The 67,839-nt window shown below is 42.2% G+C and overlaps 2 protein-coding genes across 3 annotated transcripts; both read right to left on the reverse strand.

Annotated features, from left to right (window-relative positions):
- Nucleotides 1–3,436: 3,436 nt before the first annotated feature.
- On the reverse strand, nucleotides 3,437–6,592 carry RPL37A (ribosomal protein L37a). The gene is made up of 4 exons (XM_085310971.1): nucleotides 6,479–6,592; nucleotides 6,160–6,288; nucleotides 4,862–4,944; nucleotides 3,437–3,584 (listed from the first exon to the last, which is right to left on the reverse strand). The coding sequence occupies exons 1-4, from the start codon at nucleotides 6,575–6,577 to the stop codon at nucleotides 3,521–3,523; spliced, it is 375 nt and encodes a 124-aa protein (XP_085167097.1). The 5' UTR covers nucleotides 6,578–6,592; the 3' UTR covers nucleotides 3,437–3,520.
- Nucleotides 6,593–11,936: 5,344 nt separating this feature from the next.
- Nucleotides 11,937–51,659, reverse strand: SMARCAL1 (SNF2 related chromatin remodeling annealing helicase 1). Of its 2 annotated transcripts, none has more exons than XM_085310973.1 (17): nucleotides 51,480–51,659; nucleotides 49,949–50,908; nucleotides 49,205–49,255; nucleotides 46,192–46,452; nucleotides 44,179–44,229; nucleotides 40,129–40,312; nucleotides 39,079–39,229; nucleotides 36,933–37,091; nucleotides 35,110–35,175; nucleotides 26,521–26,661; nucleotides 20,315–20,533; nucleotides 19,424–19,494; nucleotides 17,089–17,191; nucleotides 15,719–15,901; nucleotides 14,794–14,894; nucleotides 13,164–13,260; nucleotides 11,937–12,247 (listed from the first exon to the last, which is right to left on the reverse strand). In XM_085310973.1, the coding sequence occupies exons 2-17, from the start codon at nucleotides 50,817–50,819 to the stop codon at nucleotides 12,041–12,043; spliced, it is 2,916 nt and encodes a 971-aa protein (XP_085167099.1). In that variant the 5' UTR covers nucleotides 50,820–50,908; nucleotides 51,480–51,659; the 3' UTR covers nucleotides 11,937–12,040. The 2 variants fall into 2 exon arrangements, with proteins under 2 accessions (XP_085167099.1, XP_085167098.1); XM_085310972.1 differs by having other exon boundaries at nucleotides 51,475–51,659.
- Nucleotides 51,660–67,839: the final 16,180 nt, after the last annotated feature.

Raw genomic sequence — 67,839 nt, forward strand, 5'->3', positions numbered from 1 at the left:
CAGGGAGCTGGAAAGAGAAAGGCATGGAAGTGCAATCCAAGAACACTAATTCAAAAACAAGAGGCAAAATACAAAACAACGCTTCTCACCTTGTAGAGACACCTCGTTTTGGGAGCCATGAGATCTGGTAACACACACCTCTGTGCAACAGCTATTCATAGCCAGCTGCGGGCCTTAGAGRCAGCAAGTGTATTTGAACCCCCCAGGAGCATGATGACCAGCTTGCCACTCAAGGACTGATTCCAGTGGCCTTCGAACTCCAGAAGAGAATGGGACACTCTTAAGCAGATCTGCATCTATTCCAAGGACAGAGTAGCACTTTCCTCTGGCAGACCAGCAAGGTATAGCACTGACTTTCCTGTGTCAGATGARTCACATCCATGATCCTGTTATCGCTACAAATTCATGCAAAGTTTTGCTCCAGTAGGAGTATCTGATCCAGATGGCATTAGACCTCCCCTTCAGCTTTAAAGAAAATACGGCGTTTCCCCCTCCTGTCCTCAAGCCTGCTGCCCAGGAAACYGGGCTGCTGTTTCAGAGCTACTGGGTCTCCCTCCGCCTCGGTTAGCTGTACATTACCTCCATAGAGAAACATAGCACCTCTGCAGAGTGAACACGAGAGCCGTACAACTGCAGCAACAGCACTGCTTCCACCCTAAGCACAGCAGTTGTTTTACCAATGAAGACTTTCATATGATGAACTTAAAATCAGCAGTGCACAAAAGGGCTCACAATTCMATCAAATATATCCTTAATGTAGCAAAAGTTGCATTTATTTTGATTCACGTTCCTAGCATGCAGTGTTGTCCTTGCTCAGAAACTTTCTGGAGAGCACTCTCCCAACATGATGCACAGACATTTGGCCAAAATCCTCTGAGTTCCCTCATCTCCAGGTGAGCTGGCATCTGGTATCTCCACTCCTTTCCTGGGGTACTAGGAGGACACAGAGCTGTTTCTTAGCATCTAGAGCCTATAGATCTGAGCATCAACATCAGCCCCCATAGGGCTTTCAGGCCAACTCCCCAGCCCTTCCTTCTCTCWGAGGTCCCCCTGAAAGATGGTTCAAAGCAGCTTCCAGACTACAGCACTTCATAACCTTCTATACGTGTGTAACCCAAAGCTAGGGGCAGCATCCCTTAACAAACTCACTGAGGCAGGTCAATAGCTGTTATTCAGAGAGCTGAGATACTCTCATAGCAGCTCCAAGACTGTAGCAACCCCACACACCATTCATCCTCTCTGCAGCAGGAGGAGCCAACAGGAAAAAGGCCAGTGCTTTCCAGTTACCCACTTGCCAGTGCACAAGCCACTCCCAAGGGAGCAGAAGCTTCTTTGCATCTGAAAAGAAAGTTCAAGACAGTTTGGAAGCAGCACCCCAAAGCCACACCTTTGTGCTGCGGCCAACACAAACCAGTACTAGCAAGAGCAGCRCTCAGGGCAGCTGGTCTGCCTAAACCAGAATGCCAGACAAGTACCTAGGGAAAGCTCCTGCAGGAATGCCATGCAGTGACAGCAATAGCAGCAGCAGACAGACTTCGGTTTAAAAGTTTCTTAAAATTGCAGATTTCTTTAGCAACCCTGCAAAGAGGACACACTTACGGACCATCTCCTATCTGAAAGCAGATTGTCACAGTGGTGTTCATTCATGTATGTATGTTCACTTACATATATGAAAATGCTTCAAAGGGGATCCACCCATTGCCAACAGCACTTTAAACCCACCACACAATTCCACCACCCTGCGCTGAGGCAGAAATGAAGCAGGTCATGGTGAGAAGTGTGCAAAGTGCTCTCTCCCCCAGGATTTACACCAGCTCCCCGCAGAGGAGGACCCCCTACCCTGCACACAGGGCATCTCTTCTGATGGAGCTGCCGCACGATCCCCTCCAGCAGGGCCAGGGAAGGAAGAGCTGCCTTGGAGGGGGCAGCTGAGAACCCACTAGTGCCTCCSAGCACCTTTCTACCCATCCTCCTTCCAGTCTCATTCCCCAGAGCACCCTGCCCAGCCGCCTCCTCCAAACCCACCAGTTAAATGCAAGACTACTGTTTACCCTCCCAGCTTCTTTCCACACAACTTCGCTTTGCCCTTCAGGCACCGATTTAAAACCACTTAGTTTTTCTTATAGTTCAGAAATGCTTTGTATTTAAAAGCAGCATCTCTAAAAAGCTCCTGGAAAGCACAACTGACAGATGTTGAAGGCTGTATCTATGCTGCCCTTGCCACATGCTCCTCCCTCCATCCCCTTGATATCCTGGCCTCTAAAGAGGTAACTAGAGATAGAAGTTACCCAAGTACCAGCCTTTGCCTTTACAAGGCAATGTGTAGGAGATACAGCTTAGTGTGAAGGACACTGGACACCTGATTATCTAATTTTACTTCACTAAAAAAAAAAAAAAAAAAAAAAAAAAATTACAGCACTGAAAAAAAAAAGGTTTAGAAAACAAGTTCAGGAACACTGAAGTTAAACTTCTGAGCCCCAGGCAGGCTTTTTCCAGCTTTGAAAGTAGTTTTCTGTTCCAAAATCTGTTCTGAATATACTTTTCAAAGATATCAGGCTCATTAATGGCATCATTGTAGCTCAGCACTAACCCAAGCCCATTTAAAGACAATGCTGGAGCAAGAGTTAGCAGCCACTATGTTACCCACTCGCTGTTCTTCCTCCAGAGGCCAAAGGTTATTATCAAGACCTGTACTGCTAAGGACAGAAAAGGTGCTGTAGTCACCAAAAATAACAGACAAAAACAAACCTATAACCTCACACTGAATCCAAACTCACCTGACAAGCAGACTGTAAAAAAATGTTTCGTTATCTCGAGTCTGAAGAGGTGATTTGCAGACAATTATTAACTCAAGACTGAATGTCCCAGTAATTGGATCAGCAAGAAGCTTTTACTGTCTCAGTTTAATATGGATTCAGGAACCTGAACAGGCAGACACAGCAGCCTCGTGTAAGAGCAAGCCAGACAGAGCAAGGAAGTAGTGACAGCAATGGATTAATGGAGGAAGAGAGTTGCTTTTGTACGATTTCAGTCTCGCAAAGCCAGCCACAGCATTTTGCCTCTCTCCATCTTGCAGCACACGCCCTAACCCCCAAGGATAAAACAGAAAGAGGCAAACATATTCCCTCCTCTCACAGCTGTCCATTCCTCCACTCATTTGCTCCACCAGGCCTCAAGGCACAGAGATGAGCATATATGAAAGCTTCCCAGGCTCCTTCACAGCTGTTTTAAGTTTTCCTCCAATTCACCTCACACATTTGGGCAACAGAACCAGAGCATACAATTAACTGAAAAGTTTTTGTTTGTTTGTTTTTAAAACAGCTTAATCCACAACAAGAGCTATTCAATCATCAGGTAAAACTATCAATGCCTCTAAAATTATACCTACAATCACAGAGCAGCCAGAAAGACAGGACTTTTTACAGAAAGATGAACGTAGTTTCAATCCATGTTTTATTGGTAAAAGCACAGATCTTGAGAGTGTTGAAAAAATACATTTCACAAGAACAGGATGCAGCTTCTACTGGTCTTTTAATTCCTTCAGTCTTCTGATTGCAGATTTGACTGTCACTGCAGAGGTGGTACTGGAAAAAGAAGCAGAGTTATTTGCACACAGCAATAGAACATCCCACCCCAGCATTTTTTTTTTTTTTTTAGATAAAACAATTTCAAATATTGCTTGATTTCATTATCGACAGAGCATAATTCCACTTTGATTTCCATGACAAAGCGTAGGCCTGTGTCTAAGCACATGTAATTTTACAAACTGCATTTGAACTCGAATTATGGCATATGCATGGACCACGTGCACAGGGACGTGCGCTCTGATCCTTAGCCACAGCAACGCATTTCAAACTGTGGACAGAGACAAGAAATCACAGATCATGTGATACTGAAGTACAAAAGGACACAACACTGCAGCAAATCTAAAGGGGAACATACAACCACAATTACCTGCAAAGCTTGATGTCCAAATTCCACACGAAATAGAACCAATTCTACTCTATGCATTTCACTTCTTTCTTACAAGGACACTATGTGTGGGCTAATTGTGTTTTCTACCAGAATTAAGGGGATGGAGAGTAAAGAAAGGATATAAGCAAGGGCAACATCACGAAGTTAGTGATTTAATGGTTTTAACAGGAAAAAAAAAAAAAAAAAAAAAAAAAAACTTATCTATAGTCAAAAGAATCAGAAAGAAAAATAATCGCCAGGTAAGAGGCTTAATTTCTTATAAGCACTTGCAGCTCTTTATGAATAGGTCAGATAGGTATCTGATGGCATCCGTACAACTCATTATGCCCTGAGATGGCTGGACAGGCTAAATCATTCTTTCTGCTCTTCCAACGTCATCAAAAAAATAGCTCAAGTATAATACCTCATAAAAGTAAGAGCTGTCACATCTCCAGTAAGAAATGCTACTATTATTGAGGCAGAAGAGAAACCGCTTACATATTAACATTTGTTTCACCCTTTGCAGATGCCTGGATTTGTTTTGTTGAAGCTTTGGGGAAGATCCACAACTTTTTTGTTCTCTTTTTGTTTTGTAAGTAAAATAACTGCTCTGGAAAAGTCCAGAATGGTGATGAAACTTTGGAGGGACCCACCAAAAACAGAAGTAGTAATATCGTAGATGAAACGTAATATTCACAGAAGCTGGACAAAAGATATTGGCAAAAATTTGAAGTACATAAAATTCCAATCAAATTTTAACAATGCAAGAGAAAATAAATCTGCACATGTCACTAAGTCAGACAGACAGCTCTCCTTAATAGCTATAACTTTAAAAAAAGAAAAGTAAATAAAGTATTGCATAACATATCAGCTACATGAAAACAAAGAAGATACCACATTTCCTTACTTGTAAGTCCAGGCACCACCAGCAACTGTCTTCATGCAAGATCCGCAGTGCCAGATACCCACAGCCTTCCTCTTCATTTTAGTCTGTAATAAAACAAAACACAACTATGCACTCTCTATCACCTAGAAAAACAACAATGTATGTTCTAGAATTACTTCAAAAAACAAACTTCAGATGAGGATTTCAGCATCACACCACAGCCCTGACTATAAGCCTATTTACAACACGCAAAAATAAATGCTTTTATTTAGATCACTTAAAACAGAAAAAAAGAAGTCCTTCTGAAACGTTTTTTCATTCAGATACAAAACACTAAGTGTATTTAGAAATACACTATCATCAATTCAGCTCTCTGAGGGAAAAAAAAAAATAGTGGAATTAACTGCTATTCTCACCTGGTGCTATTTCTAGCTTACTACCACCAATCTGGCACCCATATTACTAGTTTTACCTGGACATTCTCAAATTGCTCTAGACTGGAATCCCTACAAAGAATATCAGAAGAGTGAGATAGGTCCCAAATTCTTTTCACCTATGGAAGACCATTATATTGCAAGGATGACAACGGGTTTGCCTATAACAGATTTACGCTATAGTTGAAAACAGGGTTATCAAACCAATACGTTTCACTTGAAAGATCTTCAACACAAAAAACAGAAAGTTTTTCCAATTTCCAGACACTTAAGAACACCTGTATTAGCAATATTAATAGAAATTACTTGGATAAAGAACAAGCTGATGGACCTCTCAAACTGTCAAGACYCAAATTATAAACTGAATTTTGGTCATGTGCAAGAGTAAATAAGATAATTTTATCCAGTCATTCCTCCCTACCCAGAGCTAYACAATGCACAAATACTTTTATATTTACATAACAACCTGCAGTCAAAAAATTAATGGGGAAAAAGCAAGCTCTCTGCTTCCCCCAAATAAGCTGTAAAGCTAATGGAAAAAAAATCAAGCCACGTATAACAAGTGCGTTATTTTAGTTTTGTCAGGTATTTTTATTAGGTATCTAAAATGTATAGTCTACATTTCTCACTCCTTTGCATAATGAAAAGTAATCTAAGCTTGTTTTCATTTAACTACCACAGACCATGAATCCTGAAACGTCTGTTAAAGTCTCTTTACTTTRAAAGCCAGAAGAGGCTTTGACAGCAGCCTAGATTTCACAGCGAACCAGTCACTGTCTCAAAGCGAGCGGCGTTATTGCTTTTCCAGCAGAAAAACTACTGAAGCAAGAACTGCATTTCTCACACCAACCGCAGCAGCAGGGTTTGGGGCAGGCGGTCTCTCACCTTGCCACAGAAGGAGCAGGTGTACTTGGCATGCTGGCTGATTTCGATCTTCTTCACCATTTTCCTGAGGGACGCACCGTAGCGGGTCCCGTATTTACCCACGATCCCAACCTTCTTGGTGCGCTTGGCCTGCAGCGAGACAAACCGGCATCAGCCTCGCCGCCGCCCCGCAGCGCCCCGCTCGATCCTCCGCCCCGCACCCCGAGCGCAGGGCGAGGCCTCCCCGCGGGCGCACACGCGCGCGCAGCGCCGCCAGCCCCGCTCGGCCCCGCGGCGCGGATGGCGGCGGATGGGCCGCGGCGCCCCCGACGCCACTCACCATCTTGCCGGCGGGCCGCGGGGCGTAGAAGGAAGGCTGCGCTGCGCATGCGCAGCATGAGCCGCTGCCGCCGGAAGGGCGGGGAAGGCGGCTGAGCATAGAGAGGACGGGACTCAGAACGAGTCTCTCTGTAATGTGGGGTGAGGCGCAACTCTATGGTCAGCAGGGCTCTCCCCTCCCTTGCAGCGTTGCTGGTGGCGCRAGTGGGGAAAAACTTCCCCACCGAGCAGCAGCTTCCCCTTCCCAGTTCTGCAAGTTTATCCCCCGATAACGGGGATATCGGCATCCTCCAGACTCACAAACTGGAATTTGTCTGCTGCTCGAGTTGGAAGGAGCATCGCTCAGAAAACACCATGCAGCCGTGCAGGATACTGCAACCACTCAAGCTGTAAAACTCATCCGTATCAGCCCCGGTTTTATTGGGCTGGGGACTTAGCCTCACTATACAGATTTCTGACTTTTTATCCAAGGAATTTAGAGAAGTTAGTCGCCCTTTATATTTTTTTTCTCTTTTTTAAAAAAAATCAGTGGCAGGCAGATGTTAGAATAAAAAAGGAACGGCAAACTAGTCCGCAGCTTTAGAAGGAAACAGAAACCACTGAGGATAAATTGTCAATCTTAAGGCACACTAGCCCCCCAAACAAAGATTTTAAATTACATAGACACATGGTAGGGTGCAACAGAATCTAATTTCCTTTTTGGTCACTGAATATCAAGCCAAACAGCCAGAAAACTTTGTTGTGCCCCAGGCTCCAAAGTGGATTGATTCCCGGGGTGCAGACAGTACCCCACAGACACCCAAGAAATGATATGTGCCTTTTCCATAAATACGAAAGTGCAGGGTCAGATGCTGAAACAAAGCACAGTCTGGGTGGTGCAATCCGGGAGGGATTTCTCAGTCAGTCAGACCGAGAGGAGCAGACTTACACAAGTGAAATGCCTCTGAGTGACGCCTCTGAGTGACAGCTCTGAGTTGCGATGCTCCTAACAGGATTAACAACCATTAACCTCCATTAAGACATAATCTCGTTAGGTCGAGAGATTTTTAATGCTCAAAACTAGCATAAAGAGGGAGCAGAGGACTGCCGAACCCACCTGCTGAAACCACTCCGTATTTCTTGCACAGTAGCAACACTCACCTCATCGTGCTGGAGGATGGTGATGGGATCACGCATGCTGTGGTCCCCCTTCTGAGTTGGGGGGGGGCAATGACCCACTGTCACAGCCACTGTGGAGACCCTCCCCCGGCTCATTCATCATCCAGGCGAGCCAGGTCCTTCACCCCAGCAGTTCCGACGAGGAGCCTGCAGAACAACGCACCTTTGCTGGGTCCACTCCCCCTTCCTAATTCCCAGCCTCTGCTTATTTATGGCATATTTATGACTGGTTGTATACTCGGAGTCCTGGCACTACGTTAGCTTCTCTCTCTGGTGTTTGTACTTTTGAAGTGCCCATGGAGAGACATCATATCCCCTCTTGGCTCTTGTTTTCAGGGTTGGAATACTGCATTTAACTCCTTTCATGCAATGGGCACCCTGCTGCTCCAATTATTCCTGTAAGCCCTTCTCCAGTTTGAGCGAGTCTTTCTGGGAGCTGGTGGGCTGCGGCTGTGTTTCAGATGAGGGCTCTGCAGGGCTTTAGGCAATGGTATTTATATCTCCCTCTGTTGAGTGGAAATCTCTCTTTCAATACAACCTAGGAGCATATCTGCCCTTTTCAGATGCTCGTCATAATGATGACTCACAGGATACATCTTCAAATACCAATATATTAAAAAGAAAAAAAAAAATCCTTTGGCTATTTGGTAGTCTGTCAGCCAACACATCCAGGACAGAGAATCTACTGCTACTCTCCAGTCTGTATCTACAAAATTAGTTTTCTGTGCCAACACAGCGCCTTGTCACATCCTTTGTCTTCCAATATTACAGACAGCTCTGCCCATAACCAAATCCATCTCTTTCAGACAACAGCCATCTCCTAGCACTACCATAGTAAAAGCATGTTTCCAAGCGATTGTGAAGATGGGATAAATGCAGATAGGCCAGCACAGCTCCAAAATCCTTGTCTTGTCATTTTGCCACCCTTCTGCATGTCCTAGACTGGCTGGCCATACATACTGCAGCAGTAGCTCAAACTGCTCCATTTCATTGCTGAGGTTGTTACCTGTTTTTTCTGGTTGCGCATCCTTCCTAAAATGTGTCTTTCTATTAAGCGGGTGAGAACACAGACACATGTGTACAAGCAAGTATTCTGGTAAAATGCTCTGAGACCCAAGTTCTTTTCCAATACRGTAGTGAAATGGCTGCAGTTCAGAGTTCCTCCAAATTCAAACACACTCAGGCTACACAATGCTGTGGTTACCCCAATAGTGTTTCTCATAACAGACTGATCAACATATTTATAATCTTTTTCATTTGTGTGTGACAGCATCAAGATACCCTAATGCACTAGGTAATGTAGGAAACAGCCTTGTCTCAAAGAGCTCCCAGAGCATACAGAATAACAAAGTAAGATGAAAGAACTCCAAAAGGCATCCTTTTTAAGAGGTGAAGAATGGAGACCCAGAGGAAACCACAGGTGTCATGGAATTTTCCACAGGTCCTTTGATCGACTTCACTGGGCTTTAGACAATGCCAGTGCTGAGAAGTTATGGTTATACTGTCTTTGATGGGCAGCTGCAGGAGGCCCCAAGAGCACTGCATGTTCCTGAGTCTGCACATGAGCCTTGCTGGCAACCTGCAGACTGCCATGTACAGCTGCTTATCAGCAAGCCTTGAAGATCCTAGGTGAGCCTGCTGGCTGCATCCCAACCACCTCCTCCTCATACCGATGACAGACTAATAGTGTAATTGGGCTAAAGAAAGCATGTAGAATCTTTCCAATTCCTTGATGTAATGACTGAAAGCACTTTTCTGTAAGATAGTCTTTCTCCCTTTTTAATCTAGCATGGATAAAGGAAATCAAGTGCACTTGAAGAGCTTTTGTAACTATGCAGCAATCCAGCTGAGATTTTATGGGTCATTATCAAAAGAGGTACACTTAATATTTTTCTAATGGCGCTAGGATTTATCAATATATGGATAAGACAAAATGAAATTATGAGAAGCAGAATTCTCCAAGGGTACTTTCAGCAGAATTCATAAAGAAAATACTATTTTGATGTAGCTTTACAAGGAGGAAGAGAATTTTTCCTATAGGAGATGACAATATGGGTATACAAATAAGGTCTTCTCATTTTTTTTTCCAGTAGGCAGATGGCAACATTTCTCACCCCTAGCTCAAAACAACCTTCCCTAAAAGAGGAAAGATCCCATCTCCTAGAAACAGATTAATTCTTCATGCCCCCAAAAAAGCCATTTAGAAACACTTAAGATAAATGTGTTAACATTTATCTCCTGGTCAGTTGTTGGAGCAAGAGAAATGATGTTTAGCTTTAACTCTCAAATCTAGAAATAAAGCATTTCCCTCAATTGGCCAGTCATAGGTTCTTTGCTCCTACTCTCTCTTCGCTTGTACACACATCAAAATACCTTTTGTACAGTCATGAACTGCAATAGTCTCTAGCCAGTACTACTGCATGCACAGTCTGCAGGGCATTTCCATGACTGCACTTGCCGTAAATGGGATAATCAAACCCTTTAATGCAGGAAAAAAATATCCCAGTTATTATCAAATTGATCTTGTAGCACAAAGCTTTTGCTCCTCTACAGTGAAAGAGCAGGCTTTCTGCCAGTATCTGCCCACAATCAAGCAACCTACCTACCCAGTTAGCTGGGTGCATGTTAGCTCCTGACTTCCAGAAGCTAGATGCAAGCCTTGAGCTTTGCCTCCCCCTCTCTCCCTACCCCCTCCAGAGATTATGGCCATAAAATATAGATAACTGGGATCTCCACGAAATTACATCTTCTCCCCTACTCCCTATTTCCGTTTGCATGACACTAGCCCATTACCAAGTATATTCCAGCACTAAGACCAGAAGGAAAAAAATGAATTTGGGATCATGTTGCACTGCACTGGCAACAGTATACAAGAAATGAAAAATGACTGCACAGAGACGCCTCAAAAGACTAGTCATGACACACAGCCATTTGTCTTTACATCAGTAGTGGCCTCGAGAAGTTTTGCAAAGGCATCACTGTGGTAAGATGGAATCAGCTACTCACAAGGGACAGGGATTTTGAAAGGAAAAAAAGAGCAGGTTTGCTAAGGTGGCACAGAGGCCAAGAGTTCAGGTTTCACAGTTCACAGCATTGTCAGTGCTGTGAACAATGAAAACTACTGCAAATCAAGTACAGGCATTCTAATCACTGCATTAAGCAACAGTGCTGCTTCTAGCATTCTTAGCAGAGCCGGCACAGATCTGTAAAGAGACTGAACAACAGGTCCTAGGGTACCAGCCTAAATGTCATGTTCACCTATAAGCAAATACAGGAGCTTCCTTCTTGAAGGCTAGTGCATTTTAGAAAGCCCAAATGGAAACATCCCTAGAGAGTCCAACCCTGTAGTCACTGTATATATTTAAGATAAACACTTAGTATGTATGTCTCAAGCTTAAGGTCTGAAGAGAAGATGAAATTATAAAATAGAAAAAGCACCCAAAGTTTGGGAGCTATGAGTTAAAATGACATTTTAATGTAAGCAGCTTAGTTCAGAATCATTTTTTCCTGCTTTTTTTTAAAAAAAAAAAAAAGAGAAAAAGAGTCTGCATATGCCTCCCTCTCCTCACTCATCTGTGGAAGACAGTCTTGAATCTTAAAGAAAGAAAACACATATCCCTTTGCTGGGCAGCTAAGTTGAATCGCTGGCAGTCAGCCCAGCCTTCATCCTCCCCAGAAGCAAGAAGCATGCACCCTAGAGCAGGTCTTTGGGGTAAGATTTAGCAGACGAGGCCAGAGGTCAGTGTGCCCAGAAGCACATGCGTGACAAACTGGCAATACACATTTGCTGTTAGCTCAGCAACTTGGCTTCAAGGTACWGACTGCTCTGCACACACAAAAGTCTAGGGTTCTACCTCCTCCTCGCCTTCACAAAACATTAAGATTTGTTAGGATCCAAATTCTTCTGYTCACTGACACAACAAATAGCAGACAGTCAGTTTGTGAGCATCCCAAATAAGGGCCATTTTTTTTCCAGGGAACTCACTCCTATAAATGAAAACTAAAATTCTCTGAGGGGACCCTTTGCAGAGGACTTGGATTCCTCGAAGTACTCTGCAGCTGCTGAGACACTAGTCTTCGCAACAGCTCTGTCATGTGAATGACCATTATCCATTTGCTTTTTGAACAAAACAGTGGTGGAAGCTGAGGTGCTGAAACAAAGCAGCATGCTACTTGCCCACAACCACTCACCAGCAAAACCAAGACTGCAAAACCTGCAGGCTGCAAGCCACACATTTATCTGTCAGACTACCTTCTCTCCTAATCCTCTGAGATGAAACACACTAGAGATGCAGGAGAACTCACTCAAAGTCATTTTATTTCTGTACACTCAAAAATAATACACTGATTCCCCATACTGTTTTTAAATAAAAATCTCTTGACCACCTTCCTTTTCTTGCCATTGCTAAACTTTAAAAAACTCTTCAATACGCCGTTTTTTAGGGGGACTCACTGAGCATCTCTCTCCTTCCATATCCTGTAAGGCACTTTCAGGATCAAAGTCAAAGCAAGCATCATCTGTCTCTAAAAGCAAAGCTTCATCAGTGTCATCTCTGTTCTCAGAGAAGGTCCTCTGGAAAAGATCATAGATGGTCTTCTGCTTTGGATCCGACTGAGAAATTAGAATAGACAAAATATACATAAGCATTGTCAAATAAAAACATAGAAAGTGAAAATAACACAGCATTCCTACTTTCCTAGCCCCTTTTCAGCTTCACTAGCCAACAGAGAATTCAAGCCCAGAGGGGATATGGCTACACTTGGCTGCTGGGATGCAGGAGGAATTCAGTCCTTGCTGAATCTGAATCCCATACAAAAGTCACATGCTTTTACCTTCCTGCCAGCAAAAGGTAGATATGCAAAATACCACAGTATCTTCAAAGAGAATGAAAGATCCTGCAGAAGGCACTTTCTCTATATAAACTTCTGCAACAATCCCTGCATCTGAGATGACCCTACGCATGTGATTACTGACAGCAGGGCTTACCCCTCATGGTACAGGGATGCTCCTTCCCTCAAAAAACATCCTTGGGAGAGCTGCAGGCAGCCAGAGATCCCTACAGGAAGGCCTCACTGCCAGAGGTTGTGTCTGGTTGTACCCTGCCAGATCTTTGCAGGAAGTAGCTTTGACAGCAAGGATAATACAGCCTACAGTTATGTTAACAGCATGAGATCTACAGATCCAGAGAGGGGCATCATATTGCTCTGAATTGCCTATCCCCACACCATCTTCTCATCCCATAATTCTTGTCTGCGCAAAGTAAATTCCACAGACTCTTACGGGGAAGACAGCAGCTGCAGAGGCTCTATTTTAAGACTTCTTCCCCACAACAGAGTTGGGAACAGTTTGGAGAGTCCAAGTGAAGGTATGGATCAAGGAAGGCATTAGAGAATCTGGTCTGTGACATTTAAGGCAGAACAGACGTCAGGTCAGCCTGTAAATCCCCTGACAGTCTAGATGTACACAAGGCAAAGCCCATTCAGCCTCTCCCAGGTACCACTGTTCTTTCAGGAGTTTTTTCAATTACCTTAGGGTAGTAATCAGTGGGTTCAGCTGTTTCAGAGAAATTGGCTTCAGAAAGACCAGCTTCACCCAGCACTTTTATTTTCTCTTGAATCATTGGCCTAGGAGTAATAAATACAGGTATTACTAAAAGAATGAAAATATCATGCAAGATACTATTACCCAGACAGAACAACACAGTCATTTACTATGAGCAGATGAAGAAAGATACGACAGGGGTATAAAAGATAACTTTTCTGCAAGAGCTAGTTAGCTTCTTAACTTGTCCTGATCTTATTTATGATGACTATACTGCCCTAGGATATATAGGATCAATCCAATAAGTAAGAATAAGAGAATGTGATTTCAGACTACAATTATTTGCATGGGATACACATTCAGCAGTTGACCGTGGCAACACTAATGACATGAAGTCAAAACAAGAGGATGCAGTTAAAGGCAGTCTTCATAGGCCGTGTTCAGTCTCCAAGACACGCAAAGGTAATCCATATCAACAGCCACATCAGCCTTTCTAGGGTATTTCCCAATATACTTTGGGAAGAAGCTAGCTTCTAGCCAGCAAAGAGATAACACTGGCCCAAGAGGCCTAGAGAGGTCCCAACCGCATCTCTGGATGCTCCAAAAGAAGCAAAGGTCACAGCATACCCACAGAATTAACACATTCACCAAACAGCCTTGTCTTCTTGTTCTCTCTCTCCTTTTAAAAGGATGCCACTGTCCTTTGAAAAGCTATTTTCCTTCCAGTTAAGCATTAACAACTGCATGGACAGCATTTCACAAATAAAGGCAGAATTACTGTCATTAACTTTTTGTGAAATGTGGGCAGTGCATCAGTTTCCAGATCTCTGCATTGTAGAGTTATAATTATTTGCCATCATGATATTCTGGGAACTGCACAAGTTCACTCAGACTGTTTGTTCTTTTAAATGAGGCAATAAAGATGTAATTTTGGACTTTAAATGAACCAGCTGGCAGATAATTTCTTTTCATCATTTGCAGGTCAGTTCCCTTGCAGCGCTAAGGATTCCCCAGATCTCCTACTTCCTCAGGATGTCAGATTCCCTAGCCCCAACAACCGCTGCACTCTGACAGCCCTCATCATAGCCCATGAAGCTCAGACCATATTTCCCCAGAGGCAAGTCAGCAGCACTTCTTGAATTCATCTGAAGGGTTCACCAAGGAACAAGAGGAAAGCAGTAATGCAGCCCTCCTCCACAGCTCCCTGCCCAAGAACTCTGTAGTCAGACTGCTGCTCAGACTTGATCCATGATACATCAAATGATCCCCAGTCCCTTTTAACTTTGCTGGAAATTATTCACAGTATCCCAATGTATGAAAGTTCTGGGATGTGTCTAAGACACATTCCTTCTCTTTACTCAGAGAGTATGAAGGTTTTAAATACATCAACTCCCCAAAATCTCTCAAYAGGCCTTTGTCCTGCTTGTCATCCACTTAGTTACATCCATGGTGGTCTGGCCATTGCCACCTAAGCCTGCTGTTAAGCTGGTAATTACTGTTCCTTCCCTCACAGAGTTGAAAAACAATGCTAATATTAAGCAACGGAAGTCACATTACGCGACAAACAGTGAAAACAGGTAGAGGGAGAACTAAAAGGGGCTCTCTCCACTTCCTACCATAAGAAGTCATCTGCTGTGCCTTTAGCCACCAGGTAGTGAACATTAACAGAGCTGGTCTGTCCAATTCGATGTGCCCGATCTTCTGCTTGGATCAAGATCTTTAGGTAAAAATATGACAAAGAAAATGAAGTGAGAACTTCAACATTACAGAAATAATGTAAGAACCATATAACAGGGAGCTCTCAGAGCTCTCCTTTCTTGTGCTTGTTACTATTTCTTGTCTGGATACTGCTAACACCTGGAACCCCAATACAGACTAAGCCAAGAAGTTACCCAGTGCAGTAGTGCCCCTAAAAAAGTACTGAGCGTTTCTCACAAGCTGGTTTAAACCCTTATCCTCCCTATAGTCAGCAAGGCTTCAGTAATTCAGGAAATGAAGCTCCTCATGTAGGACTCACTCCCAGGAAACTGCAGAGTAACATAAGATTATGAAGAGATAACTTGAACTCTCTTGAACAGAGGGCACTACCTCCGCTGACTGTCCACAAGCTGCATTCGCTCACAGAGCTCTTGTCCCTAGGTACTTGCTGCCAGATGCAAAGACAGATGTATGCTGCTGCTATTAAGGCAAATTGCTAACTACCCTGGGAAATTCCATGCTCCTTCTGCTTACAGAAAAAAGCAAAGGGTCAGTACTGACGACAGGCCCTTTCAGGTCTTGGCTAGGCAGGAGGAGCTGATGACAGCTCTGCCAAGTTGAGAAACAGGAATTTATTTCCCTTTCAGGTCATCCTCTCCAACCAGTGAGCTGTTTAACCAGTCTCACTGGTTCAAGCCGAGGCAGTTGGGTGTGCAGAGACAAGCATCATGGAAAGAAAGAAAACACCAGAGGAAGACCCCTGCCCATTGTATCTGCTCCCCAAGCTCCAACATTTCTGCTCAGCAGACAGCATCCAGCCCATCCTCCCTCCACATGCCGTACCCCTGGATTCCAGAAGAGCTCTGCAAACACCACCAGGTCCGCAGCAGACAACGTCAGACCCATGTTTGCAGCAGTAAGGGACAGGACAGCCACAATCTGCTTCTCTGAGAACTGGAACTTCTGGCACAGAGATTGTCGCTCAGCTGAAGGGGTGGAGCCATCAATGCGAATGTATTCAACACGCTGAGAAAAAGACAAAGAAGTCACTTAGCTGCCTCATACTCTCTTCCCCTTCTCCCTGTTCCATGTTTTAGAAGAATTTTCCTTCTCTTCCTCATGCCAGGGCTAGGAAAGTTAAATAATAAAAGGCAACAAATTGAAGGGTTTTAAGACTTTTCCCTATTTTTAAAGTATAGGCACTATAGCTCAGTATCTCCCCTCTGTTCACAATGTATGATTAACTTTTGCACCCTACTGCTCCCCTACCAGACCCAAGTAATAGAAAAAGACAGCAACAAGCTGGCAACTCAAATACAGTGAAAAGGGAACTGGTTTGACATAAGCTGAACCTTGCAGCGTGAGGACATGGGAACCTAGACATCTTAGTCGCACCCTCAGGAGAGGTGTGAAAAACTTGGATGATGCAGGACCACTCTCCACTGTCCAACCTCTTTTATCTACTGGAGGATGCTGCTATAAAGGCAGCAGAATCACCACTGTGGTTTACAATTTGGAGTATTGATTTGAACCATCCTTCACAGTGTCCCAACACAACCCAGAGATCTTTAGGGGCATCCAAAGAACTCTCTCATGAATCATTAGCCAAACCATTTTTCAAGTCATTTGTCTGCTCTAACCACTACCAAGTCTCAGATGAGCACACCAATTCCTACATAGAGATTTCAAAGGGCAAACAAATCAGATGAGATAAGCAGGGAAACTCCATAGAGACCTATAATCCCCAATAGATCATCTCTCAGATCTGTGCAGTCCCCCCCACAGTAGTCCAATTCAAAAATGTAAGAGCACCACAGTGTCAGAGAAAGGCAGCCATTGTCAGGCTTCTGTTGCTATTACTTTCCCCCTCTGAGGAAAGCCTCGAGAAAACCACAGATGGCCACACATGGTAACACTTTTCCAGACAGTCAAAAGCTCCAAGCCAGGTGACAGATCAGCAAAGAACATTAAATACAACAAAAGCCCTTCAGCTAATACAAATKGCCTCCCATGAGGCATTTTCACTCTGAGCTACCTTGGTAGAACATTCAGAAGAGAATGTGAAGAGAACATTCAGAAACGCAACAAGTAGAAATTGTCTGTGCCACTARCTTTCATAACCTAACTGATCAGCCATAACCCTGAGGAGCTCTTAAACAGTTCTGAAGTTGGAATAGTGATGAAGTTAACGTAAGTCTCAGTCAAGCACTTACTTTCTTCTCCAGCTCTGCAACTATTGCATCCAACACTATCTTGTGATGAGCAAACACCAGGAATTTATCTTTCCCACTCTCCAGTAACTCCAGGATGTATTCGCTACATTAAAGAGAGGAGAAGAAAAAAAACAACAAACAAAACTCTGCATTATGAGGTAARAGAATACAGGCTTTGCTCACAGCAAATTTAAAAGTTGCTGTTCATCCATATACAGAAACCAGGAAACAGGTTAGCATAAAAGGTTGCATTAATATGCAAGCAGCATATGATTCCTCTAAAAATTAAAAAATCTGTAGGAAAACCCACTCATTTTCTGGACCACAGATAGACAGCTGCCTGTACTTGTACTTGTGTATGACCAAAAACCATTGAAAAATGACTTCGCAGACCAATCCACTGGAAGTCATCTACACTTTCTTGACCATTCTTTTCACTCTTCTATATTTTTTTAACTCCTGCATAGTAATCTGCAGGCAACTATTCTTCCTATAATTACTTAGGATGGTGTTCATTCTAGAAAAGGCCTCTAAACACATGGCATCAGGATATCCCAAAAGCCATTTTTCTTCAAATTGACAATTTACCACAGTTTAACAAGCTATATACATCAGCTATTTTTAGAAGTTATGCATATGCATATCAGCCAATGACAAACGAGAGGTAGTAAGATTCCTTTTAAATCAAATGAAACAAGGTTAATTAAATTAAAACATTTGGTATTTGCTGTGGACTAATAGTGTAATAGCGTACTTATATATGGGTTCTGCAGTTCAGCTGATATGTAGTAACTCATGAAGTAATCAGGTCAGCTATGAACTGGAGCCTGAAAACACCTAAAAGCCTAAAATTTGTAACTAAGTATAGTGACAGCCATCAGAGCAGATGATACAAATGTCATCTTCTCTTTAGAACAGCAAAGCTATTGCCAAAATCAGCATTACCATGTTCTTTGCTAAATACAACACAGCTTAGGTCAGCAGCAACTGGCAGAAAACACTAAGTGGGATTTCCAGCACTATATTAAGATAGATCAGTGCTTTGCAGCCAACTCCCTGGGTTCTGTCGTGTTCAGATCCCAGTTATGATAGTATCTTTTAACAAAGAAATCTGGGAAAAGAGGACTGCTGCATTTAAACCAAAACAAATCCCCAAATGAGCCTTCAGTGTAGCAACCAGATGCCAAGACATCACAATTATTCAATACCTCATCTTCATATAACATCCTCATTTAACAAATGGCCAGTCGTTTCAGTGACTGTGCACAGCAGCCCTGTAAAAAACTGTCAAGAGCAAGACATGGGAAGTGCTGACGATCATAAGAAAGTAATAGTAAGATGGCATTGTACATGATCAGATTATAGTATTTTAAATGCTACTAAAACCCCAGAAATKAGTAGACTATCTCCTGCCTCTCAATGTCCAGAGTCAAGCAAACACCACTTCAGTTTTATATTCAGTTCACAATTGCAACTGAATATAAAAGGCAGAAACTCTTCGAACTGTTCACTAACATAAAAGGAAGAAACTCAAAGAAGTGAGACCTGGGACTCTGAAGTGCAGTTTTGTGCCAAAACAGACAGATTCCRCAGCAAAGTCTGAGACTGTGAAATCACACAGTGCACATTGGCAGGTCCTAATATTCAGAGGGCACGAGAAGTAAACTGTTGGCATGCTATCAGCATCCTTCTTATTAAAAAATCATCCAAAATGACCTAACATGACTCCTTTACAGTCCCAGCAGAAAGAGTAAGGATGAAAGGGCATTAAAAGTCACAGAAGAAAGTTATTACCAGGGAGGAGAGAGTTCATAGCACACCTATGGAAGAAAACTTTTCTTACTAAGGTCCCATATAAGCTCCGTGGAGGAGCTAAGCACTTCAGGAGGTGCTGTGATATCTTAAGAGCACATTAAAACTAAAGCTCAATCTGTCTCATTAGCTTCTTGGATCAGAGTTTCTGCTGCAGCAGGATTGCAGTCTTCGTTTTCCTCAAATTCTGTTGATACTTTCAGTTTCATTATWCCATCCATCCTTAAACTGAAATAGGGTCTGAACACCAGGAAACCTGATCCAAGACCCAAACACAGCGTAATTTCAGATTGCTCAAATGACACTGTTTAGATCCATATCTGGAATGAAATCAGAAGACTCATTCAGCTTAGGAACTCAGAGAAATAAACATTTAGCACACTGTAATTCAAAAATTTTTTTTGAACTGGCTTGAGACTATGCTTCACATCCCTGCACTGTTATCTCTAAGGCACCATTTTCCTGTTCTCAGGGGAAAAATATATTTTACTTGGTAAGAATGAAGCACAGACATGTAGCTTACATGACTGAGTGGACTTTAGCTTCTGCTGTTCTGCTGTAGAAGAGGAGAAGAGCTTCCTTTTCCTGTTGTTTCTGCAGAGAGGAAGATAAATTTATGTGAGTCTCAGAACTGCTGTTTCTTGTTCTTGCTTAAAGATCTGGGATGTCTAACATTGCTAACAAACACTGTGCTAGGAAAAATCAGCCTGAAAATCACACAGCGYGGGGAGTCTTCTATTACCACTGGGCATAGCAGATACTCACATACTCATGTTTCTGYGACCACTTCCCTCCCTACCCCCAACCCAACTCCTACAAGTTGGATGACAAGCATATTACAAATATAGTTTACTTGGGAAAGCATTTTCCAACTAAAATGGTATGAAACACTAACAAGTCCTTATAGATCTGCATTAGGAGTTTCGGACATGCGTTTGCCATCCATAGAAGAGAAGTAAATGTAAGAAGACATTCATCCCATTTTTAGTTACAACTGTGTTCCACAATGCAGCTTCAACAGGCTTTGTAAGCTGAATGAGATACAAGGCAAGACAGAAGATTAAGTACAGAGGCAAAAGCAGCATAAAAGATAATTACAAAGGATTAATAAGAGAGGAAAGAAGAGAGAGCAAATAGTACTTGACTGAAAGGGACAAAGCACAGCACTTAAATCAAAAGGGGAGAATAAAGCCAATCTGTTTTGATTGTGCTGCATATTCATTTAGAATTGCGCTCTCAACAGCTTTTAGTTGTGCATTCATGTGGGGTAAAGCTCTGACCTTCCTTGGAACAGGGGATACTGTTTTCCACTGATGTTTTTAATTAAATCTAAAAAAAAAGCAAGTTCTCCCAACCTGAAAAAACGAAGGCACCTGAAAAACCAATGGCTCCTTATGAAAATAATTTGACTTACACTTTCATATCCTTTGGCCATCTTCTTTGCTGCAGCTGCCAAAATAGCTTTGGTTTTTGTGTTAATGCCTTCAGGAGCCACTACAATCATTTTCCGTTGCTTTGCTGGAAGCTGGGAAAGCACATCTGATTTGAGACGTCGGATCATGATGGACTCTTCGAGCAAAACTTTCAGTTCAGTTAAGTTGGATGATCCAGAGTAGTCCCAACCCCATGGCATCTGGCAAAGATCAAAGCAGTTATCAGCATCAAACTTAAAAAGACCGAGTCTTCTCATCTGGAGGCAATCTGACAGTTGAATAAACTTCCAGGAAAACTGAACAAGGCAAGAACCTGCAGATCACTAGAAAGTATAAAAAAAACTTTCTCTTAAAATATATATATATTTCATTCTAAAAGGACATATGATTAATACTGCCTTCAAAACAAAAACCAATTGCCCTGTCTGAACATAGATTTAAAAGGAAAAGGACTGGAGATGCTAAAAGGCCCAGCATGTATTTCAATATTGTATTCAATTTACAAAAAGTGCTCATAGACTATGGGATGGATATGACTTTTGTCTAGTTGCTTCCCTGGAATTTTTATAGACAAAAATAGCAACGAGATAGAAGGATATAAATTAATCCCTCCAAAATGGGAAGGTAACTTGCAATTTCTCTTTCCCCTATCTACAGGTATTCAGGAAGGTACAGGAAGAGAAACTGGAGAGAAGGGGAGAAAGGTAGGGATCCCTACAGAGCACTGTGCTGGTATCCATCCTCACCTCACAGGAAGATGTTTCTGCTCCCCACTATCTGTGGGCAGGCCTACAGAACTTGGTGCATTTTTTTAAAAACAGATTTTAAGTAGGCAGAGACAAAAGTCTTCTCTCGTGGCATGAGGACAAACAATTTGAGTGCCGGAGCACTGGAACAGCTTGTCCAGAGAGGTTGTAAAGTCTCCTTCTCTGGAGATATTCAGAACCTGCCTGGACGCAATCCTGTCTAACATGCTCTAGGTGACCCTGCTTGAGCAGGAGGGTTGAACTAGATGATTTCYAAAAGCCCTTTCCAACCTCAAACATTCTGTGATTCTGTGATCCTGAACCCAAATGCCTTCACAAAGACCCTATATTTGTCTGACATGCCCAGTAAATGTTGGATCGAAATTGACTGCTTTTCACTGTGGTCTGTCTCTTAATCTGCTTCTTGACATATTCCATTTCTACTGCTATCATGTTTGTCTCAGAGGTTTCCAACTCTTGAAAAACAAACAATTTTTGGCTCAAAATATACCATTCAAAGGATCATCACTTCAAAGCTCCTCCAAACAACCCCTTTATTTTCTCCATCTTAAAGCACTCACTTCCATACCTATGCTCCTATGCTCCATTATTTTTTGCATAGACAGGATATATCTGTTGCATTAATTTTAGTTCATCACTTCTTTCCTGGAGAAGAAATTATAGACTGTGAGGTTACCAGAAAGAGAATAACTAAGCTGACAACCAGTGGCACCAAAATTAGTACATGCCCCTACCTACCAAAACATCTCTCAACAACTTGTCTTGATTTAAAAGATAAAGGGGTAGCTTCTTACTGAAGTTTCACGAATAAACATATAAAACAAAACTACAGTAAAACTGAAAAACCAAGGAACAACAACAACAAAAAAGGTATCTTCCTCATAGTTCTAGTTCTAAGCCTTATTTGCAGCATCACCAAAAAAAATCCCAAAATACAAGCTCTGATCTTGGAACAACAATCAAAGYAACCCTTACACATGCATAAATACACATACACGCTCCTGAACTGCATAAACAGAAATGCAAGGAGCCTCAGCACCAACTACTCTCATCTGCTATTCTACTCCTATTACATTACATTAATTGCCGACATAGTTTTAACCTTAAAAATCCTTCATATTTTTTTTGTTTTCCCCAAGAGAAACCTTCTACAACATAGAGTTTGAAGTAAAACAGGAAAACACTCCGAAACATTCACTGTACCCTCCATCCTGCTGTAGAACAGAGGAGACAACATAATTAATATCAATTAGGGGTTAGTAACATTGCTGACTTTATTAATAAATGGTGCTTTGATGGAACAGGGAAGAGAACATGCTATGAGACACAAAAAGAATAGGAATCAAATGGGTCACAGACAATTAAGATCTCTCTGATATTCAAAAGTGAACCTTCCTTCTGGCTGAGATATAACAGGAAAATCTGCAAGGCTATTTCCATATTGTACTGGTCTGAACCATGAACAACTTCAGATTCTGGCATCTACAGCCATCACTGCAAGTCATTTGACTTAATTTATTCCTACACAATTACAGTACCTTCCAGATATCTGTAGCTGGTTCACTCAAGCTAGAAACAATTCAAACAATTGATACAAAGCCAGTTTGAGTCCTGTAGAGTTATGAATTTGGCTCTGGAAACAGTAGAGTGCTATACAGCTAGAGGAAATAAACCCACTTGGATCTAAGCCAGGCTCTTGAAAAGCCAGTTGGGTATTAGTCTACTGCTTCTCTGAAACCASGAGTGTGACACAGATACGTCCCCCTCTGAGCCACAAAAAGCTGTCTTAAATCTAGCTGGACTTATTAGCTCTAGGTATGCCACATGCAAGCTGACAGTGCTGAGCCACAATCTATGCCTTCTTTCTGCATTTCTTGAAACTCTGTAGAGTCAGCAGATGTAGAGAAACAGCTGGGACCTGGTGCTACACTCAGCCTAACAAGCCTTTGCCCACACTCCTCAGTGTAGGCAGCATGCAGTGATCACTGGATGGGAACTAAGCAGCAAGGCCACTAGGCAGCTGAGCAAGACCTGCTATGGGGTCTGCACCACTCTCCCCAGTGCACCTCATTTTACTCATGCAGCTCAGTTTTTTTTCACTTTTCAGTTGCTTAATAGACAAGCAATGCACGTGATTGTGTCCACATAGCACAATTCATTTCAGAAAGGTAACCATCATAACTGAAAGAACAGGGCATAGACAGAACACATATACTACCTACTATCATATTAAAAAGTATATAGAGGCACAATCCCAACAGTATATTCTAATTACCATACTTCTTTTACGGCAACTGCATTACTGAAGAATTTGCAAACAGGGAACATGCTTGTTCTGAGTTGTGCCTAACCAGTGACAAAAAAAATGGTTGTTCTCGAAACTATTACAATATATTAGTATATCCTAYCAAAAAAGAGAGAGAGAGAGAGAAAGAGAAAGAGGGACATTTATTTGCCAAAATACACATCTGACTTTGGTCTGCAACATTCTAGAACAAATGCATCCAACTGTGATTTTCTTACCAAAGTGTTACAGCATCTTAMATGAGTCACTAAACTTATTAGTGTTAGAAGAAGCTGCCAAACTCTTACAAATTCAGAGCATGTGCTCATATAGAAATTTAATATTTGCTAACATCTACCAGTTTGAAAAATAAATTCATAGTATGTATTTTGAGTAACAGACTTGAGTTATTTGGTAAATAACCAGGTGACATTTCAGTTGCTGCGTTTTTAACAGAGATGCTGAGAGGTTGAACAGCAAACTGATAAACTTTAATGTTTTTTCCAATCACATCTGCCAGATATTTGCAGTTTTCTACCATGAAATCCATTCTTTTCAAATGGGAAAATTAACAGGATTTAGTTTTAAATTAATGGTTCAGGTTTGTCAATTTTTATTTAATCTTACAATGCCATCAATTTATTAACACCAAAACATTTTCCATAGCACCTTTCATCTTGATAGATTTTCAAAAGCTTTACAAAACCGCTCTTATTCTGTGCAAAACCATTCCCTCCAGCCATTTTCAGGATAGAAGGAAGAACCTATCTAAATAATGGAAGCAAAAGTACCACAACAGTTCTTCAGAGTTCAACTCTAACACCATTTCAGGTTAGAGCCACAAAGGAATGAAGGAGATACTACAATCAAAATATCATTTTATTCACTCTTAGTTGAGTGGATCTATGACAACCCAATATTCAGATGTCTCTTCTCCCCCCCCCCCAATCCTAGCCCTACATCTCCATTTCCAGCTGTTCCTCTTCTCCAAATAACAAAATTCTAAGTTCACTCTACCATTTCCTGACACTAACTGTAGTAAAATGTCCCAAACGAGCACTGAGAAGACCAGTAATGTTGAACTGCCTAGTAGAGCTGGGTCAAACTGAGAAACAAAAAATGTACTAGCAGCCCAGCAGAGCCTTTGAAGGGAAGCTGATACAGACTGTGACCTCCATGCTGAGTTTCACTGTAGGCTGAAAACTCATTTATACAAAATACACTGCTTACAACCTGAACTGTGCAGAACAATTTTATTTTTATTTTTTTTACCAATTCAACATCCTACCTGAAATCTGTATGCCTTGTAATTGAAGCAACAGCCAGGCATGCAGAACTTTACCCTCAAGGAGTTTATGGGACTCCAAACCTATTCAGACTCACACACTGCAACTCAACCTTTCTTTTTACTGAAGAAAACGAAAGGGGTTAAACTGCATCTCTTCATTTCCCTCTAGGAGGCATTCTGGACACTGCTCAGACAGGAGTCTTTCAATAAAGATAATGAAACTCAGTAGAACATGCAGCCCTCCCTCTCCTTCCCTCCCTCCCTCTGAGCTTTTCCTCCATATGATCCCTACTACGGATGGAGATGTAAGACGTTTCTGTTCTCTGTCGGGAAAGTAGTGCATTGCTAGCATGAATGCTATCACTTTCCGGAACTGAAGCTCTGTATTGTGATTCTGCATGCTAAATGACCTTACTTTATGGTCATGGTATGGATATGGTATCAGTATATCTGTACTAAAGCCAGTGAATTGCTTACGTATCTTGCACATCTAGATGTGCACAGAACAGTAAGCTAGCTATGAAAGGAAAAGTGGGCACTTAGATGTAAGAAAAAGGGAACCTAGCAACTTCAGATGGGATTGCTATAAAGTCTTCTTAATGGAAGCTTGCCATGCATTAGCTACCAAAGAGAAAATTTGAGAAAACACACAAAAGCCCTACAAATAAACACAATTATTTTTATAGAATATATTGACGATAATCAGTTTTTCTGAAAATATTTTTGTGTATTTATGTGGTCATTTGGCATTTCCAGTATTATTCCATTGAGTTACTGCCTGATCTTATAGAAAATGAGGTACAAAAAAAATGAAGTGGCTTACTTGAGAACAAAGCAGAACAAACCAAGGTTGTGYACTGCAGGCCCATGGTCACATTGCCAAGCCACTCTACGCTACAGGCCAATCACTATACGCTTGTCTTGGAGGAGTTAGAGGGCAGGCCAGATTAGAGGGCTCTTGTTCCAAATTAGAGCTCAGTTGTGACTTTGGTTCCCTTCTTTGTGTCTATATAATCAACAAAAAAAAATCTCAGAGACTCAATGTACAACAGGCAGCAGCAAGAGCTCTGCTCCTAGCAGCATGTGTTCCAATGCACACAGCACTCCTAAAGAAGGCAAATCCAACCACAGATTAACTACCCATGTGTTTAGAGCAAAGGAGAGACTTGCCATCATGGCTGCTATTTCTGGCTTCCTGCAAAGCTGAAATCTTGCAATGCCTCAACTTAGCAGCTCTGCTAAAACTACAGTTAAGTAGCTGGCAGAGAGAAGTTAATATATTTTAAAGTTTTATTGCGGTCCACATTCATGGCCTGAACTGGGAGAGGGTAGAATACAAAGATGGCCTAGAATCTTCATTTTTTATCTACCTGGAGGCATAAAATCCAAATTCCTAAGCAACAAAGGCCTTACATTGATTAAAGCAACAGTTTCTAGTCTGGTTTAGCAATTGTTTAACAATTAGCCCAATCCTGTAGCTGCTCAAAGGGCCCACAGTGACTTTGCCCATTCAAAGCACCATAGAGGTAAGCTCTTCTCAGATCAGATTCCCTTCCAATTTGTCATGTAGCTTTTTACTTCAATGTCCTTCCAGGGCAGATTTTGTAAAGAAGCTTTAGTGCCTCTATGTCTCAGGTCCACTTTTTATTTGCAACACTAAGAGCTTCTCGAGTTGAGAGCTTTCAAGATGTTGTTGTAGAGTGAAAAGGAGACCTTTCTCAAAAAAACAACATGCAACATCAGACAGGAGAAGGAGAGGGAGGAATAACCTCTGCTTCAGGGAAACCAAGTTGTTTACAGAGCTGCAGTGTCCCTGAYTGACACCTCCCCACCATCCCACTGAAGTACCTTCTTGGCATCACAGTAGCGGAGGCCGAAGGAATGGAACTGTGGGAAGAAGGCTGGCTGGACAGCCACAATCTGCGTGTAGAGCTCCGCGGGCCGTGACATGGCAGGGGTTCCCGAAAGCAAGATCACTCTCCTAGCAGCCTAGGAAAGCAAAATGGAACATCCTCATCATACAGCTTCTAACATAAGCAGCACCTGCTAAGAAGAACCCCCCTGCCCCAAGAGAAAACCCCAGAACCATTGTTCAAGCAGTCAAAGGGAAGAATATGTCACCTTCCAAAAAACACGGTGTAAAAACGCTTCACTCAAGGACAGTGCTTTAAACTTTTAGAAAGAGGAACAAACTATATTGCTTCTTATTCATCATTCCACATGCTGGAAGTGAAGGAGACTTCTACTTTTGACACTACTTTGAGAATTCACATTTACCCACTAGACACGTTAATATCTTACACTTGGCTACAGCCAAGACTCATTTGGTCTCAAATGTCACTGAAATATGACACACACCCCTCTCAGGCACATCCCCACCTCCAGAATAAGTTCTTTCATAGTAAGTCTGCCAAAGCAAGCCACAAACAAACTGTCTTGCTCACCAAAGCAGAAGAGATCTAGATAAGCGGGATTGTTTTTYTTGCTTTTAGTTCTTTTTTCTTTTCAAATTCTACCAGCAAGGAAACAAAAGACAATGCTGCCTGAAACAGAGCTAGAAGAYGTCTACCTGGCAGCCATGGGGAACCTACATACTGCTTGTTGGACACTAGAATGTGAGTTAATAAAAAAGAATCGTATAAGATTTGTTTACAATGCTTTATATGGGAGATAGGAGGGAAGGCCAAAAAAAARATTATCTAAAGTAGGTGATCCCAAAGAGTAAGTGGGAAAAGATTACATCATAGTACACAAAAAAAGTCCAAGAGGTATTTTTGCCCTCTTCCCTCCAGTATTATATAATTCTATTATTAGAAAAGAGCTATGAATTCCTACTGCTGTAAATTCACATATAATGGTTAAATTACACATGCCTTGTAATTTCCTGCACGGTTTAATAGCAAGATCATTAAAATAACAAAGAGATTTGAGTGACATCTCTACCAACAGCTCATTCACATTTAAATGAAAAAGAAAATGAAATTCTCTTATCATTTCACTAAGATCTACCAGTCACCCAAATCTATTCAGTCAATTCATTCACTCGCCAACCAAATCTTGTGGAAAAAAGTTCACAGATCAGCTACAGGAAATTAATTTCAGGATTCTTTATCAGATACTTATATACAGGCTGTCGTCAAAGTGGGACTTCCCTTCCCCCTCTGTCCAAGCAGATCAGGAAATATGGTCACCATCAGGATCAGATAGATCTCATTTTTTTAAAAAAAAAGCAGTATTTTTATTAAACCAAGTAAGAGAAGAGGTCAAAACTTTTCACATGCAAGAAGGCAAGTGTTAGTTCAGACAAGACAGAAGTCCCTATCCCGATCAAAAAYGGGACAGATCAGAGAGGCTCAAGAATTATCAGATCTCATGAGAGAACAAAATRATAAAGCAGAAAGAGTCAGTTTTTAAAATGAAGCTAACAGAGAAGCACAACTGAGCAGAGCCTGAAAAATATCCAACGCTTTGCAGAATCTTTGAGAAGTTAACTGACACCACCCCRGGAAATCTTTTGAAAGGCAAGACAAGCCCATATTAGCAGAAAAATTCTGAATTAAATTTCTTCCTCCCAGACTAGCAGAAGGCCACTGCTAGCAAAAAGTAAATGTGGAGATTACTCGACTATCTGCTCACAGAGAAAGAGACCAAGTTTAAGATGGAGTAGGAGGGAAAAGCATAGTTGCAATTTCACAAGAAGCTCTTGGGAGAGACAGCAGAAGACAGGGACACTGGCATGGAGACAGGCACTGAGTGGCTGTGTATTGCCTCAGCTCCTGCCAGCATCCCCAGTCCTATGAACTGCTATCCTAAGGGTGGAGTGAAGACTCCTGAGAGCCWCACTCCCATCAGGAAGGAGTTAACTGGCTGGACATCAATGGCTCTATTCACAGCACCATGATCCGCACCACTCCCTGCCTCAGTTCCTAAAAGTCAGAGGGAATTCAGTCTCTGTGCCTCCAATGGGAAAAGCTCCACTTCAGCTGGAGTTTCTAGGAGTAGTAACATTAAAAYAGGGCTATGTTAGAGTCATGCAGTTAGAGGAAGACTGAATTCCGAAATAATTCAGTTCAACAATGATGCAGACACCTGYTTAGTAGTAAGTGAACAAGTCAGCTCACTTCAGATAACCCTGGATCAAGCTAAAGCAAGCAGCATTCACTCACAACTGACCAGGACATACTAAATGCAATATAAAAAGAAACAACTGTACTAAAACTTCTTATACATTTCCAAAGCTCCTCCACTTGGAAAGTGAGATGAGGTTCGAATAGTGATTCCTCAGTAGTAAAARCAATTAGTTGGAGTTCTTGTTCCTTCCCCTATCCCTAAACAGGCACCGAAAAAGGGAATTATTTACATATTGTTTGGATTCTATACTCGTCCAGTTGCTGCTTCTCTATGTGCAAATTAATTTTTTGAACAGCTAGGGTAATTAACCACTGCATGAACTTCACCAGGATTGTGATAAATCTTCTATAAATTAACCATTTTAAAAATCAAGATGTGAAGTTAAAACAAAAAAATCAAATTTTTTTTAAAAAAGCAGACACTATGTCCACAAAAGCTATGAATAATTTGAAAAAAATTAATTCCAAGTTAATTCCAGAAAAATCCTATTGGGCATAGGTGATCTGTCTAGTTATTCCAGTTGTCCTTTTCAGTCTTAAAACCCATGAAAGAAGGGGTCCAAGAGAGTAAAACACTCCTATGGAGACRAGGTTTCAAGTGTTCAAGACTTATTTGAATCCTGGATGAAAGAGATGGGTTTGAATCACATTTCTTTTGCTAGTGGCAACTCATTTTGAATAGATGCCAACAAGGATTTGCTTCTGCAGGGAAATCTCTCCTGATCACTGCTTATTCTTGTTTCCTCCTGAACCTTCTGTGGTGTCAGAAGTGACAGTTTACCCTCTTTCTTCCAAGGCTTATAACAATATGGAACAGCAGCTGCAAAAATAAAATCTCAGCATCCAGCACGGACTTTCTAGCAAGAGTTGATCTGTCATCAACAGTTACGTATCTCCACACAGAACTAACAGCAGCTCCCCATCAGCATTTAGGCATGCCCTGCCATCTTCCCCACCAGCATTCCTCTCCCTCGTGTATCCCTGCGACTGTTCTTACAGCTACTTTCTTAGATTACCTAAGGGAACTCAGATGATGATTTGATTAGTGGATACCTGTTTTGTAGCCCTCATTTATGGAGCAATGCAAGACAATTGTGATATTGTGGCACCACACTTGCACATGCAATACATCAGCCAAGGTTTAATTCCCCAGCTGTGACAATATTTACAAAAGTTGCTTTTGAAAGTCAAAGAATAATTTATGAGGTAGTACCCCCCAGTGACATTTACTTTAGAGGTCAAAACCCAGCACCCAGCTGATTCCAGGGGAGTGAGTTATAGCAGTTATGCCACAAAGAAATAATTAAACATGCAAAGAGCCACATTAACATACAATGACTCTCTCTGTTTTAAATGAATTTCACAGCATGAGCTCTGCCATATGCTAAGAGACTGACACATTTAGTGTAAAAAAAAAAAAAAAAAAAAAAGAAGGCTGCTTAGCCTAAGAAGAACATATAATCCTGACAAACAAAAAATTTGAGAGGGACCACTAATAACAGAGAATCACTTGATGAAATGGCAGATTTGATAGAGGGAAAAGGTTCTAGTTGTTTTGGAGAGTCTATTCCTGCACTTGGATGAGATAGTAACCCACATTTCATAACATCCAAAAACTATAAACACCTTTTTGTTTTCYTAAGCAACACAAACACAGAATGTGTGTCCAGTGATGATCACCTACAACTGGAGTAAGCTATATGACTTCTCTATTTCAAGAAGGCAGGGAAATAGGAAATTGAGAACAGAGCTAAAGGTGCAGGATTTCAGACAGAGTTCCTTTTCTCAGGGTGTGACAATGAGCAAAGGCTTCTCTATCCAGTCCCTATGGAATGTTAATGTCCAAGGACAGCAGCTATTTATTTTACACTGGAAAGGGAGATCCTTCACTCTTCACCTTCAGCATTGACCTATTTCCCTCTTTTTGAGTGTCTCTTTGTTAAAACAAGCACATTCAAAGAGTATCAGATTCCAGTTACACAATCTCTTTGGACTTTAATAGAAACAAAGACCCTTAACCCTGCCTACATCAGGACGTGCATCATGCTATTAGCCTGAACAGCAGCTCAAAAGGAATGCTCACGTGAGTAACATTACCCAAATGCTGTTGAACAAAGCTCATACAGTACAATGGAAGTAAGTCCATTTTATACCACTGGAACCTTTAATTAGGTATTACTTTTATTTATCAGTTTCTAATCCAGTTTTACACTATAAACTTACTATAAGGCTTCCAATATCTCATCCATGTTCCATTGGGACATTCCCCAGTTTCCATTGCCTTTGCGATACTCCATGCAATTACAGAAGAACAAAGACCATGCAGCATTTTAGCCGGTCACAGGATGTAGAATTCTTTTCACCCAAGTCCCCAGGAGACCTCCTCACAGATCAGTGAAAAACTTGCACTTTGTTGTTTCTTCTTCATCTACTTCCCCTTGGGCTTTGCTGTTTTCTGAATACTGGTAGCACACATAATCCCTCTCAATGCTCATGTCTGTGGGCCAGTCTAGTCTTGAAGGAAAAACCCAAAACTTGTATAAAAGCTGGAACACCACGACATTTTTTGCCTCAGAGGGGGACACGCAGGGCAGAGGGAACAACCAGTATTGACAAAAAGCCCAGGAGAACATAGTCCCAACCATGAGACCGAAGAAAACCAGCAAGGTGACAAGTAGATCTTATTATTGATTGTCACACCTCGGGACTAGGGCAGACACAACCCTGGCTGAGCTGCCATTGTCAGGTCTAAGTCCAACAACATGAAGCTATACTCACTTTGATATGAATAGAAACAAGAGAATAGGACCCCTTTGAACACAAACTTCTTCCCCCTTGAGTACTATCAGAGATGATGAAGCTGGGGACAGATCTCACATAGCTGCTGGCACAGACTGGCCAGCGTGAAAGCTGGCTGAGTTTGAAAGCAGGATTTTAACACATGCCAAGACATCAAAGGACAATTTTCTACTACAGCTTTCAATCCATCCACCTCCATATTTTTGGAGGGATGCATACAGGCTATGTACAAACTCTACCACCTGACTTGGCGTAGGCAGATAAGCATTCTCCTCAAAGAACAAGTTGGCACACTCACGAGTTTGCACATCCACAGGGAACTTGAAGGGAATAAGAAATCTTGCTGCTGCTATTTCAGCTCACTCTACTGCACTGCTTGTGTAATGGTTAGTTCCTCCCCCCCCCCGCCCTGAGTTTTAGTCAAAAAAATAATTGGGCACAACACATCATATGCTTATTCTAAAGTGATGGTAATTTGGGGCAAGCTACCAAGTAGGGAACATGGCATTGCATACATGCAGCTGTTATACAGACACAGTAAAAAGTCTTTCTGATCTCACTTCCCACTGTCCTTAGGCAAAACTTTCCCAAATCTCTGTCATGTCGGTAGCAAAATCTGTGATAAGTCATTGAGTGCTACACAGATTTTAAGAAGTTTCATTTTTGTTAAATATAAACAAAACCTCTACGAGTCCCCAGCTAACGGACTTAGACCACGGGTTTAACACATAGCTCTGCTTGACAATGCCATACTGCACTTGCTCCACAATATATGCAAGACAGCAGGAAAAGATGAATTATAACTGAGAGGTTTAAAATATCATTTTGTTTTGAACAATTATCAATGTCTTCAGATATGAAAGATTAAAGTTAGGCTTAAAATGCTGTAATCACAGGCTAAATATTTCAGTGATGGAGATTCAGTCTGGCTATTTAACAAGGCAGATTCAAAGTTAACAACCACATCAAGTCATCTTTATTATGGATGTATTGATTTAATCCAATAATTATGCAGTTCTGTGTAGACACCCATAACACTTTTCATATTTCAGTTAATATTCAAATGGAGAAGCCACAAGATTAGATTCTACCAAAATAAAAAGAGTCCACTAAGTATCAATAGAAGGGACACTATCAGGCTTGAACATTTCAATTTAAACCTGGCCAGTGTTGTTATGGACTTACAAATCTTTGTAGCAACTAAGGACTAAAGATCACATTTCTTATATTTTTTTCTTCTTTTTCCCTGCCCATAAGCAGTTCAAGACTACACTTTCAAGCTCAAATAACACATCACTACCTGCTATTCTAGAAAGTTACTGAAGCATCCCATGGGATATTTGGTTAGAGTTTAGGGGTATCTCATAAAGCTYGCATTATAGCAATCAAGGAGGCTTGAAGCCAGGAAGACCACAGCCTGGGAAAGGTTCTGAACCTCCTAAGCCTAGAGAAGATTTTGGCATAAAAATGGCTTGATCAACCCAAAAAACATTAGTTTCACTTGCACGGCTTTCATCAGTGAGGACCTGGAAAAAAACAGAACTCCTGTGACTAATTCTTTTAGGCACCTGACTTAGCTTTCATTTCTTTAGGAGGTTGGGAATCTCATAGGACTAACTATGGCAACTATGGCAATTTAAGAAAGTTTAAAGCAGATTAAGGCCAGCAACAGTTAAGAGTGGCAATGCCTGGAAGGCAGACACAGCCTGAGTCAGCTCAAGGACACTGGTCACAGCACTGGCATAGCTTCACATTGCAACCTTAAGGCAGGCATGTTGCTTCTGGCATACTAGTCCCTACTGAAGGGCTTCTCTTGAGACACAGCCTTATCTGGAATCTTCCAACCTCCTACCCTGTGCTCCTCTGTACTGCTCCAGTCCTTTTAAAGAAAGGAAAGTAGAAGCAAGAATATTATCCTCAAGTCTCAAGCTTTTAGCAACAATTAAGAGCAGTACATTTATCAATTGCTGTTATTCAACAACCTCAAAGTATCCTGTAAAACACTGATGTGTTCCCATTTTTACTATATGACTATTTATTACACTGTCACATTGCCCTGCTATCTTGATACAGATGACACAGTAGTTAAATTCAGCATTCAGACAAACTCCTCTCATCTTAGCTGTTCTTTCATATAAGAAAGTATTGCTGTGATGCCCTGTGCCAATAGTGAGTACTACATTGCTAGCAGTTGAGGAGAAACCTGCCAAATGGCCTAGTTTCCTGGACATCTAATAGCAAATGTTCTTAAAAAGTTCCAGTCCTTTCTTACTGCATGCTGTTTACAGGTGAGAAAATGCATGGCACAAACATTAAGCTCTTAACAGTTTCAAGAGACTGAAATTCAGTTTTAGAAGTACCAGCTCTCAATTCTGTATGACCAGTGATATGACAGCATAAAACTAAATTCTCAGCAGGTTCATAAAGGTGATTAACCTCCATTTAATAGGATCCCATCCTTCACTCTTATACCTTGTAGTCTACAAATGATTTTGGGAATATGATCCTTACAAAGCTACACATAGGAAACAATGAGGCTACTTTCTGAGCATTCTGTAGTGAGATGAAGTTGCTACCTTCCACTATTTTAGGACATATATCCCAGATATTGTACTTCAAATTGCTCATAAAATTGGGCCTCCTACTCAGTTTCCAAACATTAGAAGCCTGAAGCATCTCCAAAGCCAACAGAGGACAAGCATCAGGCCTTTAAACAGAACAATGAAGCTATCGTTACAAAGACAACCATCTTTGGCTTAACATTAACAATCTCCCAAATAAAAGTTGGTTGTTATAAAGCCATGACAGATCTTCTCTTTTAAGCACACTTACTGGCAGTTGCTGAAAAAGAACTAGATTTATCCTCTTCTAAGGTACAGACTCTGCTATGTCCTCGATCCTTGGACATCAGGCAAATATTAAAATTTTTGTTTCTTCCACCACCCTTCTGTGGGCCACTTGTCTTGCTACTCCCACTTCCTCCTTCATTTCAGTACATCTAGCCAGTGGAACACTCCTGAATTCCAGCCACACATGTATATTGGAACTTGCAGTAACACACCAGAGCCCAAGCCCAAAGTCACAGAAGGAACCCAAGTACTTTGATACACAGAAGCAATTTGAGTACCGCATATAATTGATGATGATTACTTGCTTTAAATAAGCTGCCCTGATACGACTATATTGTTTGTACTCTCCAAGAATACATCCAGTAAGTTTTGGCATTCCCTTTTCCCCAGGGGAAACGAAACTCCCAGTGCCATAAGACAAGTCAGTGGCAGTAGCAGGATTAGATCAAAGGAGCTTCTGGATCTTTTTTGTCGGGCCTTACTATCAAGCATTCATATGGAAAGAGGCAGCTAAGGCAGAGACAAATTCTACTCTTGGATCAATAGCGCTACTTGGGTTTTCATTGGCACAACAATAGATTTGAGCTGCTGACTCCTAAACCTGGTATACAGAGCCTTTAGAAATGAACTACTGAAGGTTTGGCGCACAGCATACGCACCTTGAGAAGAGGCATGGCAGCTCGGCATCGTGCAGTTTTTATGTTCTTTAGGAAATGAGATTCATCCTGAAACAGAACAGGCACAAAAATGAAGAGAATTCTGAGCCACAGTCCAGCTCCTGGATAAAGAACAAATTCCTAGCATCCTTCTATATCTAATATTACAAGTCTATCATCATAGAGGAGGTTTCAAGCACTGGGACAGTTATATCAAATTAAGCGTGAAGACAGCAAGGGGAGCAGCAGGCTTCCTGTACTAAAATCCACAGCTGCAAGCAAACAGAACAGGAAATCAAACCTTAAAGTCATGAATCTCAAACAATCACAGCAAGTGAGTAGAGTGGTGAGGAGAAAGGAGGAGAAAGAAATACCATTTTCACCACTGATACTCATTTGMCACTACATGTCCTTTAAATGCAGCAAACACAGGAGGCCTACACACTGCCACTTCCCTAAATGAAAGGGTTAACGAGAACCACATGAAAAAGAAATCTAATTAGGATCCAACTGTTTTTCCTGATAGGGCTCACCAGGTGGATAATAGCCTCCTACTTGAGACATCACCCCCAAACAGACTCCACTTCTACTGTAGCTAGGCAGAACTTAGACACAAAAGTAATTGGCACCCTCCAAGGGTACACTCTCATCTTGCCACGTGTGGATGAGCAAGCAACCATGCATTCAAGACAGTACAACTGCGTAGCCTCCCAGGCACAGCTTTCTCCCTCCCAGTTAACAAATAAGCTACATTAATGGCCCCATCATCAAAAAAAGATTGGAAGAAAAAGCAGGAAAGCACAACACTCAACAGGACTATTCTCATCAAAAACAAGTATAGGGTCCAAATCTGAATATACAAACACAGAGGGAACATCTGTAAGCTCAGTGCTGGTTAGAAGAATCAGAACAATAGTCCCAGAACCCAAGCTCTTCCACCCCAAGCAGCAGCACACACAACACAGCAAYCTGCACTTCCACTCTCTTGGCAAAATGTCTTGGGAGTGGGTGGGGAAAACCAACATCTCTTCATGAGAAGTTTGGTTTCCACGGTCACATCTATTCCCATCGTCCCAGTCACTGCTGAGAAACAAAAGGGCTATTAAGTTCCAGTTATCATAATTTTGGAGACAGGTGCATCTGTGAGCCGAAAACCAGGCTGAGCACATTCTATGCTCACAAGAAACTATGTTGACCCTTTTGGTCTCTATTGATCCAGGCTGGATTTTAAATACCAGATGTCTTGAATCTTTACTAACTGATATCTAGAAAAATGCCTATTGCCATGGCTCCTAAAAAAGTTTAAAAATGAATTTCAAAGTCATTTATAAAAGAAATGATACAAAAGATCAAATAAAGCTTATCGCATGTTGTCAGTGAGACAGAGGTAAAAGGAGATTTTTATGCTTTAACCTCTCAATATCAAGCACGTGGCTATCTGGTTTACCAAATAAACACTGAAACCAGTCTGAAGTATGATCCCCTTACACAGATAAAACTCCAAAACTATTATACTGACACATCATATGATGCACTCTCTTCTGTAGCCAAAGAACATGCCCAACCATAAGGAAATCAGAAAAGCATCATACCCAGTAAAAGAGAACAGCTTCAGGAATCAAAAAGGCAAATAGCCTCTACTAGTTATCTCAAAAGGTTTCAGAGTAGACTACTACTTCTAGTCATGAGCAGAGTTGTGATCACAGCCAAAATTACAAGATAAATTCAGTCCTGTGCAAGGTCTCCTTGCACCTCTGTTGTACAATACAAAGGTTACTCCACATGCAGCATACAATTAACCTGAAAGATTCTAGTACAATACTTACAATAATAACTACTTGGAAAGTGCCTTTGAGTTGCTTGTCCATCTTGCTGAGGAGGTCAAAGCTGATAATATTAATCAAGCTTGCTGTTAGATTGTCTTTGCCAGTCACTATGACATTGGTGCTACCTGGACTCAAGGATGGAAGCCACCTGTGAAATGCCTGCAGGAGAAAAGAGTGATTAATTGCATTCCAGTTCTCATGTGCTCTGTCAGGATCCCCAAACCCTTCATAAATTATAACTTGGCCCCCTGATGAATGCTTGGAACATGGGGCCCCCCTACCCACAATTAAAGATCAGCCAGGAGCACAGAAGGGGTAAACCAACAYCATCAGTAGCAGGAAGCTCAAGCACAGAATCCAAGCTCTAAAGCCAAATCCACCTTTTGAAACTAGAAGACTTGAACAATGTTTATTCTTACTTCTTACTGAAAAATGAAATTCTGATCTGCAGTAGGAATGTGCGTAACCTCCTGACAATTTTACTCACAATACTCAGAGCCAGAATAGGAATGCGATGACCACTACTGGCAGGGACATTTACAGTTTTTCCATTCGAAAGGGGACTTCAGGCTGTGAGATACAGACTTCTAGGCAGTAAATACTTCACGTTGCAGCAGCGTTTACTCCACAGTGACAGTGAAATACAACTCTTCCTGTTTTTTTTTTTTTTAARAAAAGAAATAAAATCTACTACCCCTCCCGCTATAAATAAAAAAAAAAAAAAATCAAGCTATCAAGCTGACACCTCAACAGCTAGCCGCTCTGTGACAGCAACTGAAATACATATGGTGATAGTTATTCAAAACAACATCTCCCCACACACAAGCAGGACATCTTTCCCAAAACCTACTACARATTACCCCAGATTACAGCCTATAACAAACATCACCTACTTCCACCTCRCTATAACTTAAGACTTGCGTCTTTCACAAACCCACAGAGGAACACAAATAATTTTAAAGCAAACGTCCTAACATAACATTTCCCATAACAGCCTCCTGGGGCAGGCAAGATGGAAAGAAAATTGACTGTTCAAAAAGAACACCTTGGACTATTTAAAATCTCTTTGAGCAAGATGTAGGAGTTAAGCTGCAAGTGTCCGGTATTTCGGGAAACTGCTGCAAGTTGATCCCAGTTGGTATTCAATAGGAGCCATGAATTCTGGTATAGGTGTTGATCCAGAGATTTAGAGGTCTTGAAATCTCTCTTTTCCTTCACATTTCAAACATAGTTAGCCTTACTGCTTTGTTCAGGAAACTGCAGGAATTTTCACGTTTTTTCTGTCACTCAAAGCTTTGTTGCATTACTAGACGTGAAAACACAAGTCAAGATACTCTAACAACCAGGTTACAGCATAAAAACAGCAAACCCCCAACTAATATACTTCTCATCAATGCAACATCCCAGGAAAAGATAATCTTCCATCCTCTCCTGCTCAGGCATGAAATTATTAACCTAAAACTTCGAGTTCATCTTTTTCTTCCAAAACAAACTACCCAGCAGCCTCACTGTACAAACCATGACATGGTGATTTCTTTCAGGAACATACATTTCCCATCCTTATGGGCTTTGAGGTTTCTGATTAAAGCAATAAAGGACTGAGAGGACTTCGCAGCATAGAGTGGACAGGCCAAAAGACATATCATGACAACACTTACTGATGATAATGGGGCCTCTTGAATAGAAGGGAAAATCCCAGCATCTGGGCTTCTATTCTATTCTTTCTATTCTAGAGCAGGTATGTCCTGCTCTAAAGGGCTTGGATACAACCACTAATTTCTTGCATGCATCTATTGTCTTTGGCACTGATCAGTAAAATGCCTCCTTGAAGCCAGCTGACTTGTAGGAACAAAACAAATCTTCACCGCATTGGGTCAAAGGAGACATCTGCTGCCATTTTCCTCCTTTCCAACAAATCAGTTGGACCACAAAAAGAATCAGCCAATACAAGACGATAAGTATATATATCACATAGTCAATGTCAAGGAATTCCCCCCCTCTCAAGTTTCTAAATGGGTAGATATTTTATTTTCGCCTCATAACATACTTTTTAAAATTTATTTAACCTGTACACAGAGTGCAACACAGAATGACTACCACACACCTCCTCTCCCAGGCCACCCACACACAGTTCAGCTGATAGTACCTCTGCCCATGTAAACCTCACAGAGGAAGGAGTCACCACCAGCAAAGGCCATTCCTTTCGGTAATAAGCAGCAATACAGATTGCCTGGATAGTCTTGCCCAAACCCATGTCATCCGCAAGCAGTAAACGTCCATTTCTTAAAATTGCAAAACTGGTAAAAAGAGAGAGAAGAAAGAGTCAGGACATGGTTTAAAGTCTGTCCCTGCAGTTAGTTCTTCTAGAAGGAGCTCCATGCCTGCTCTAGGCAGGTGATTAAGGAAGGAAGAACACACTTAAATCCTTCTGCAAACCATGGATGACACCATAGTGAATAGTGTCAACTGTAGTAAAGGTCTACAAGCCCATTCCATTGTACCAGAAAGCTACAGATGCCTTTGCAGATTAAATCTACACTGTGAATCTCTTGGAAGTGATCTGGATTCTTCAGCTAACCTGGATCTTCTCACTCAGTCTTAAACCAAGCGAGCCACACAGACATACACATGTAGACACATGCACACACACAAGTCTTCGCTCAAATCTTGGAAACTCCTAAACAGGATGGTTCAGTCCAGCTCTTAGAAACTTTGATCAAGGAGTAGTCTCAAGACTTTAGTACATTCCTTCCATGACATTATTCACAGAAATTCTTAGCGTTCATTCTGGTCAGGCTAAGAAAATACTATTAATATTAAAGATATTTTAGTATCAGTAGGTACAAATACTGAACATACATTGTAAGCATATTAAAAGTGTTTTCTTTGCACGCAATTAATCATTTCAAATCTTTCAAAGCATGGGTCCCACTTCCTGAAACTTTCCCACATGTAGCTAATATTAAAATAATAATAAATAAATAAATAAGCAAGCAAGCAGTTGGATAAAATGAAAAGTGACTAGGTATGTTGTTAAAAAAAAAAGCCACCAAAAGCTTATCCAAGCCCCAGAGCGTAACCACCCAAGAGACTGTAGAAATGTGAAGCCCTCCATAGAAGAGGATGAGAACAGAGCACTAATGCACAGTACTAAGTTCTAGGCAAAGAACTAGCTCTGCATGCACACAGGACATACTTCACACCTTCCCGCTGATAGGGCATGAGGCTCGTCACAATTTTGGAGTCCACTACTGAAAGGTCAGCATCAGGAAAGTCCACCATCTGCGAYGTAAATCTCTCTATTTGAGTAGCGAAAGTCTGTATTACTGCCTTGGGCAGTGGCTCCACCTCTACTGACACAAGGCTTTGTACCGCTTCCACTGCAAAGAACAGAGCAGCTTATTATCAGAAGGAGCAACATAAACACAGCTTACACTGCCAGCGTCATGGTGCATCTATTGACTTCATCAACAACACATTTCTTATCCTGAAACAGATCAAGAAAGCACTGCATCATGCACAAATGTTAGTCTGGCCTTTTCCCTGAAGTCTATTTCAGCATCACACGATGAATCATATCTCCTCCCTTTGTATTTAGGCTTAGCTATAAAAAACTAAAAATATCTGACACCATCATTCAAAGATGACTGCTGCTAGTACAGCTGCAGCTGGATTATTTACATTGCGCACAACTTAGAGCACACTTGCTCAGGAATAAAAGTAGAGATTTAAACAAAAAGCTCTCCAGTGCCTAGAAGGCAGAGGCATCTTGATCTTGGCCTTGGGGTTTTGCATTAAACACCTGTGATGTCTCTACCAACCTTGAGCATGTGATCAGAAGCTGAGACACTCACCTAAAGGAGGCCATACATATATTCAGCTTTGCAACCTCTTTTCTCCTATTTTTCCCCAAATTCACACAGGTTTCACTGTCCATTGCATCATCCCATATTCATCACATTCAGATAAGAAAACAGGCAGCATCTCAGTTTACAAAACCTGCTCTTGTACCACCTCGCCATCCTTCAGGGATGTAGCACTGACTGCAATTCCTGGCTCAACCAGGATTCCCTCAGACGGAATCAGTTCACAGGCCTAAACCAGCCCACAGGCAACCACCTGAACCTCTTACCGCTACTGAGGTTTCACCCAGGCAGCTCCTCACCATTATTTGCAGCACAGAACTTTTYGAGTCAAACCAAAGGGAATCTCCATTGTGCAAAGACATGGGGCCTTCATCTTCTCGTTTCTTCTTTTTTATCATAAGCAGCAAAGCATCAGGGCAATTTTTCTTCTAGACAATCTTATTTCAGTCCCCTCTGACAGCTTTCCTATCCCACCCCGGAAGGATGAAAGTATTTCTCCTTACTCCAAACATAAGTTTCTACAAAAACAAACACCAGTTTAAAAGATGCAGTAAGTGAGCTGGGACCAGGAAATCATATTTGGTAAGCAATCTTTGGCTGCTGAAGGAGAAACAAGACATCTCTACACGAGGCACATCAATGAATGTGCGCAGAACCTTTACTATGGGAAGCACCTTTGCTTTATTTAGTGCAGTTTGTATACAAAGCTAGAAAGATGCAAAATGAGTTGTTTTGCAAAAATAACTACAGCTATGCAAACCGAAATAAGGACTCACTACACCACCAGTAAACATATCTCCAGAATTCAGTTGAATATTTTAATTTTAGTTATCTCCAGAAGGAAAGCAGTAGAATGGACCCCTGCTATATGAAGGGGGAAAGTAATTCTAAGAAATATACATATGAGAAGATTTCAATTCGTAGCTGGGCAATAGTCCAAACTTTTTAAACTCTCCAGTTTAATTTACACTTCTTCAATAGCAGGAATTCTCTCCACCCGAAGTACAGCACAAACTTGTTATTACACTCACAGACTGAGCTATGTGTTAGCATAATTGCTACAATTTGCTCACTGATAATTCTGTTGCTATTGTTCTGTACATGAGCTGGGAGAGTGATTAAGATATATCTGCCACAAGCATGAATCATCCAGCAGACATTTTTTACTGAAGTGACCTTTATACAAAGATGTCTGAAGAACTAGGCAGAGACATTAACCTCTACAAATAGTTCCCAGCTAACAAGTATCACTGCAGCAAATGGCAACCAGCCTTTAAAAAATGTTATTTTGAAGCAGGTAAATGAACAGGCACAAAGCTAATGCTGTTTCTCAAAAAAGGCACATGCTAGAAGCCTCAAATGCCCTCACAACTAGATCGCGTAAAAACATCTACAGAGATGTTTTTTTGTTTTGTTTTCCTTAAACCTGTGGGATTCTGARTATTTCCTCTAACGTGAAAAACGCTGCACTAATGGGACCGAGAGTTATACACTCTAGGAGATGCAAGTTTGCTCAGACTGCCTAGTATGTGCTACTGGATCAGGCCCACTACATGTGAAACAAATTCATTATTCCAAAGTGTGCAAGATCATCAATTCTCACTGAAATTAGTGAGTACGAGTATCCTTAATCCTGGAGTTTCATAATAGTCTCCACCAAGACACACTCACTTGTCCTCATGATAGAGCTGCCTTTTCTACAGAGCCACACGGAATGGCTTTCAGCTCTACAACTATTACTAGCATTCCTAAGGCACACCTCATAGGAGCATGCAGATACTCAATTATTAAACATCCTTTATTATCCTATGAAAGCAGAAGCCAATGTTGGAGCAATACYACTCCAAGCCACAGCATTTCAGCTCACTAAGAACTAGTGCAGAGTATCTTGCCTATTATCTTTCTGAAGTTTATCCCAATCAAACTCTGCAGCCACATATCCTCACACAAGTACTAAGATAAACACAGCAGGCCAGCTGGAATGGTAAATAATAATTATAATACTCAGTACTTATGTAACACTTATCATCTCAAAGCACAATACTAACTTAACATACAAAACTAAGAAGCAGATGTGCTGGGAGCATGCTGCTGAGATTGGATTGTTCTGCAAAGTGGCGTCCATCTTTTAAAATAACACAGTTCTGCGTTTCACTTCAGTAAGTCACAATTTTACCAGCCCTGTACAGATGCAAAAAGGCAGGAGTCTACTAGTCTACTTCTACCCTGAAATGAACACTGTAGCAACACTAAGCACTTTGATTCCACTTGAAAAGGGAAAATGATGCTCTCTAAAGAGATTTTTTTGCAAAGCTTCTTAAGCACCTACCAACCTAGCACTGAAGCATTTTAGAAGAACATGAAATTCTGCAGAGAGCATCTGYTTCAAGCAGATCTGCACACTTCAATGAGACAAACAAGTAGTGTTTCTTGTTTGCCTCACAATCAGATCAGCTATGGGAAAGCAACCTTGATTCTAACCTGTCTCACGCATCACCTAAAAACCAAATACTTGTGTGCTGTCTACAAAGCCAATTACTACTAGCAGTAGTACTTAAGGCTGAACAAAATCAGCTAGGCAGTGAGCACCTACACAGTAACTGTGATTTCTGTAACAACCAGTTCATCCATCGGTAGACTTGAAAACCTAGTGCCCTGACCTGAAAAAGAAAATTTGCTGCATGTGAAATGAAACAGCATGAACTGTACACACTACTTAAATCTTGTAGCAAACTAAAAGATGAATTGGCAATAAAACTGCCTGACATGTGTTTGCACTGTGCTCTCTTCTGAGCAAGAAGTGGCTCTGCCAGCTTCAGAACTGATGTATGCACAGAAGGGAACAAAAAGTTGCAGGCAGCCTGGCACTGAGGAGACAGTAAGATAGGATTTCTACAAGGACATGAAGGCCTGACAGCCACCATGTCTACTTCTTCAAATCTGGCAAGCGGGAAGAGAATAGTCTGTTTTCTTGCAACCCCTTAAGTTCAATTTGAGCTGCAGTAAGTTATGGGCAATTAAAATTACTTTTTTATTATTTTTTTWWAAAAAAAGGATACATGCATGTGCTCTAAGAAATCGAACAGAAATTCCCTGACACGAATCTTGTCTATGAATATTTGTGCTGAAACTGACACAGCAGAGTCATCCYCCAAAGAGGGCCCTAAAGGACTGCCATTAATAACACATTTATGAAGTTTTGAGTCCAGACAAACAGTGTAAACATTTGACAAAATGGGAAGACTTCTGCTCTGTGATTCATTAGCAGCTCATCTCCCCAGAGTAAAAACGCTTAGCTCAATGAAAGTGAGCTCAAATTAGGTTAGAATTTTCTTCTCTACCCAGAAAGTAGCCCTTGCTAGGAAAAAGCAGCTACGCACTTAGTTTGGGATAGTCCTCCAGCAGGAAACTCCATTTTCTGGTCTTCATATCTGCAATAGTTACAACAAACATTGTCAAAAGCTGTTTTTTTCAAAAGACTAAATTTTCTGTCCATAAGAACACACTTATCCATCCATATCCTCTACATTTTAGAATTGCTTTAAAATAATTCTTCTCTTGTSCAGTAATCAATTCTCTTCCCTTTGTCTTCATGTTAAACAAAAAGCGTGATGAAGACAAAGTATGGATATACATCTAGAAGTGCTGGTATTACTGGAGGAAGCCAAGGTCAGTTCCCCAAATAAGCCACTATAATTAACTTACCTTCCCAAGGATTTCAGCAACCACTTTCTCTTCACTATGGGAAGGCACGAAGACGCACATGAAGGTTCCTATCCATTATTCAACAAACTCTGATTACAGTTAGTAATACAATCACTTTCAGTTGTTTCTCCATRCCCTATAAAGGATGTTCTCAGCATTGTACAGAGGAAATTGCCCAAACTGTCAATACCCAAGGTCAGATTTGGCTTGGATAGCTCCTGCCTGCAATTTCCAGGAAAGGCAAAGTGATCCCAGAGTCAGCTGGAGGCACAGTTGGAACTATGAAGCCCTGCAATACAGCATTGCTATTGCCAGTAATAGCTTTGTACTGAGTTTGCAAGGCCTCAGGACTGAGATTTGTCAGGCCTGCTCTGTCATAAGTTTTCCTGAGTTGCCTGTAGCTTTGTTATACTCGATCTAGCTGTAACTGCAATTTCTAACTGATTAGTTGTCTATGGCTAATTTATCTTTGTGTAGTACAACCATAGTTTTATGTAGATAGTAGTAACAAGTAGTTATAGTTATTCTATGTAGAATGAGATATTTATGACTAACACAATGATATAGTGTAGAGAAACACAGGCCTGGTATGATAGAAGAGGCCTTGAAGAGCAGGGACACAATGTAGCACAGAGGAGTACAGGCATGGGATGATAACAGATGCAGGCGCAGGCTTGGCACTGGAGACCCCATGGCCATAAACAATTCACTGCTGGTTAGTTTAACACAAAAAAAAATATATTAAAAAAAACCCACACACACACTGACAGGCAGGTGTCCAAAACTGGTTTTAGGGGCAATAAAGAGATAAAAGAAACAGTATCTAACATATATAAATTTGGATGCAACCTGGAGCAGCACACCAACAAAGAAAAAGAAAAGTTTAGATGTGTGTTAGTAAATATAAAAATGACCAAGTAGATCTTAGGACAGGGGGAAAGCAGAAACCATCAACATGAACACCATATCCCTCCCAAAGAGCTCAGGTGGTGACAATTCACCATAATACCCCAACCCCCAACAACACAGTGAAACTACCTTAGAAATGAGAGATAGAAACAAGAGGAACAGTGGAAGGGTGGGCATAATGCCATGAGAAGAGTTGAAATTAAGAAGTCTGTGTGTTACAATATCACAGATAAAGGTTGCAATAATACTATGTAAATATTTTAACTCCCTTATTAATTTCCTTTTCTGTAATAATTAGATCTAGACTAACAACAGTTCTTCACTTAGACTGTTAACATTTCTGCTATAGTAACTATAAATTCTTGGCTTCACTTTTACCCGTCTCTCTCTCTATATATATATATACATATATATGCACATTTATAAAGGCATGTTTCCTTCACCCATAAATAAGATTGAGTGTAACACAGTGAACAGACGGGAATTTGGCCTTTGTACTGCTGACCAGTTACCAACACATCACACTTTTGAAGTAAGTGTAATCATGCWGAGGGCTGAAATTTCGTTTCAGTTAGTGTGCTCAGAAGAGGACAAGTTCTGGTATAGAGTAAAGTGCAAGACAGAGGTGCAGCACCATACCACAACCTTCACCAGAGCACATCCTCTTGTGCCTACTTCAAAAGATGAACGTGGTCTCACAACCCCTCTCCTCTGTAGCTCTCACAGCACTCTAGCAGCACCCAAACAGCCTCCTTAGATTAAAGGAACAACAGACTCACCATAATTTCTGGAATTCATCTGTTTAAATACTCCAACCACTTCTGCAGAATACCCTATATCAACCTCAAACCGGGAGCGGGAGATCAGCACACATTTCCCTTTGACAAGGGCTGAGGGTTTCTTCCAGTTGTTGCACATCTTCAAGAGGGATTTCACATCAGTCCCACTGCTGATAAAACAAGAGCCTGACACCAAGTCCACAGCATTTTCTCCTTCCAGTGGTACCAGAATTACTGAGGAAAGTTGATTTGCTGCTTTGACTAGGGAGAAAAAAAACACAGGATGTAGAAGAAAGAGAGAACAACTAAGAGCATGGACAGACTAAAGATGCACAGGCTGCTTTGGGAAGAGAAGGGACAAGAGGACAACAGACAAGCCACGTACCTCAAAGTTTAAATGCAACAATGATTCTCTGCTTTTGCTCTTAAGGACAAAAAATAGAGTTGTGGCCTGCAGTAGCAGGCTGGTGGGATGCATCACAGAGAACATAGCAGGAACAGGGGGAGCACACAACAGTAGGGGAACAAATGCCTATCCAGGATCATCCTGGTGTTACGCTCCCTCTGTCAGCAATCCCAAACTGTGGCTCACTAGGCCACGGCAGGTGATATGCAGAACCACATTCAGCAGTAAGTTGCACACAGTCACTGCAATGTTTTCAGTTAAAAGGTTGTCAGCACAGGGGCAAGCTAATCCAAGGCATGTTGCTTAAAAAAGCTTGGAGATGCTTCTGTAAGCAGAAAAGGAGAAAGATCTAAAATATTTGCCTCTTGTCTCATGCCAGTGTCTGACACACGACTTCTTCTAGGAGGAATGCCCTGCACTCACAGTGATGAAGGGACTATTGCAAGGCAGCAACTAGTCCAAACACTAAATTTTCTTTGTTACAATATAAGTCCATCACCCTTTATGTACCTGCCTGGTGTATCTCACAGTTACGGACTTATGCTTCCGAGAAGCCATCTGCATTCCTATCTTATTAATCACTAACACAACCTCTGTCATGATGCTAAGGCTTGGAGAGAGAAGGGACACAGCATTTTACATCTGTTAATTGAAGACCATAGATATCCATGCTAACAAATGTTCTCTCATTTTTCCCTTGCACTTCTGTGGTCATCTGTATGCATATGTTGTCTTTATCCTTACAGCTAAACTGTGATAACTTAGAAACAAGACTATTTTTGTCTTGTATTTTTAGCATAAAAACAGTGAAGCTCTGCCCCAAGACTCCAACTCATAGGTACTACAGTAACACAGATATTCACTAGCATCATCAGATTCCATTAGACTCAGAACAGACAACCACTGAACTCATTCAACATCCATACATTTGTAGAGAGAGATAACCTTGCCTTCCAAGTAACCATGAGGGAAAACTCAGATGAATCCAGTGCTTTGTGGGCTGAATTGTATGTCAAGATCCACCCTGCTTCTCCTTCTTAAATACTTCAACTTACTGATATGCAGCAAAAACTTACAAATTCACTTAAGTCCAGTGGTGAAGCATTTAAGAGGGAGGAAAAGGGACGGAGAGAGGGGAAGAGAAAGAAAGAAAACGACAATTTCCTCCTAGCTAGTTAATAAACTATTTGAATTTCATCAAACCTTACTTTAAAATAAGCTACTTTCAGATTGAACCTAGTCACTTGAAATTCCCACTGCAAAAATAAGTTGCAGAGCATCAAGTGAAAGTCTTGTTTTTAGCAGAGGTCTGGCAGACCACTGAAGTAGATTTTCTACTTCCACTGCACCAAACAAATGATTTTGAGTGACACTGTTTTAACAGKATGTAGTTAGATTTCATCTCTACAACCGCTATTACTGAAAGAAACTGGATAATGCATATTTTTAACTCTTTCAGTTTATTATCTGTTTCTAGGCTCGACTGCATGTTTCATCTGTAGTGTAAGAAAACAAATTTATAGGAAGATATTACTCAGAAACAAAATTAACAGCCTGAAGTTAAAAAATAATTGCTTTTACATGTAGAGACTAACAAGAACTTCAGATCAAGACCCTTTTAAATCAGTACCCTTCCCTCGGGTAATTTTTTTCCCCTGCTATAATGATAGCCACTGTTGATCACATTGTCTTATGTTTGTCATCAGGGATTTTCTGCAGAGAACTCACACTTTTCATAGCTTTAAGGGAAAAAAAGCCTCACAATTTTTAAAACCCATTCCCTTCATTTGCAAGCTCCTTGGTGCAGAGACTCTGCTCTCATCTGTACTTGGTACACTTCAAGTAAACCAAAAGCATTTAAATTATAAATGTGTGGCAACCCACATGGGAAGCTAAAATACCAGCACTCAACTGCGGGTTTTTCAAAGTGCTCAACACAGGCCTAGTTCTGTTCCYACTGAAATCAATATTGATTTATCACAGGCTTCAATATGATAGGCTTTTGAAAAGCTTACTTGAAGTATTTGCCTCGTATCATCTCTCAATCATTCCAGAACAAGATGACAGGAGAGAAAAACATAAAACCACCCTTTTTATGCCAAACAAAGGCAACTTCATTTTCAACCTCATCCAGTGTCCTACATAGTTACTCTTTTTAACTCTTCTGACACCCCAAATTAACAACGAAAACTGCAGTATTTTCTTTTTAAACAGCACTTTTTTTTTTCTTTTAAAAAAACAGACCGAAAAGTAAGCGTGAGCCACTGGAACACTCTTAATTCTCTAAACAAACTATGAAGCACCTGCACAGCAGAGATTTTTTCCTATGATCAGGCTTGTTGAACCTTGAAATATTCAGTCAGTAAGGGCGGGGGGGGGAATTAAATCTGTTTGACATGTAGATCAAAAAATTCAAGTTATTTTTATTCAACAACCAAGACTCAGAAAAATGATATGAACCAGATGTCTAGAAGATAACATTGTGTTAAAACAGAATGCCTCTCTCTTTTATTACTTCAGACAATAAAAAAGCCAAATAGTAACTGGGAAGGGAGAGTAGGGAGCAAGGCTTGAATCCTTTTATCATTCAGTAATCTATTTACTTACTGAAACTGCTGTAATCTTCCAGGCTGAAATTCCATCTTTTTGTAGTAGGATCTAAAACAGGGCAGAATATGAATCACTTAGGGTAGAAGAAAGTAATCTTGTGAAATGTTTACACCAAGCAAGACACACTCCATTCTTCCATTCAAACATTTCCACACACATCAGAAAAACAGTACGCCCAGGTTTACAGGTACATAGTCCCCCAAAAAGCCAGAGAGCACATGGATACCAATACAAGAATACAGCAGCCATTCACAGAAAGCAGCAACATGCGCAGAGGGGAAAACAAATTAATAAAAACAACAATAGCAGGGAGAAAAAAACAGAAGCAATCAGAAAAGGTTCAGGCTTTACTACTGTCAGTAACCTACTTAATAGAATCAGCCCATTCACTCTGAATTACAGATGAAGTCAAACAGACCCATCTTCCCACACCAAATTATGAATAACTCCTCTTCTATCATTCCTAAAAGACCCTGAGCAGCTGGCACCACTAAACTTCTCAGAATATGGTTCATAAAGCAGTACTTCTGATTTCTTGGCTAAATCCAAGCTCAAGCTACTTAGACCTTGAATTTCTTTCCAGTTTCAACTGCCTTTACTTTTCCAATTCCCCATTAATATCCCACATTCTACCCCAGCAGCAGATCCACTGCTAAAAAACATACATCAAGTGTGGTCCAGCAGATGCTGAAACTTTGATTCAATGTAAAACAGAGATATAAGCAAAAAAACAATTCTTACCATAGCTTTTGCTTGGTATCTTCTTAAATACAGCAATGAGCTCAGCATTATACCCTACTTCAACCTGGAATCTGTCTTCCCCGTATTTCACACACTTTCCTTTCGTAACATTGTGTGCTTTCTTGTGAGAGACAGCTTCAGATGTACAGCCTRCACCAGCAGAGCTGGTCAACTTCTGCATCTTACTACTGGCCTGAGAGGCACCACCTCCCCCCTCTCTTTCTGTTGATCTGCCTGTGTTTATCAGCGTTTCTGAATCACTCAGGGTGGTGCTGCTTGGTGTTAAAACATATTTAATGGCAGATTTGCTCTGACTTTGTAAATCTTTAATATTATCAGGGTGCCAGTTACCAATCAATCTAGGCTGGGATGGTTCTGTAGGGTTTTTGAAAGCTGGGTAGTATTTGGACTGCTGGGATGTACCAAGATTAATTAAAGCTTGTTGACTGTGTTTCTGGCCATCACCATCTGAGTTATGTTGATAGGAACAACTTAGAGAATTTGGGATTGTTGTAGGGAATTGCTTGATGCCACTTGCTTGCTCTGAGTCCTCTGAACAATTCTTTTGTTGCTCTCCATGTAAACCAGCCATCTGTTGGTTTGCAGTGTAACGATTATAATCTTTATGAAGATAGCTCTTCTGTTCCATAGGGCTGTTCGGACTCCATTGGTGCTCGCTAATGAACCTGACATGATTGTTTTCTTGCTTCACGTTTCCCTGATTGTGTAGACTGTGCTCTCTCAGCTGATGTCCAGTGTTCCCCACCTGCCCACCTTTCTGGGCTGCTAGTCTCTCTGCTCTCCTAGCCAAGGCCTTCTGGCGGTTCTCTTCAATTCTTCTCTTTTGCTCCTCTGTAAGGCCTGATGACATCTTCAACAATTCAAACAATAATCCTGAATCAAAACTGCATCAGTAGTTAATCACAGGGCAATTGCTTCTTTACAGGATTGGAAGCTAGCCTACAAAAATATAGCAAAAAGAGAACTTTCAATTCTGTCAATATTAATGACCAAGTATTACTGTAACTGATCCTWGACAAAAACCGTTAAGCCATCAGACCAATGCTGAACCATCACCAGCAAGCAGATGCTGACAACCACTGCTGGGTTTTGCATGGCAGTCCTGCACAGGTAAAGCATATGGGAAAGGAGAACCCCCCTCATAGCACTCACAAGCCAGCTTGGAGCACCATTGCTTCCCAATCCCAGCTGTTAGCAGTTCACGCAAAACAGCCAAGCACTGAGACACCCATAAAGGCAAATGCAAGCAAAGCAATTAATCTCCAAACAGATTTGCATGGGAAACATTTCATATTTTTGGCAGCCCACATCCTGGGTCCCCCGCACCCCTCAGGGGCGCAACACCCACCCCACAACTTGCACCCCCCACACACATCCCTCAGGGGCCTGGCGCCCATCCTCCAGCCTGCCCCCCACACACACACACGCCACAGGGGCCTGGCGCCATCCTGCAGCCCCGCACCCCACAGGGGCCCAGCGCCGACCCCACATCGCTCCCCCCGCACCTCACAGGGGCCCGGCGTCCACCCCGCCGGCCGCGGTGTACCACATCGCCGCAAGGCTCCTCTGCAGCCCGCCTGGGCCCCGCCACGGCCTGGTTCCCTCCCTAAACGCCCGCACACCCACGGGGTGTCGGAGGCCGCGTATCCCCGCCGAATGGCGCGCAGCCGCGCGGACTGCAACTCCCAGCAAACCCCGCTCCGGGGGCCACAGATCCCCTCCGCGCCCGGCACGCCGGGAAATAGATGGGGCCGAGGGGCGCTCAGCATGCTGGGAAGTGTAGTCTTTCCCTCCCGGCGCCATCTCTACGGGCGCGAAGAGCAGCACGGCCCGAGAGCTTGGGCCTGGAGCTGCAGCACCCCTGTCTCGCCCGGGCTCCGCTCGTAGCAATATGCGGGSCGCAGGGACCCTACCTTTGTCTTGCCCTGGTGCGGCACGGCTGCGGCAGGACTCCCTCACTGCGCTCCTCGAGCCTTTCAGGCCTCCACGTGTGCAGTAGCGTCCTCACACCCCTGGGTCTGGTCGGCCTGGGAAGAAGGGTGCCGCTCTTAGATGTGTTAGTGCATGAAATTAATTAGTCCATGAGTTACCACATGGAAAACAGTGGCAGTACATTCACAATGCAACAACTATTTGCATCCATTTTAAAATTCTGAATAAAAAGGCTTCTCGGGAGGTTTAATTATTCACAGGGCTTAAATACATCGAGCGAGCTGTCCCTCCCGCATAGCTCGATTCGCGATTCCCCTGGGACSACCAGAGCAATGTAGCTGGAGCGAAAGTCTCCGGGCAGCGCCTTAATCCCTTCTCACCTTTTACTTCAACCCTCGCCCAGCAGCAGCCATGAACCCCTCGCTGTCCCCAGGCGCCAYTTTCTCCCACCTGACAGACCCCTCAGCTAGGGGCAAAGCAGCCAACTGGCTGCCTCACAGTTTATTTATTCATTCTTCTCCTCGCTGTTAATTAAAAAAAAGGTTATCCTTAAATTGCTTTCTGATTAAGAAGCAGTGACTGCTATTAGCCAAGAGCGCATCAGCCTGAGGAAAACAAGGCAGCGAGGATGAGGTGCAACTTGACACACAGCACAACCCTGGGAGTGCCGTTACCCACCCAGGAATCACACGCTCACCGACACGAGCCCGGCACATACACACAGACGCTCACAAGCGTACAACTTGTAAGGAAAGCCAGTGCTGAGGAGCGATCTGGACTAAAGGTTTTGTCTTGGCTTCTCTCAGGAAGACAGGGAAAAAGCTGACCCTTCCTCCAGAAGCCAGGTCTCCACTCTGCAGAGCAGGAGCGCAGCAGGAAAGGATACTCAGTCCCATGGTCTCATTTCAGATCCTCCACGATTGCCCTTTCCCCCTCCCCCCAGAAGCCAGCAGACTCAGGCTGCCTAAATGGCAGATGAGAGATACTTTTTTTTTTTTTTTTCTTTCTTGTGACACTTTGCACTGCTCAAAGCTAAACCAAATTCTAGTGTTTCATACAGGCAAGAGGAAGAGGCAGCACAGAGCGTAACCCTGCAAGTATTTCAGCCACTTTCTCTCCCCTCAGTGGCTATCCAGTTCCAGGGCTCTGGTGATAGCCCCTTATGCCTTGGGAGAGCTGGAAATAGACTTGGGAAAAGCGCAGAAAAGCCTCTGTCAGGGCTGTCCCCAGATTACGAGAACAGTGAGATTAGAGCATCACTTATAGAGAGGAAAAGAGCTCTTGGGTTGCACGGTCAGGCAGACACACAGACAGACGTCGAAGCATTTGCTCCATATGGCACAACTTCAGCAAGGCACAGGGAACAGCCCAACCATGCAGAGAACAGACCTACAAAATAAGAGGCCATTTGCAAGCAGTTTGCTGGTAGCACTCCAGGTGTCCTTTCAATGAGAACATGCTTCCAGCAATTGGTTGGATTCACCTTCCACGTACTAGGTCAGGGAGCAGAGATGCTGTAAGAAAATCCCRAGAGGATGGGTGGGTTAGCAGATCCCAGTTCTGCTGGGCAGGAGATGGTTCTCCCACTTCTTCAGAAGTGCTCCAGTTAGCAAAAAAGCTTAAGGAAACAGGCTTCTCAGTGTTGTTCTCACCAGGATCTTTCCATCACTTAGATCACATTCCAAATGTAGTGGTCCTCTCATGGACAAGGCTGGCTGATCCTGATTGCTTGCTGCTAAAGAAACCAAAACTGCCTGGCCATATGTCACACATCTTGTACAAACAGCAACTAATACCTGAAATATTAGCAGCCCAGGATCCTGGAGCTGTTCTGATATCTCACAGTGCTTCCTCTAGGATACTTTCTGAGCCRCTCTTAGGAGTTCAGAAGCCCTCACTGAACTCAGCAACACCATTACCAGCTCCTAAGCACACTAGCCTTCAACCAGCCAGGGTATAGTCACATCCTTTGAGAGAAATGAAGCCCAGGCCCATAGGCCTTATCAGCTCTTTCCCAGCTAAAACCAACCAAGTGACCAGAGGGAGAGTGCACAGGCCAGATCTCCAAGGAAGGTCTTAGGGTAGAGGAGGCAGGCAAAGGCCCTTGGACTGGCACAGCTTCTTCTTACTGGGAAAACCATGTTGCCTGGGCTGCCAAGATCTGAGCTGAATACCTTCTACAGCACCCAATCCATGGGCTGAGGGGCCCTGCTCCTTCCTTTCTGGCCCATTTGATAGTCCAGCTACTATCACAACTTAACCCTGAATCAGGCCCTTTTTGAGCATCTTTGTATCACCAAAGACAAAATTTTAACTTTGGAGAGTCCACTTGCCCTTAAAACCCTGATGAAGGGGAACCTGCAGAGCCTTTTCTATGAGCATTTCTAGCACACAAGGATTGCTCCCCTCCTCTGACAGCCGGTTCAGTGAAGACCAATTCTGTTTCCCTGCTTCTCAGCCAGCCAGCACAAAGAAAATTACTCACTCCCCACTCTTTTGAAGCAGCTGCCTTTATCTACACAGCTTGCTCTTCCCTGGCATGTTGAAGCCTTCCTGCTCTTGTTTATTGTACAGCCCCTCCAACAGATTGCAGGGGCTCTTCTCTGCCGTCTGTCCTTCTTGGCTGGATTCCTCTCCACAGCTCCAGTCCAGAGCAACGGCCTGCACCGCACATAGCCTCCACTTTGCTGTTAGGCCTCCACCACACTCACATAGCTGCTGTAAGGCTGAGCCAACTCTTGGTCTTTTATGTGATGCAGCACAGGTGTGCAGGACAGTTCTTTGGCACCTGGAACAAAGATTTAAAAGAGAAAAAAAAATCCTACATCAAGATAGCAAACAGGGTTTCCAAAGCCGCTGTGTCACCAGCATTTAACGCAAAATGAAGTGTGATCCAGTTCTGGGGGGCACTAGCAATGTGGACCCCTCAGTGTTTTATAATATATCTGAGTTCATGCCAGTATGCATCCCGCTGGTCTACACAACTGTTTTTTTYACCCTGATACAGAATAGAACTTTATGTTAGTGAAACATGGTTGAACTGATTGAAGAATGCAAAGTTAAAAGGGGAGGCCAACATGTACACACAGAGAACTTAATTGAATAAGCTTTATTTCCTTAGGAAACCAGGCAAAAGAAACAAAAGTTGCATTCCCAGTTCTATTCTGGAACTTAAGTTCTGGCCTGGTTTTCAARCTTAGAATAAGCAGCTAGTCCTATAGCTTTAGTATTGAGCCAAATTCTGAGCTTCTGTTTGTTAAAACTACCCACGGTTCTCTAGCCTTTCTCTTCCTGGTGCACAAGAGACCCAAAGATACAGATAAATCCTTAAAGCAGGAGCATCAGAGGTCACTGATGCTAAATAATTAACAACCAATGTAATATTAATGGTCCTTTGCCCTTGCACAGCAGCATTGTCTCTCCTTGGAGAACCTCAAAGCATGCTCCAGACCAAGAGGAATTGGCAGAGCAGCTCTGGGCTTCTGTGGGATGTAAGGGCTGATGCCAAGGGCTTTTCCAAAAAACAACCCCAGCAAGTCAGACACGATCCTAAAAAAAATGATTTTAGGATGGATTCTGGTATAACTGTGTGCCCTCATCTGCAATGATGTAGACAGGACCAGCACAACACCATTGCTTTAATAAGGAACATGGATTCAGCACAGGGCTCTCTGCCCCAGTCTTCACTCACTCACACCATTGTGTGGGAAGCTTGTTTGCATCTAATAAACCACCATGAGTGAAATGTATGGAAAAAGAGACAGAATTTGGCCTTAGCAAGCAGCACACACTTAAAGTTGTGTGTGCTTAAGCTTATTATTAAGCCTCCTCCTCCAATAGAGATGGTTTTCTGTTATGTTGAGGGTCTTACCTGCTACAGAAAGGGGGGGGGGTCACAATGTATTTTGTTTGTTACATTTTGTATATTTTTGCAGCCAAGCCTAGAAAAACCTTGCTGTCACCTGCAGTATTTTGCTACCAGCTTGTTTCAGTGACTTCCACTGGGCTCCTTGGGATAGCAATTATTCCACAACAGAAAGTGCACTTGAAGCATCAGGACAACGTGCTCGTGAGGCACAGCGGGAGTCTGTGCCTGGGCATTGCTATACATCTGTTATTATAAATAGCAAGGGTCATGAGCAATAGAAACAAACGTCTTTATTTAGGGGTGGAGTATTTGAGTGTTTCAGTTCAGATTCCACAAAACAGCTATAAAGGTTCTGCTTAAAAATGTGACTACAGAAAGCAGATGCTYATCAAGTTAAATAAGGAATTTAATTAGCCTGCATTTTATCTTGTTTTCAGCAATATGATGACAAATCGCATCTTAATAAAATAACATTAGGGAGCAGCACAATTCCAGTGCTTCAGGAAATGAGAAGCAGTATAAGTTATAGGCCTGTTCCCACTGAAGAAGTCATTCTCATTCAGAAATCTGGCATGATGTTAAGATGGATAATGTTTTAGCGAAATGATCCTCTGGCATTTAGAAAGATTTACAGCCACTTTCAGCTTTAAAAGGCTGACTATAGGGTGATAGGGGAGAAGTGGCATGAACAGCTCAAGGGACTGGTAGAGCAAATAGATGGTATCTATCAAGCAACAGTTTTAGCATTTTTCGTGTAGTCAAATATGCCCATTTTCAATTAGAAGTTTCCATTTGATGAAAGCGCTCAGTTTTATGCAGCATCATGAGCGCAGGCTCACCGTGAGAAACACACTGAGATCCCAAGGGATCTACAGGAAGTTCACTCAAACTCACTGTGACTTCTGGGACTCAACAGATTAGTGTTGCCTGGAATATTTCTGTCTAGCTCTACTAAGAAGGATTTCAAAAACATGAGAATTACAACAGTAAAAGGATGTGGGAAATACTGGTCCCATTCAACAAGATTGTCCACCAAGTCCTTTCTTCTGTCTCTGCGAAGGAACAGATCTACATTTCAGGTGACAGTACGCTTTATAACAGACAAGTATATACCAACTCCATGAGCTATTTGATCTTGGGTGATACCTTGAGGCAACAGATTTCATTTGTTGATTGTGTGTTTATACAACAATTATTTCTGGTGGTCCATTTTACATTTTCCAGCTTTCAGATCCACTGGCTTCTCTATAGCTCTTGTATTAAAGGAGATCAGTGCAAGAGTTGACTCATTAGATCTGTTGCCATGCAAAGGCATACACACATACACAGACAATACACACATTGAGTTTATACATGTATACRTATTTGTATGTATATAACTGCATATATATGTTTGCTGATAGAGTTGTTTTATGATTTAACCTATTAATCTGAGATTATGTTGCTCTTCTTGAGGACAGAAATGCCTCAAAGGTCAGTGATGAGTTGGCAGTCTTTTGCCAGTAGCTTCTTAGCCTGCATTTGCTTTGTTTACGAGGGCTGAAAGCTGTTGCTCTCTGACAGCTCCTCACTGATATATGCAAAATGAGTTTGTGATTCTTGATCCAGTACCTAGAAAAAAGACATCGCTGTCACAAAACCCAGCTTTGCTATCTAGACCTGGATTTAGCAGCTCTAACATGGACTGGCAGGATAATGAGGAAACTGTGCTCATTGCTATGGTGTTGCCTTGAATCAGAGGACAGTGCAGAGGGAAGGGATCAGTGTGGGTCTTCCAGTCGCACCTCTTAACAAACTATAAATTCCTTTTCAAAAGGTCTTGCAAGAGGTAAATTTAAGACAGAATGTGGAAGGGTGAGGTTTTCCCCTTTTCTCTATCAGTGAAAAAAAAGATTTTGAAATGTATTGACCTGGAAAATCAAAGCTCAGAAGCAGCAGCTGGGTTTTTAACAAGTCTCTTGCTTCTTTCGCTGTTGTCCATCTGGATTCACTGTAACACAGAGAAATCAAGCATGGCCTCTGAGGTCATGAAAAGTTTGTAGATAGCCRTCATTTCCATATAGTTTTGCTAGGGTGAATGGTGCTGCCCATGCTCTGAGAACACTGCTGGATGTTAAGGGCTCAAGTTCTGCAAACAGTCATGGAACTGACTTTCCCCTTTTGTAGAGTCATTTGCAGAAYTGGACCCTAAGTCCTCCTGGAGAGAATTGTGAAGTAATGGACAAATGAAATCAAGACACTGACTGTGACTGCATCACAGCACAATATCATGCTGCTAGAATTTGAGGCTAAAAGCAGTGACATTCATGTCTAGCAATGTCTAATACATCATATGGTTGTGAAGTGACATCTGAGTCCTGGAGGACAAAGACTAATCCCTGTATGCCCTGCAAATATTTTCCAGTCCACAGACAAATTAAAGATCAGCTCTTTAAAATCACTCAATGGAGCCTGAACTTGGATCTCTTAACAACAGAACTGATAGTTCCTTCTGAATTTCACGTGCTCTCAGGTTTTATTTATGGTTATGGTACCATGTGGCATTAAAGATTCCCATGGATGCAAACAACTTTTTTATAGCTTTTCCAGACTTTCACTATCTCCTTAATTGGAGCACAGTAATATAAAAAATGGAGTGTATTCCTATAGGGCATTGTCATACTTTAGACAAGCAAAAAACTATTTGCAAACAGAATTAAAATGAACCAATGGAGAAACATTTTCTGTTATCCCTGCTTCATTCCTGGTTTCAGCAGCAAAGCTGATATATTGCAATGTACTGATCCCACTATCTGGGATTTGTACAGGTTGAGAACTTATTAGTGCTCATTTGAGGGAAGAAAGAGAGAGAGRGAGCACAGCTTGTGTAAATCAGATTAAAGTATTGACAACTCCTAAGCAATGCTCATTCCAGGAACAAGCTCACTGCATGATAACACCAGTGCTATAAAAGAAGTGCATTTTGAATGCATGCCACTTTGCAAATACCTGGTGGGTCATGAGTTCTTGAGGCTTAGTTCCTAGAAGAGAAAAAGGGATTGATGGAAAATGTAAATATTCTAGATAGGTATTACGTGAATGATTTAATGGGTGAGAAATTTAACAGCTGCCAGAAATTGTTACAGCAGACACAGACTAAATGGAATAATCAAGGTCTTAATCCAGATCTTGCAAGCAGATACCCCCGCTGCATGCCACGATTAGCCTCAGCTAGCACATTCAGAGGGAAAGGCATAGTTAAATGAGAGCCTAGAAGAACAAACTCCTGTCTCTTATCTCACTGTATTTGCTGGACATCAGGGCTATGAAATATTGATAGTCAGTGTATGCAAAGTGTCCCCCTCTATGCCTAAACCACAGACAATGCACATCTTTCTCTGCTTTTAGACTGAGAGTCCAGCTCAGGCTGTGGATGCTGGTGCTTTTAGCTTGGAAAACCCCTGATGCAGCCAGTAGCAAGGCAGCCATGTGGCTGGCTTTGCCACCGGTGCTCAGTCTGAGATTAGCAGATGGCTCCAGCTTCCTGATTGTCACCCTAACATCTTACACTGGCACTAAAACCCCTTCGTTATTTCTATTTGATACATTAGTCTCTCTCGCCTCTTTTTTTTCAGCGAGCAGAACACTAGCAAAGGTTTAGAGGTAGCATGAGACAGCTAGAGAAGGGATGGACAGCAGGGCTGTAGGAAGGAGAAGGGAGACCTATGACTAGAATCAACTGGCTCTACCAGTAACCTATCCACTTTTCCTATCCCTCCACAGATATGCACACAGGGAGCTGAGCAATGGCAAGTGGGGGAAAAAACTAGCTAAATRAAAGTGTCAGCAGGATAAATGGGTTTGCACTTGTTCTCCACTCATCTCTCCACATAAGTCTGCTGGTATGCAAAGATCATACAAGCAAGGGACTTAGCACTGACCTGGAAAATTTATAGCACTGAAAATAAAAATGAATCAAAAAGAAAAATGTAGAAAGGAGGTGGTCAGGGAAGAGAGCAGAAGGAGATTGATTTTTGTTTCCTGGCACATCAGGTCTTGAGTTTTCATCAGGACAGCAATTTCATGGGAGCATRTGTTGCCAATGCCATCACAGGAATAACTCTACCTCCAAGAAAAGAAACTAGGAGCTTTTATGTGCTGATATCCCCTGTATTTTTGATCCCTAGTTGGATAAATGAGGCACTCCACAGGGCAGACACAGAGGTAACAGGGCTGTGCCTTGACTCGTGGAGCTTTTGCTGGCTTTGGAGATCACGAAGTTGAAATTTGGCCAGTGTCTTCCACATAGAAACCCTCAGTTTCAGAACATGCTGGAAACTCTTTTTGTACTAAGGTACTATCTATCCTCCAGGGCATCCTTTCCTCCTTCTCACTGCCAGTTTCCGTACAAACACTGGATCTTTGGCACTTAGTCACGCTATCGTTCCTGCTGTTAATGTCCTCCRATGGACATAATCCTGCACTTGGGAGGCCTTTGCGAGCTGCTGTGGAGGAACCATGGGCCATCATCAGCCAGTTACCAGGGGGCAATAAGCAGCAGCAGTCAAATTTCCACAGAACAAAGGTTCCATGGTTGTTCAGTCATAAAGAGAGGGAAGAGAAATAGATTTTTTCCTCTATATTTGTGCTTATGTGCACATCACACAAGAATGTGCAGATTGCTCACAGAAGAGAGTCTTGTTATGAGTTGAAATAGCTTCCCACATAGTCAGCTTTGCTGCTGACTTGAATGGGAGGTTTCCTCTCCCAAATGAGAGGTGGTTACTTCTCCTTGTGCCTCAGTTTCCCTATAGAAATCAAAGGATTTTTAGCTCTTCCCCATGTAGCTTAAGTGCTCTTAGGGCCAAGCCTCTATTTAAGCCATTACATATGGTCAGGAAGGCTTGAATGTGTGGTAAAAAGCTCTGGATAGGCCACAACTGGGACCTGCTGTTGAGCCTTGGAGACAAGATCCTGGTCTGGGGTGATGATGAGGAATAAGGATGATATGGAGGTTAGGGCTCACAGGAGGGGGTTTCCTATTTTGATTAAGACAACGCAGGCAATGGGGAGGTTAGGGAAACAGAGGGATGCCCAGATATAGTTTCCTGATTTGGGGAGGGGAAAATCTCTGGTTGACAGTGAGGAATGAGGAGGCTGGACAAGATCAGGATTTCTGTGGGGCTGGGACTTTTTATGACCTTAGCCTCTAAGCCTTGCTATGGACTGCCAGGGCTAAGGCTTTAGTGATACTCTCAGGGCAGCTGCTGGCTCGTATCCAGCCCAGGCAGACACTGACTGCAGCTTGTCAGATCCCCCAGGAGCCAGATCCCAGGAAGGGAAGGTCATTTTTATGCCCATTTTTCATGAGTTTGGGGAAAATATAGGGAGGAAAATGTTTTCCAGATTAATGTGTTGTGTTTTTCCCTTCTTCTGGAATGAGATCAAGTGTTTGGGAGGAAGATGCAGAGAAACTCCATTAATCTGAAGAGAAAGGGGCTGGTATTGGAGCCAGCCCATCCCCTTTACGATCTGATTGTGACCTGAATGCTAAAAAACATCAATAGAAATAGCTGAAGCCCACTAGGAAGGAGAAGCCCCTTCAAGAGCAGGGAAGAGCTGCCTACATGCAAACTTTGGCTCTGAAACAAGCATTTTTGAGGGTTACCATTTGGCAGGCTGATCCTGTGAGATACTAAGTACCTCAGTCTAACAGGGCCAAGTCATTAACAGCTGTAGGATCCAAGGGAACCAAGAAGATTTCCAACTCCTTAGCAGAGAGGGTTCAGCCCATTGGGAAACCCAGGCACTCAACATCTTCCAGAAGGTGTTCAGCACCTAACAGGATCCTTCTCCCCACCATAAAATGTAATTATAAAACCCTTTAACAACATAAATCTTATTCTAAATCAATTAGTTATCTCAGCAGAAAAATATATATGCTTTTGAAATCTCTCTTTAATTAATATGAAGTCCATTAAGGAAGTGGTAAATCTAGGCCATCACTTTGAGGTAATAGAGTCTCTCACTTCACATGTTAAAACCCAGGGAGAGTGGTTCACCATAGCACTTGGGCTACCTTTTAAATGCTATGTCTGGGCCAGGTACCAGGCTGATGCCTCTCTCTCAGGCCAAGGTCTACCTGCTGATACAGTGTTTGGGGATCCTCGTTAGAAGTGCAGCTCTGTCAGCTCTGCTTCCACTGGTGTAAATCCATTAACTTTCCCCACTCACTGCTCTTGCATTTCTCTCTGCTTTCATCTCCAGCAATACTCCATGTCCTACAGCCCTGCCTTTAAATCCACACTATCCTCTTATCCTTATCTGATCTCTTCCTGATGGAGCCCTCAGGTCTTTCATCAGCAGACACTGCACCTATCCTTTGTGCAAAAGTGTGGGGAGAAATCACCAGGAAGAATGATATCTGCCAGTGAAATCATCTCATACTTGTTAGCTTCTGTGGTCTTCTGTATTTCTGATGTGCATTGGAGCATATTCAAGAGGATGGAGGCAATATTTTATCTTGACATACTGTGGGTTAGCTCAGTAACATTTCCAAGCAAAGCTGGAAACCTATTGACCATTTCTGCTGTGAAAATCGTGTGAAGCTGGTGTATGTGCATTGAGTGCATCTTCAGCATAGGGAAAAACTAAGATGTCCTGCAATAGTCTCCACTCATGCTTTTCTTCAACCTCCAGTATCTCCTTCCTTCCCAAGATCCTCTATATATGATAAGAGTTACTTAGAAGAGACTTTAAGTGGCCTTATCCTCATATCTGGACCTCAGCCCCTGCCAGCCTGGAGATTCATCTACTTTTCAGATAAAACTAATAAGATTATCTAGCTTGTAAGTGACTTCCCTGCCTGCATTGTTCTTATGCAGCCTGTATACGTCTGCTTGCTAGTCCAGAAACAACCTGCTGTAGCTAAGGAAGTCATATGGTCACCCTAATATGTTAAATCCTAAGATACGAATTTGCAAGACTTAGAGAAAACACTCTATAATGTTTGAGCTGTTCACTGTACTGTAGCAGAGTGGTAACTCAAGAGTGACCTCAGCACAAGATTCACAGGTTCAGCATTTCTTGGGCATCCAAGCAACATGTCACCACTCATGACCATTTTGTGCCACAAGTGGATCCTTCAGTCTTCCAACCTTATAACGCCAGGTATACTGGGTCTCACCATGGGAGAGAAGGTGAGCAGCTAGCTGCAACCAAGACCTTATTGCAAGGCAGAGTTGTACTACACTGTAGTCATGATAATCCTAAAGGGAATATCCTCAGTGTTACTGTGCCTGATCATGAATCCTGCTAGCTAGCAAATGTCTGATGACATGCTAGATCTTCTCAGCTCGCCTTGATTTGGAGAACACAATATATCTCTGAGGATGAACCTTTAATGAGCTTGTTAAACAACATTGTTTTTTCTCTGAATCCCATGTCAGACAAGAGAAAGTAAATTCTAGGACTGCTGCATGTCACTGAAATATCCAATGCATCTGAGAATACAGTTAGTGACTTTAAACAAGTTTGACTTGACTCAGGAGAACAGTGGAAATACCCAAGGGATCAGTGATTATATGCTTTCTCTTTGTTTTTCAGTGTCTAAATTCCAGGTTCTTTTAGGTTTGGAATTTCATAACAATTACTGCATTCTTGGATAATTAAAAGCATTTGACCAAATGCCTTCTAGAACTATCCTGAAATGCATCRTCCATTGCATCTACTCTATTCAAGTCACAGTTCTGGCAAGTCATCCAAGGGGATGAGAAACTCCTATGGCAGGATTTAGTGTAGGGCTTGATAAAAGGAAAGTCTCATGCTCATGGTTGTCTAGTCCTGAAGAGAAATGCTGTCATTTTGCAGGTTTGAGGAAAGRTGAGGGCTCCTACACTGCTTGCAGAGAAAGCTCAATAGGAGCCAAAACGCAAGGAAAAATAGATGTGCAATTGTGCTTCTCTGCTTGGGCTCCTATTGCACCTGAAAGGCTATACACAAATTTTCAAAAAGAGTAATTCCTTTTCTTTCCTCAGCAGCAAGAAAGCTGTGGTGGAAGTAGAATAGTTGCTCTTCAGCAGCCCAGATGCATACTATGATCCTAGCAGGAGCAGAACAAATGGCAGTTTGATCTCTTTTCGAGGAGAAAGGCAAGAGCACGGGGACTCTCTGAGAGCAAAGTACCTTGCTTTTTGCTGCAGYCCAAGGCAGCAGTGTGCTGCTCTCCAGAAATTATTTGTGGTCTCTTTTGAGAAAATCTTTCCAATCAGTATAGGGATTACTTCTAGATCCTCTGAGCATGTGCAACCCCCACCTGCTCAGTCYCTCTTCCCAGCAGCAGCATCCTTTGCAACTGCCCAGACAGGAAAAAAGACAGAAGAAAATGTGACAGACCCTCCTCCAGCCCCTGGCTGTGTCTGCCCACAAGGTTTGTCAGCTGAGTTACAGTAATCATATCACTTGAGATTTATTTAGTATATCCATCCAGGAAAAAGAAACGGGAAGTCTGGCTGTGACAAGCAATCAGAGGGGTACTCAGCTGATGAGTAGCTCCCAATTGCTGAGAGAGCAATAGGAACCTTTGATGGACTGGATTTAAATAATGGTTTGCCGGAGGAATGGGCCCTGTGTCATGGCAATCAAAGTTCCTCTGCACCATTAAGGAGCTGTAAGTGGAGTAGGAAACACAGCGCAGATATTGACCGAGTAGGCTGGCGTGAAAATGCGTTTAGGTAACTGTTTACTTCCTGAGGGATGGAAAACAAAGGGATGTTTCTCTAACAGCTTTCTGTCTCTCTGATGCTGGCTGTCCACATAAGCATTTATATCTTCTCTCTCACATATGCTCAAGCACTATGATTGGTATGCCATGTTCAAGCCGTTAGGCTGATACACACAGAAGTTTCCCTGCTTGCATTTATCTTCTCTCTGTCCCTGCCATTTTCTTAATCTCTGGCCTGATGTCAAAGAAAGGGATTTTTGGTATGGTTGATTTCCCCAAATGCATAGGCAGATCAAGTATCATTTCCTGCTCTAGCCACCCTCTTTCTTTCTTCCTGTCTGCTCTGCTTGTTTCTATACAAGCCCYACAAGACTAGGGCTTGTATAGAAAGATGAAGAGCAGAGAGGAGAAGGTATATTAACAGCGATACTCCTTTCCTCCCTGTTGAGGTAGTAGCTAAGGGTCAATGGGCACATACTCTGCTCAAGAAGATCAGAGTTTGAATATCTGCTGTGGGACTGACCATCCTGTCACAGGATTCACAAATGCGCACACAGGTCTGCTCTGAGATGCCTGGGCAAGAGCGCTCCCTTTCTGGAGGGCATCAGATCTTCATAGAGGTCCCTGTTTCAATGGCCTTGATTGCTGATGGTGTGGATGGCAGCAGACTTGATGCTGAGGCCCAGCCTGGATGAGTGCTCTGTAGGATGTGTGGCTCTTTCCCAAGCTTACTATCTGTATGCAACTTAGATGACGAGATATGCTGTGCTGCTAATAAGGATTATTATTGCTATTACTGCTATTAACAATAATAAAGAGGGTGAGAGAGATTATCATGCCAGAATCCTGGCCTAATTTGAAGGGGAGGAAGAAAAGCACRAGACCGTTCTTATTAGAAGGAAGATCTGTCACATGTCATCAACAGCTAGCTAAAGCTTTGCAAAACCTTGAGGTGGACTGTGCTTCTCTGTGCTGTGCAACACCTTGATCCACTTGATCTAGCATGACTAGAGGGCGACTCTAACCCTGTCAGTCCCTACTTGCTCACTCCTCTTTAACAAGCTGCAGAGGGAATGGTCATTTCTCCTTCTCAGACTTTGCAGAGCTCAGACTTCTCAGTCAGGAGGTCAAATGTAACCAGAATCAAGAGGAACATTTCCCTACTTGCAGTTGAGAGCTCCATAGCTTTTTCTTGCTGCTGGTGTACCTGAGGGCAGCAGGAGTAGTCTGTGCCCAGAGSTGATGCCTCCAATATGTTTCGTACCTAGAATTCATCGTAACTATCAGGAAGCTGGCACAGAGTCCAAACTCCATGAGACCGGTTCTTCTACAAGCGGAGAAGGTGTTGCACATCATCTGCTCCACATTGCTTCCTGTGGAGCAAAGTTAGGCCACCTGCATTGCCATCCTGACAGCCCCCCTGCTCTCAGTGGGCCCTAACTGAAGTGACTTGGGCCAGCTCTCTCCAATGTGAGCATTTTAAGCAAGGCACCTTGATCCGTATCAAGGGACCTGAATGTAGCATCCAAGTGTGAAAAGATTGGCCGCTCTCCCATTCAATGAAAGAGGAATAATAGTACCCACTCACCTCTGGAAAGCRTATGGAGTGCCTCCGATTTATTATTTGTTTTATTTATTTTGTCACATTTATCAGCCATTCAACTCTCCGGGCACACAGCCCATACATTAAAACCCAGAGTAAAATACAAATATCTCCTCTATCCTGAGCATATCCTTTCTGAAAAGCCAGGCATTGGCAAGAGGGGAAGAATGAAGGATGCTTTATACAAGCAAAGGATGACAACAATATATTCTTTTTTCCAATTTTGTTATTGATGGAACCATTCTGAAAAYGTTGGCGACATCAAGAAAATGAGATGAGGGCAATAAAAATCAGGGGAATGGAAAGCCATACTAGAAGGTGGCACAGAGACTCAGCCTCTGGCCAGCCTGTCTCATGCTCAGGAAGTCCCTAAACTGCTCTTTCCATTATGATTTCTCTAATGACCCCATTAGACACATGTGAAATTCTGAGAAGCCTTCAGTATGTTGTAGAGATCCACACTGGCAAATCTACCCAGCTTTTCTGAGAAATGACAGGCTGCAATGATGAATGCTTTAACTTTGCAGTATCCTGATGTGTAATTTATTTGCTGGAAATTAATTGCATGTGCTGGTTTCATTTTCCTGTAGCRAATAATCAGTTTTGCTCTCTTTTTAATTAGGTAACAACATAGATTCCTCTGCTTATCATGGCACAGTGGTTATGCATGTCACGTTTTGTAACAAGGGAGACAATTTCAAATTGTTGTCTAGGGCTCGAAACAACCTTTGAGTGACATTAGATTCCCTATCCATTGGTCATTACTACTGAATACCCTATGCACTGACCAGCTAGAGAATCTGGCCCAGGAGTTGCTGCATGTTGCATCCTTTCAAAGCAGGAGTTTGAAACACCCCTCAAAGAGCCTATGGAGAAACTAAATTAAGGAGTCTTAAATTTCAGCAGTGTTGACATGATATCAGATCCAGGCCCAGGTCTTTGTCATCAAAAGGCACATCTCTTCTGGAGGATGTTCACTGGACCCTGACTTAAATCAATCGCCATAAGCCAGATTGCACAGTTTGCAAGTCTTCAGATCATCCATATCATTAATACTTTTGGTCCACATCAAATCAGGTGCCTTTGTCAGCTTTCCTAGCTGGCATGATGAGGACAGTGGAGAAATACCYTGCCCCTTGCATTTATCTAGGGGCAGGGATGCGTTTAACAGGACAATGAGGAGAAAGCCACACTGTGCAGAGGAAAGCTACAGGCCTCCAGCAGCCGCTACTTAAAATTTTTAAATAGCTTGAAGAGAGCAAAAACTATTAGCTTTGGCTGCTGTTGGTTACCTTTAGCAAATCTCCAATTAAATGATAGTGTTCAGTCAGATTTACCCTTAACTGGGCTAAAAGAAACCCGTATTTCTACTGAAATATATTCTCCTGAAACAAAACAAATCTATCAGTGAACAAACACTGCTGGAGTGAAATGAAGAATATTGATTATCATACCTATTAAACCATGAAATCCTTTGCAACTAATTAATCTACTAAGGAAAAGTTTGTTCGTGGGATTTCTGCATCCTGCTGAGAACCTGTAAAGCAGGCACCTTTGCCTAAGAAATCGCCAAAGACTTGATTGCTGCCACCTGCCCCTGAAAGTTTCCTTATTTCATAGGTCCCTGCAACAGTCAATGGGAGGTGAAAACCAGGCTGAAAACATGCCGGAGCACAGAGGCTTCTTATTAAGCAGGCCGCGATACCGCGCTGCCTTCCAGCTCCTTTGAGACCCGAGGGCTCAATCCTGCAGTCGCCGCTCTGCGG

This window comes from Rhea americana, unplaced genomic scaffold (genome assembly GCF_003343005.1).
Source record: "Rhea americana isolate MKP2758 unplaced genomic scaffold, rheAme1 scaffold_33, whole genome shotgun sequence".
Lineage (NCBI taxonomy): Eukaryota > Metazoa > Chordata > Aves > Rheiformes > Rheidae > Rhea > Rhea americana.

What these genes read in the sequence shown, in the direction of transcription:
- RPL37A (XM_085310971.1), bottom strand. Translation starts at nt 6,577, where the DNA reads ATGCTCAGCCGCCTTCCCCGCCCTTCCGGCGGCAGCGGCTCATGCTGC. An exon ending in CCTGCTCCTTCTGTGGCAAG is followed by an intron (nt 4,945 to 6,159) that starts GTGAGAGACCGC and finishes GTTTTATTACAG; the next exon opens with ACTAAAATGAAGAGGAAGGC. An exon ending in GGTGGTGCCTGGACTTACAA is followed by an intron (nt 3,585 to 4,861) that starts GTAAGGAAATGT and finishes TTCTTTTTCCAG; the next exon opens with TACCACCTCTGCAGTGACAG.